General features: G+C 32.5%; 3 protein-coding genes and 1 pseudogene across 8 annotated transcripts in view; 3 read left to right on the top strand and 1 right to left on the bottom strand.

Moving 5' to 3' along the window:
* LOC129880991 (scarecrow-like protein 13) overlaps positions 1-7571 on the bottom strand; it is a 10090-nt gene extending 2519 nt beyond the window's left edge. The window contains exons 1-3 of one of the 5 annotated variants that reach the window (XM_055955279.1): positions 7429-7571; positions 2600-2659; positions 2406-2465 (exon numbers count right to left, since the gene is read on the bottom strand). The gene's annotated coding sequence lies outside the window, so the exon portion shown is untranslated. Of the gene's footprint in view, positions 1-2405; positions 2469-2599; positions 2660-5175; positions 5199-7428 lie in introns of those variants that run through there. The other 4 variants (XM_055955278.1, XM_055955280.1, XM_055955277.1 and 1 more) reach the window with 4 other exon arrangements.
* A 26907-nt stretch (positions 7572-34478) lies between these two features.
* LOC129880992 (OBERON-like protein) lies at positions 34479-41637 on the top strand. 2 transcript variants are annotated; one of them, XM_055955283.1, is made up of 3 exons: positions 34479-34703; positions 35705-36806; positions 40922-41637. In XM_055955283.1, exons 2-3 carry the CDS (start codon positions 35717-35719, stop codon positions 41482-41484), a joined length of 1653 nt encoding a protein of 550 aa, XP_055811258.1. In that variant the 5' UTR covers positions 34479-34703; positions 35705-35716; the 3' UTR covers positions 41485-41637. The 2 variants fall into 2 exon arrangements, with proteins under 2 accessions (XP_055811258.1, XP_055811259.1); XM_055955284.1 differs by having other exon boundaries at positions 34486-34699.
* Positions 41638-47055: 5418 nt separating this feature from the next.
* Positions 47056-51861, top strand: LOC129880993 (CASP-like protein 2B1). Its single transcript, XM_055955285.1, has 3 exons — positions 47056-47342; positions 48838-48970; positions 51265-51861. The coding sequence occupies exons 1-3, from the start codon at positions 47119-47121 to the stop codon at positions 51511-51513; spliced, it is 606 nt and encodes a 201-aa protein (XP_055811260.1). The 5' UTR covers positions 47056-47118; the 3' UTR covers positions 51514-51861.
* A 3171-nt stretch (positions 51862-55032) lies between these two features.
* On the top strand, positions 55033-60727 carry LOC129873711 (transcriptional adapter ADA2b-like; annotated as a pseudogene).
* The last annotated feature ends 221 nt before the right edge of the window (positions 60728-60948 follow it).

Genomic DNA, 60948 nt, shown 5'->3' on the forward strand with positions numbered 1-60948 from the left:
AGACAAGCAGGTAACCTGCTACAACATGTTAAAATACACGGATACCGTAAAATCAGTGTTGTGTTAAATCCAATAAACAGACGACAAACAGCACGAAGACAATGGACAGTTCATCAAATCAAAACATCACAAACTCCAAAGAGATTTATAGTTCACATTCTACAGCCAGTCCTCCACCAAATTACTACACCTATGTCAATATGAACTGATGTGAGTAGAATAAAACACCACACACACACACACACAGAGTGGGGAAAAAGACAATCTTTACCTCTGAACCAGAATGTATAATTAGTCAGACATATCAAGGAAGGAATAAAGGATAAAACAAAAGGCGATAATTAATGAAGTTGGTTTTAGATACCTAATTGAGGGAAGACACAATTGGAAAAGATAAAATGTAACAAACTCACATCCAGAAAAGAACAAGGAAAGACAGCTAATGAAGTTTAATTCATTATCATTATCTGTAACTACTATATAAAGTGATAAAAGAAAATATTAAATGCAGTGACAAAATTACCAAAGATTCACAAGCTTATCAACAAAAGTATAAAAATTAAAATCAATTTCATTAGTCATTCCCCTCATATATATATACACTTAAAAATAGAAAAGTGTACTAGAAAGAGCCAATTTCAGATATCTGAATAAATGTTATGTCTAACATCTTAAAAAAATAGACAAAAAATAAGGAACTTGAAATATTCAGATCATTAACTACTGAAAAATTAATGAACACAGTAATAACTTAACATGTGAGATCAATTTTATGGTAACTTGAGGGAAATTAGCAGATTCGAAAGGAGGAGAAAAAGGCAGAAAACACAGAAACTATTTTCATGAAATTGAAAGCAACAGATTCAACATATATAAAACTTTTTCTCATACCATGAAGAAACAATAAGAATCGCCTACTCCAGGGGCGGATCTTAGAGGAGCATTCATTGAAAAATTACACTTTTTTCTTTATGTATATACAATAGATGATAAATGCCTCAGTGAAAATCCTACCTCCGTCACAGGACTACTCAGAAGACAAAAACCTCTTACTTCCAACATTAAGAGCAAGAATCGATATATACAAAGATAGGAATCAAATAATCAGATTAAAATCATGGATCCGTCTCTGCACACGAACCAAAAAGGGAAATAAAAGAAAAAGAGAAACTTCAAAGAATCAGCTTCATATACACAGAAGTCACAGAAACTTTCCATTCAAAAAGCAAAGAACAAACCTTTGATTTTCAAGATTAAAACAGAAACTTAATTAAACGATAAACGAAGTCAAGAACTTGCATTTATAGGCAATTAAATCACTAATAGACTAATCAAAACTACATACAAAATCAAAAACTAGCTAGTACCAATAGTCAAAGGGAAACAAGAATCAAATCAAATGGTATTACAAACCTAAAGAAGATAGTCTTTTTGATGAATTCAAGATTTTGTTTCCAGAGAGACTTTTGTTTTCTCTAAATACAAGAGAAGATTGAAGATATGGTCTATGAGAGTTTTTGGTGCTTGTTATATAGGGGCTGGTTTCTTGGAGATATTGTAGATCACAGTTTGCTGGCATCACGTCGGAAGAGTGTGTATTCCTACTCATAGTCTATTTGGTCAGTTCACACTGTACTTTCCAAGTAGAGTACTTTCCAAGTAGAGTGAAATGATTAGTCTAGTTTTATTTGGGTTAGTTTCTCGGCACGTGTGTGCACGTGTATGGGAATCATGTCATATCATTTTCTAGAAACACCTTCATGTATTGAGTATTTGTATAGTCATCATTTTTTGCCGTCAGTTCACAATATTCTCTCCCAGTAGAGTGAAATGATTGCTCTTGTTTTTATTTAGACTAGTTCCTCGGCACATGAATAGCACGAGAATGGCAAATCATGTCATATAATTCTCTAAAAATACCTTCATGTTTTGATATCAGTAACCTCGAGACCTGCTGACTGCTATAGCATGTTAAAATATTCAGCTACTGTAAAATCAGTGCTGTGTTAAATACAATAAACAGATACCCCAAACAGCACATGGAGCTATTATCATTCATCTAGGCTCAAATACCATGAAGACATTGGACAGTTCATCAAATCAAAACATCACAAACTCCATAGAGATATATATCTCACATTTTACGGCCAGCCGTTCACCAAAATACTACGCCTATGTCGATATGAACTAAGGTGAGTAGGATAAAACAACACACACACACACAGAGTGGGGAAATAGACACTCTTTACCTCTTCAGCAAGTAGACCTCTAAACCAGAATTTGTAATTAGTCAGACATATCAAGGGAAGAACAAAGGGAAAAAAGTGATAATTAATGAAGTTGGTTTTAGATACCTAACTGAGGGAAGACACAGTTGAAAAAAAGATAAAACATAATTAACTCACCTCCAGAAAAGAACAAGCAAAGACGCCTAATGCACTACAAGATTAATTCATCATCTTCACCTACTAAATGGAGTAATAAAAAGAAAATATTAGCTAGTACCAATAGTCAACGAGAAACAAGAATTAAAGAACCTTCAAGAGATTGAGGTTTTTTTTATGAAGAGACAAGAATCAAATCAAATGGTATTACAAACCTTAAAAACATAGTCTCTTTGATAAATTCAAGATTCTTTTTCCAGAGAGACTTCGGTTTTCTGCTAAATACAAGAGAAGATTAAAGAAATAGTCAGAGAGTGTTTCGTGACTGTTATATAGGGCTGGTTTCTTGGAGATAACTACTTGAACTGCCCCTCCACCAACATTGTAGACCACATTTTTCTAGCACCATGTGGGAAGTGTCTATTCCTAGTCGTAGTTTATTTGGCCATCTTTTTTTCCCGTCAGTTCACAATATTCTTTCTGAGTAGAGTGAAATGATTACCCTTGTTTTTATTTAAATTAGTTTCTCGGCACGTGTGTTGCACGTGTATGCTGCATTATGTCATATAGTTTTCATTTAAAAAACAAAAAACAAACCTTTGATTTTCAAGATCAAAACAGAAACTTAATTAAACCATAAACAAAGTTAAGAACTTGCATTTAATAGGCAATTAAAATTTAAAGCACAACTTAATGAAGTTAGTTTTAGATACCTAATTGAGGGAAGACACAATTGAAAAAGATAAAATGCAACCATCTCACCTCCAGAAAAGAACAAGCAAAGATGTCTAATGCACTGCAAGATTAACTCATTATCTTCAACTACTAAATGAAGTAATAAAAGAAATATTAGCTTGTACCAAGAATCAAAGAGGAACAAGAATCAAAGAACCTTCAAAAAATTTGAGTCTTTTTTATAAAGAAGCAAGAATCAAATGGTATTACAAACCTTAAAAAGATTTGAGTCTTTTTGATGAGTTCAAGTTTGTTTTTTTCAGAGAGACAATTATCTCTGAGAGTTTTTGGTGCTTGTTATATAGTCAAACAAAGGGATCATTTTCTTGGTGATAACTACTTGAACTGCCCCTCCTCCATTATTGTAGACCACAGTTATATGGCACCACATGGGAAGTGTCTATTCCGCGGTGAGAGAATGAAATGATCCGAGGTGATAGAGTAGAGTGAAATGATTATTCTTGTTTTTATCTAGACTAGTTTCTTGGCACATGTGTTGCACATGTATGCCAAATCATTTCATATATTTTTGAAAATATTATCTTTAACTTTACAGAATTGGGAAACTTAGAAACAATATACTAGTCTTGCACGTGCGTTGCAAGTATATGCCGAATCATGTCATATTGTTTTCTTATTCACAAGCAATCAACTTGTCATAAAGATGAGTTCGCAATATCATCAACAAACTCAACCAAATTTCTAATAAACAGATAACATAAACAACGCATGAAGCTATTATCATTCATCTAGGCTCAAATACCACAAAGACAATGGACCATTCATCAAATCAAAACATCCAAATATAGCTCACAAACTCCACAACGATTTATATCTCACATTTTACGACCAGTCCTTCACCAAAATACTACACCTATGTCATCATGAACTGAAGAAAATAGAAGAAAACAACGCACGCACATACATACACCGGAAAAGTAGGTTTTTACATCTTCCGAATGTGAGCTCTAAACCAGAATGTGTAATTAGTCAACCATATTTGGACAAAATATCTAGATATTGGTGATCTTAGAAATTCTATTTCTATAAAGATGTTTAATTATTATTTACCAAAAAAGGAGAAAATGGTTATAAGGGGTAATTTTACAAAGAGCCTTATGTACTGTAGTTGAATTCAAGTGAACACACAATACTCCATTTTTTAATTTCTTCGAGGAGAACAAAAAATTTCCAAAGATCTCGGGGATCGATCCTTTTCTTGGGTAAGAACATAGGAAATTCCAAATTAAGCTTTGATTCATGGATTCTTGTGCTTCTTATTGTTGCTAGAGTTTAATATTGTGCTAAAATTCTTTAACATCAAATTGAAGTCGAATTTTGGGAAAAGAAAAGTGAATGTGATTCTAGGTCTCTTTGTATAGAATGAATAAGTTAAATATCCCCCTAATCTATAATCATTTAGCGAGTTTCATACCTAAACTAGTTTATTGTATGCTCCTATTGCCCTGGACTATATCTCCCTTTAGATTAAAAGCCCTCGATTGAATGTCTCAAAATATTTCAGATAACTTGTTCGAGAGGCACGTGGGAGATTAAAAAAGTCTTAAAAATGAGTTCATGTGACACAATGAGTTCATGGTAGTTTTGTGAACACTCAATAAATTAGGTATGAAACTCACAAAATAGTTTTCATGCGTACTGCCACATGGAACTCTTTGGAAGAAATTTTGGAGTGTGATGTTCACATAGCCTGTCATATTCCTCCGGGGAGTATTTTCATGAGTTCAGGGTTTTTTTGTGAACACCCAATATTTTAGGTATAAAACTCGCAAAACAATGACAGTTTAAGTTTTGTAAATGCAAAGACACAATTGGAAAAGATAGAATGTAACCAACTCACCTCAAGAAAAGAACAAGCAAAGACACCTAATGCACTACAAGATTAATTCATTATCTTCAACTACTAAATGAAGTAATAAAAGAAAATATTAGCTAGGACCAATAGCCAACTAGAAACAAGAATCAAAGAAGCCTCAAAATATTTGAGTCTTTTTTTTATGAAGAAGCAAGAATCAAATCAGATGGTATTACAAACCTTAACAAGATTGAGTCTTTTTGATGAATTCAAGATTTTTTTTCCAGAGAGACTTTTGTTTTCTCCTAAGTAAAAGAGAGAAGATTGAACGAATGATCTCTCAGAAGTTTTGGTGTTTGTCATATAGGTCGGATTTCTTGGAGATAACTGCTTGAACTTCCCCTCCACCAGTTTGATGGCACCATGTGGGAAGTGTCTACTCCTAGTCATAGTTATTTGGTCATCTTTTTTTCCCCTGTCAGTTCACAATATTCTTTCGGCTATGAGAAACTGAAATGATCTGAGGTGATAGAGTAGAGTGATAAGATTATTCTTGTTTTTATTTAGACTAGTTTCTCGGCACGTGTGTTGCACGTGTATGCCAAATCTTGTCATATATTTCTGAAAAAAAATATGATCTTTAACTTTACAGCATTGGGAAGCTTAGAAATAATATTCTAGTCTTGCACGTGTATGCCGAATTATTTCACATAATTTTGAAAAATATGATCTTAACTTCATAGAATTGGGAAACTTAGAAATAATATGCAAGTCTTGCACGTGCGTTGCACATGTATGGCGAATCATGTCATATAGTTCTCTCATTCACAAGCAATCAAATTGTCGTAATGAAGAGCTAGAAATATCATCAACAAACTCAACCAAAATTTCTAACTCATACTGAAATCAAAGCCCTTCAGAAAAAAGCTGGAAACACAGACAAAAATCCTTTTAAGTTTAAATCTTTTCTCATACCATGAAGAAGAAACATGAATAACTACTCCAGGGGCGGCGCTAGAGGGCCTTTATCAATTTTTTTTATTGTATATTATATAGTAGATGATGAACTTTTGGTGAAAATTTTGTCTCCGGCACTGGACTACTCAGAAGACAAAAAACTCTTACTTCCAGCTTTAAGAGCAGAATGTATATATACAAAGATAGGAATCAATATTGACATCCATCTTACCAACCATACATAAAGATCAAGAATAATTGACATAAGCAAAAGATAGGAATCAATATTGACATCCATCTTACCGACCAAACATAAAGATCAAGAATAATTGACATAAGCAAAAGATAGGAATCAATATTGACATCAACCTTACCGAACAGACATAAAGATCAAGAATAATTGACATGAGCAAAAGATAGGAATCGATATTGACATCCATCTTATCAACCAAACATAAAGATCAAGAATAATTGACATAAGCAAAAGAGAGGAATCAATACTAAGGGACCAATATTGATATCTCTCTTACCGACCAACATAAAGAGCGAGAATTAGCATATACATAAAGAAGAACAAAAAAAAAATCTAACAAGGAAAATTTAAAAAGTGCAAATGTCACACCTAGGATTTGAACAAGCAATACACTAGAAGCTTCCTAATTTGAAGGGGATTAATTTTTACTCTATTTGCACAGTATATTCTTCCGACTAATGGAATCAATTGAACTCCTTCTGAATTCTGAGCATGTATCTCCGTCACTCCCCCACCCCACAAACAGGAGCAGATGCAGCACATTATTCAACGGGTTTATTTCAACCCCGTAGCTTTGGCTTAAACCTTGTATATTTGTTAAAATACTCACTAAACAAGTACAAATAATAAATTTCAAACTCAGTAATCAAATATATAGTGATAAAAAATCAAACTTGAACCCATAAATTCAAATCTTGAATCCGCCTTTGCCCACACACCAAAAAAGGAAAAAAAAAGGACTTCAAATGAACAGCTTCATATATACGGAAGTCACAGAAACTTTTCATACAGAACTGCAAGCAAATTAAAGGATAAACCTTTGATTGCAAGATTAACACAGAAACTTAACTAAAACATAAACAAAGTCAAAATCTTCCATTTAATAGGTTACTAATCACTACTTAGACTAATTTATCAAATCTCCATTATAAATCAAATAAATTATAATAAAAATTCAAACTTTAACACATAAAGTTCAAATCTTGAATCCGCCCCACAAACCAAAAAAAAAAAGGAAAAAAAACACACTTCAAACTTCATACATACAGAAACATAAAATTTCCATTCAAAAACTGTAAGCAAAGAACAAACCTTTCATTTCCTAAACAAAAAACTAATCAAAACCCATAAACAAAGTCAAGAACTTGCACTTAATAAGCAATTAAATCACTAATTAAACTAATCAAAACTCCATACTAAAATCAAATAACAGCAACTACAAATAGCCAAAGAAAAACAACATTTAAGATGCCCAATAAAGAAAGGAAGAAAAGATTACAAACCTTATAAAGATTGAATCTTTTTGATGAATTCAAGATTACTATTTTTCCAGAGGGACTTTTGTTTTTCTGTCTTCTGTCTTATGATGATGGAAGAAATGAGAAGTCCCTGTGAGAGATTTTGGTGCTTATTATATAGTCAAAACAAATTAATTTTAAAAAAAAATAACAAAAAAAGGTAAAATATAAAGAGCTGGTTTCTTGGAGATAACTACTTGAACTACCCCTCCACTAAAATTGTAGACCACAGTTTGATGGTACCACATGGGAAGCGTCTATTCCTAGTCATTGTTTATTTGTTGATTTGGTCATCCTTTTTATTTTCCTTTATCAGTACACAATATTCTTTTTAGTAGGGTGAAATGATTACTCCTGTTTTTATTTAGATTAAATTTTCGATATGTGTATTGCATGTCTATGTCGAATTATTTTAATGGGGAGTGTTGTTTTCAAGCGAACTCAATAATACTAGAAGGCATTGTATTTTAATTTATTTATTTTAAAAGTTTATTTTAAAGATAAACATATTTTAATTTTAATTTTTTATATGAGAGTTTTAAGACACAAAATTAAAAAATATTTTAATATATTTAACAGACAATTAATTTAAGACCAATAAAATTTTAAAGTCTTCTCTTCCTTTTTAAACTGCTTGACAAGTCAAAACAAGATAAACAAATTGAAACAGGAAAAATATATTATATATTTTTTAATTAATTAAAACTTTTGAGTAAATAATTATGTATAAAATTAATGGTCTTAAAGTACAAGTTTTACAAATGTTGAATACATATGCATATATTTAAATGCACGGAATTTTATTTGGACATCTTAATTAGAATTCGTATCATTTAAATATTTGTAGTAGAGTATAATTGTATAATTTTGATATTTTTTTACTGATTTAATCAAATATATAAAGAGTTTGTAACACACTTATTGATGACATGTCAAAATAATGAATTAAATGAAAATATGTGACATTTGAAAAATAATAGTTAAAAATGAATTATGAGAGCCCTATCAATTCATTATATTTTTTCTGAGTAGAGTGAAATGATTAATTTTCTTTTTATTTGATTAATCTCTCAGCACGTGGATTGCACGCACATGTCAAATAAATAATTATGTATAAAATAGTAATAAAGTATAAATTTTTACAAAGGCTGAACACATACGAGATACTTAAAATTAGCACAAAGTTTCACTTAAATATCTTAGCTAAAATTTGTACTATTTAAATACTTGTAGTAAGGTCTCATTGTGTTATTTTGATACTTTTCGCTGATTTAATCAAATATATAAATAGTGTGTAATGCACATGCTAATGACATGTCAAAATTGAGAATTTTAAAAAAAGACACGTAGCATTTGAATCTAAAATAATAATTAAAAATGGATTATGAGGTCATCTTTTTCCCCTTTCAATTCATAATATTCTTTTTGAGTTGATGTAATGACTCTGAAAGGTTATTTTTGAAAATTTTTAGAAAATTACTTTTTTACCATTCTCGATAGTTGTCCCGAGTCATTTTGATCAGTTTGTGAGGTTGGTTTTGAAGTTGTTCAAAAGTGATTTTTGATAGCAATCGGAGGTACGAGTCTCATGATAAATTCTATCAATTTCATCAGCTCCGAAATGTGGAATTTGGTCTAAGAGTATCACATTTTTCAGTTTTGAAGTCTTAATGTGGAATTGAGCCACTGAGTTGGAAGTTTAAGGGAAATTTAGCTAATGATTGACTTTGGTCAACATCCGGAGTTCGGATGCTCGGAGGATTTTCGACGATTTCATTGGATTTCGGGGATGGTTTTGGCCTAAGAGAGGTCTTGATTGAATTTTTAGAGGTTCCGAGAGCATTTGGGTGTTTTCGAACGAAAGTTAGTTTATTGCGATTTAAACAGGTTTCGGGTCAAGATGACCTCAAATTCATATTTTGATAGTTCCATTGAGTCCAGAATGTTAAATTTAGTAGAGTAGCATATATGGTTTGTGTGTACAAAATTCCAAACGAATTTTTAAAAAAATTCGGTGAATCTTAATGTTTTAAGTTTGCTAATATTTGATGTCTGCCTTCCTTCTCTGCGATGGCGGCCCTTGGCCGCTTTTGCAGAGGGTTCGCGGAGACCCCTGTCGCATTCGCTAAGGATCGGGTCACTGACCTTCGCATTTGTAGAGTAGCTCCCTCGTTCGCAGAGAGTAATAAATTTGGGCTTCGCGTTTGCGGAACAAGGTCCGCATTTGTGGAGTGTCACTGCAATTAATGATTTCAATCTTATTTCACCATTTTTAGACCTTGAAAGTTCGGTAGGGGCGATTTCAAAGAGGATTTTCAAGATAAAATTATTGGGTAAGTGATTTTAATTTTTGATTTTAAACATTAGAGTTTGGGGGCGGGGGGGGGGGGGGGTCAAGAAGGCTGATTGGAATTCGTTTATCAATGGAGTTTTCACTATTAAATTTCAAAACCTTTGAATGACGTGATTTTATATAAATTTTTAGATTTATCTCTAATTTTTTGAAAATGAATTTTTGAATCGTTTTGGACTCGATCTTCAAAATTAATGATCTAGGTGTTGTTCTTCTCATATTCTTATTGTAATTCAATATTTGATTAGATTGTGTCGATTGGAAGCCCAAAGGAGAGGGAAGGCTCAAATGTCAAGTTGATTGTTTGATTTCTTTATGTGCCTCTTAACTCTTCACTAATTGTATTGGACCTTGTATGTCATTGTATGCTTGAGAGTAATAAAAATTAGTGAATGGTTACATATATTTTATGTATTGCTAAATGGTGAACAAGCTTTTCGTGATGATGATTTGGGGTAAAAATAAGAATCTTGTTGATATGCTGATATTAAACGTGACTTGAATGCTTGATTGATTACATTGATTTACTCAATGAAGTGCTTTGATTAAATTGTAATTGGAGGTTGGTGTTGTAATTTCATCCTTACATTGAGTAATTGCACATGCCTATTTACATTGATACTGAGGCGTTCTGATAATGGGCACCATGTGATGTTGATGAAAAATAAGAAAATCAAGAAGGGATGCATGATTTCGGGGGACATGTCGCACGCCGCAACGGATATTATGATTTTGAGATACATATTGCACGAAGCGACGGATACTATAATTTTGAGGCACACCGCGACAGATTTTATCATCTAGGGCTTGTGTAAATATGGGTAAATTAGTATTTTATCCAACTCATTTGCTATTCAATTTATTTTTACCAATATAAAATATGTGCGGATTGAATTATTACCCATTTTATGTTGACCCTTTTTCAATCCGTTCAATTTTGACTAAATCCGCTCATTTACCACCATTACTAAAGACTGAACTAGAATTTTTAATTTATGAGTTCTAGCTTTTAAAACATATAAAACCCACCTTTGTCCGACCGCCATGGATGACTTGGGAAACCTTTATATCGTCGTTTGCCTCTAAAATCTCGAATTTTTAAAAATGAGTAACTGGTTGTATTCAAACTCTTTAAAAATGACATCATCAAATATATATCAAATCCTCCAATGTTAATATATTTTTTAAAAATTCCAATACGAATATATTAATATTTTAAAACACATAAAGTACTTCGTGAGAACATAGGGAAATTGCGTACGCAAGTTATAAATGGCAAATTACGTAAATAAAACATGAATTAAGGGTAATATATTTTCTACTGCAGACAAAGAAGACCGCGTTTGGATTTGTTTTTATTTGCAAAACGTTTGGTTCCTAGAAGGTGGAAATTTAGTTTTTCTCACACGTTTGTACTCTTCATTTATTATTTTATAATTTATAAAATATGTATAGAATAATTAGTTGTTAGAATTAATTCCTCCATCCAATATTATTTCTCATGATTTGCTTTTTGAAAGTTAATTTAATTAATTTTTTAAAATTAAATTGAATTAATTTAATTTAATATTTGAAAATTATAATTTAAATATTCAAAAACTATATAAAAATACTATAAAATCGTAAATCTTCGCATATCAATATGGTTAAAATATACTCCTCCATCCCAAAATAATTAAGTATCGCTTTAGTAAAAAAATTGCCCCAAAATAAGTGTTGATTTAAGAATTCAAGACAAAAAAAAATCATTTCTAACTATACTCTTATATTAAATAATTACTTGCTTCTTTTTTTATAGTGTTCAATTTTCAAAAAATATTTAATAAATAGGGGTAACTTAGTAAACTACATCTTATATTTTTTTAATGGGCGTAAAATGAGTTAAAGTAACACTTATTTAGAACGTAAAAAATATATCTTAAATAGTTGGTTGATATTTATATAACTTGACTCTAAAAAAAATGAATGTGTGGGCATACCAGGAGCGACAGGATTAGAAATGAGGTTATTCGAGACAAGGTAGGAGTGACCTCGGTGGAAGACAAGATGCGGGAGACGCGACTGAGATGGTTTGGGCATGTGAAGAGGAGAGTCTCAGATGCACCAGTGCGGAGATGTGAGAGGTTGGCCATGGATGGTTTCAGAAGAGGTAAGGGTAGGCCGAAGAAATATTGGGGAGAGGTGATCAGACAGGACATGACGCATTTACGACTTACCGATGACATGACCTTAGATAGGAGGGTGTGGAGGACACACATTAGGGTAGAAGGCTAGTACATAGTGGCATTATTTCCCCTTATCCATAGGCGTATTAATGCACTATGATTTCTTGTACTCTGATTTATGGTATTTATGTTATTATCTAATAATACCTACTGTTTTTTGTGCTTTGATTATTTCGTTATCTACTTATCTACTTTTAATATTCTTGTCTGACCTTTTTCTATGCTTCTATTGAGCCGAGGGTATTTCGGAAACAACCGCCCTACATTGGTAGGAGTCAGGTCTGTGTACACTTTACCCTCTCCAGACCCCACGATGTGGAATTTCGCTGGATTGTTGTTGTTGTTGTTGTTGACGACTCTAAAAAAATGAAATATGACAAGTATTATGTGACTGAAGAAGTAATTTCTAATAGACCAAAATGTGATGATAATGACTTGGAAACATCAATGTACCTTCCATGTTCTTTATCTTATAGTATACTTCCCTATGTTGCAGTAACCTCCCAAGTTTTTTCCATTGTCATTTTCATCACTTTTTTTATTGTCATATCTAATTTCTTCTGCTAAATAGAGGGTCATTCATGATATAGATAGTGGCAGAGCCATATGCACTTGAGCGGTTCAGTCAATATTTTTCATCAAAAAATTATACTATTTAGTTATGTAATTTTTTTATATATATATATATATATATTATATATTGTCATTTTCTGGCTTTTATATGATTCTACTTCTTTAAATTTTGACACCCTTTAGTTGAAACTTTGAATCCGTCATTGGATATAGAAGGTTCCAAGTTCCAACTATGTACAATTTTTTTTATTTTATTTTTTATATGGTGTTTGATATTGTTTTGAGTCCGAATAATTTAGATTTGTATCAGAAAAAATCTCACTTTGAAGAGAATAAAACTCTCTATTAAAGATGATTTCATGTCCAAAACTAAAAACTTTTACTTTGAAAGGGATAAAACTCTTTATTAGGGCATTTCCAATCCATAACACCAAATTTTACACAAAAATAGTGTCAACACTATTTTAGTATAAATCAACTTTAACCCACTACAATAAATTTTACACTAAAAAGAATATTCTTTTTATATTAGTTTCTCTATTCAATATTATATTATTATTTTTTAATTCATTTATATTTTCTTATTTCATAAAACAATTTCTTTCTAAAACATTCACCATATTTAATTCATATTGTTTTCTTTTATAGTCATTTAATATAATTTATAGTAGAACTCATATAAATTTTATTTTTGAAAAAGTCTCATATAAGAAAATTAATTTATAAAAAGCTAACTTTTAGAGCTAAAATTAATATTATAAAAATATTACATAAAAAATAATTAAGTATACAAGAAATTTAATTAAAAGACATGCAATTTATATAATGTTAAATTAAAAGTTTTGTATAATAAAATACTATTAAAATATTCAAAAAGTGATTTGGTGTGATGAATAGTGTCACATCAAATTTGGTGTGACACTATTGACACACTACAATAGTGTAAAATTTAGTGTTGAATTGGAATAGTAACTTCATTTTCAAATTTCGAATTTGAAATTTATGATCAGGAATTAAAAAGCAAATAAAATTATATACTTAAAAGTAGATGTAGTGACTTGTGAAGCCCGTAAAATTTTGTGAATGACGTATAGTTATTGTTACATTCAACTTGTAAGTGTTTAGATTAGAAACTCTAGTAGTTTTAAGACTTCACTTCTATCTAAAATTAACATTTTCTTTATATTTTTTCAAGTCAATATAAAGAAAATGCTAATTTTAGATAGAACTAAAATCTACACATATATAATTAAAACAAATGAAGAAAGGATGGTTGAATTGACCATATCTTGATAGACAAATCATGTTGAATATATAGCTCAAATTGAAAGCATTTTGAGCCCAAAATTTTCAAAATTGATTAATTTCCATGCTAAAGAAGTCCAAGTGGATATTATTTTCAAATTGATTTTATTAATGCTAAAAAAAGTCCTAGGGAACCATTTCATGAGCATTTGCTTATACTTTTCCTTTTTCTTTTCTTTCATCTGGCGTTTGAAATCCGCATTAACGTTCGAATAATTTGAATTCATGCCTAATAGAGTTTGAATAATTTGTATCACATCAATATGTGTTATGCCTAATAGAGTTCTTCAATAATTTGCTCTCCCGTCGCTATGTAAAATTGGCATAAGGTGCCATATACACCCTAGCTTTTCTTTAAAAGCTTATTGACTTAGAAACCTTTCAATCTTTCTCTTTAACCCACCCTCAACAATGTGCCTCACATAAAATCAAAGACAAGCAAGAGTAGTTACCAACTTTATTTATTTTTGGCGATAATGATAATAATAGATGGCGCAACATTATATAATATAGTATATTATAGTTGTAATTTATAACAAACTAATAGAAGGAAAAGAAAAGTCAAACCCTTTGATTATGCCAAGAAGGCTTACATATCATGACGTGACAGCGAAACATATTTTACGAATTTGTCTTTAAAGTTACGATATCATCAAGTCAAAAGGACACATACGTACCATATACATTTGTTCTATGTCTTATAAAGTTTTAATTTTTACTTTCTTTATTTCGATGTAAGAATTGTCTAAGATGTTATTTGCATCACATCTTCAGATTAGACACCTTAACAATTCTTCTCTTTGATCAGACCGCATCAGTCCATCCTCCCTCATATATAGGCGTCATAACACCCTGACCCCTAGAGAATCAATGTTCTCGTTGAAGTTTGTCCCACCGTACTAAGTTAAGGAATTAACATTCGGTTATGATATCATATTTGTCTCAACTCAACACATGACACTTATTATCTACTTTGGCCCAACATGCCTCATAAATTTATAATCACTTGGGTTACGATGCATCATCGAGCCCAAAAAATGCACATACCATACAAATATTTATGTTATGCCTTATAAAGCTCTTCACTTTTTTTTTATTTTGATATAAAATTCATCCAAAGTATCATATACATAAGCTTGTCGCTATTTCTCTTTAATCCTTTGATCATACGCAACCCCCGCCCCTTCATGATGATCGTTACACAAAATGTCTTTTATCATTTGATTATGAATATTTTAATTGAATAATTTTCACAATCAAGTAACTAAAAGTTTAATAATATTTACGTTAAAATATTGGACTAGTGAAAAACAAAAAAAGTGAGTAATATGTTTGAATGTGCAAAAGAAATTAATTCACAACGTACTAAAAAAGTTAGAGAAAATAAAAGCTAAAATGACTTGACTCATCATGGTGTAAAACATGTGAAGAAAAAGGTAATAATATTTTATTTTATTTTGTTAATCTAATGTGTAAAATAATTAAAAGTGATCAAATTGATATTCTCTCTAGCTCCTTTTCAGTAGTGGGCAATTTCTATTAAAACTTTTTAAATTTTGTTCAACTTAAAAGATTATAATAAATTATTAATCATATATGTATGGCAAAATGAATTAGATAATTAGAATTTGAACCCTACTAGATACAAAATCGAGATTCAATACAAATTTCGAACACTATATTATAAAAAAAAAACAATTTTCATATATATCAAATCTAGCAGCAATGAAAGTTCAAAGTCTGTGGATTACGTGTTTGAAAACAATGGTTTTTAATTTAATACTAGGTGCTACTTGTACTATATATTATTAAAATAATAATAATAATCTTACTATTATATTTTTATAATTAGCAAGTAGAAACTAGTTAACTCATTCAGTCACTAACCACTATTTTTCAACAAATTGATGAGATAAGCTTTGATTTTTGAGCTCTTGACTGGTCCACTAATTGAAGAAATTAAATTATGTATTCCGTCCAATTATTTTAACACGTTTATTAATTAAATAGTATGTATAAATCATAATTTACTAAATTACTCTTATTTTTTCCTCACCTTATTATGCCTATTAATTAGAAAATGAGTGTTATTAATTAAGATTCTAATCAACTTCATTTAAAAATTCAATAGATATATTATATATACCTCTTGGTTGACACAATTATATATAAATCATGCTATATTATTGAATAACAAACCTTCTATTTTCTATTTTTATTTGCAGAAAACACGTGTGAAACTAAATAAATTAAAATTTAATTATTGTCTCAACTCAAGTGCCGTCATTTTCTCCTTTAGCTTAATTCTTTTTTTTTTCTTTTTTTGGACGTGTAGCTCAATCCTTTTCTCCTTTTGCCTTTTTTTCCCTAAGAAAAAAGAATGTATAAATTGCCTATTTTTCTCTATTTAACAACTACTCTATATTAATACTTTTACTTTAATTTTGTTTAATGATGATAATGTTCAAATTAACTTACTCACATCTTTAATTGAAACTACGATATCTAAATGCTTGTTCAAGGGAAAATAGATGTTTTCACTATATATACTTTTACTAAAAGTAAATAATAAGCATGCAAGTTCTTGGGATGAGATGTAATTTTACAAATTTATAGTTAAATATAAAAGAGGAACTTTGGAGCAACATTTAAATTATTCTTGTGTGGCTTATAAGTCGGGAGTTTGAATCATAAATCAGTCGCTAATATTTGTATCGAGATAAATTAACTACATTATACTCCTTTAAAATGTTACTCTTTCTTAAATCCTGCATGAACACAAGATAATTTGTGTTTCGAGTTATCTTTTTTATTGCTAAGTATAAGAATAAGAATATGAGCAAACAACACAAATCTTACTGGTTTAGGGCCCAATTACGTATCTTCACTTTAGTTTTTGAAATTGCATTTTGTACCATATTTACTTTGCCTGATATATGTATCTGGTGGACGCACTCAGATACATGTATCTTGGATACATACGAGTCAAATCAGGTGTAATTTATTTCAGATACATATCCAAGCGTGATTCACATGTATCTCGGATACACTAACTTTTTTACTCGCCTCTCTCCTCTCTAACTTGCCTCTTGCCTTATGTATCTATATTTCAGAATGTATCTAGTATCCAGATACATGTATTTAGTATCTAGATACATATATCTAGTATGATTCACATGTATTTTTGATACCAAATACATTTTAAAATACAGATATATAAGGAGAGATGAGAGTGAGATATGAGAGAGGTGAATCTGAATTGAAATCTGAAGTAATGGTGAATCTGACTTGAAAACTGACACGAAATTATTATTAGTGAGATGATATGTAATTATTTCAAGATATAGCGTGAATTAGTATTCACAATAGGAATCTTGTGCAGTTAGATACTTTTTCCTAAGAATATTGCATAGTTGAGAACTTGATTCATTAATTAATGAGAAAATTACGCGGATAATCAAACATATATTAGTTAATTAGTTAACATAGCTATAATTTGAATTAATTATGGCTTGCGGCAAACATATAACTGTAATTACAGTTTGAGTTTTGTATAATTCGCGCGATTATACAGTTGAATTTTGTATAATTCGAGCAATTTATACAAACTTGTGTGTGAATCGAATTGTATAGCAAAATATACAAACACAAAAAATTGTATAGCGAATTATACAAATGTTTTGCGTGAATTGTTAGTGAAATATACAAACGTTATACAAAAACTGCTAATTGTTTAGCGAATTATACAAACGTATACAAATGATGCGCGAATTATACAAACGCTGCTATAACTATAGCTACGAATTGTAATTAACAAACTATAGCAATGGAGTATAATTAAGATATTTTTGAGTGGCTATATGCGAAAATTCTCCTTAATTAATAGACAGTGCAGATAACATGTGCCCAATTTCTGTTTTGGTTCTTCTCCACGGGTGATCCAGGAATTTTCCTATTATTTTCTGAATGTCATTGGGCCCAACAAATGTCATATATTGGGCTGACTAGCATTTGATTACCTAGCACCTGCAAGATTATTAGGTCCAATAAAACCTTATTGGGCCAATAGTAGGGGCCGTCGATGGGTGATTTGCATAAATAGGATCTTAGAGCTATCCTTTAATTTTTGGCCTAGTTAAAAAAAATGTGCAAAAATAGTTGTTTTGTGAGGATTTATAGCAAAATCCTAGAGGATTGCTAGGATTTTTTATTTGATATTGTACAAGATTTGTTTTAACAAGTTATGAAAATCATTAGAATTCAAAATGTTAGCCATAAACAAATATTTGTCACACAACTTGCTTTAACAACAAGTTATGGTGATTGAAAAGATTTTGACAATAAATTATGAGAAATTGTTAGGATTGTTTCAACGTTTGTGGTTGAAAGCCTATCTTCAATCCTTGTAGATTAAAGATAACTCTATATTTAATTCTAGTAAATTGAATGAATTGAGTTTATATTTTATGCTGAAAAAGAACACAAAAGATGAATCCAAAATTTAATTAAATTGAAATAAACAAAACCAAAATTTAACTAAATTGAAATAAACAAAACCAAAATTTATATATTTCTATCCGTTTATATATTGAGCAAACTGACATAATTAGTAGTCTCTTTTTTAGGTAAAAATCAAATCAAATCGAATTTATAGTCAATTATTTTTAAGTTTAACTCTAGAAATTTGAACGACCACATAAATTAGTTTATTGTCTCAAAATCTATTTTAGACAAACGGGCTTCTTCATTGTCACCATTTCCCAATTAGGCAAAATACCAAGTACGCAACATTATTAAGATTTCCTACTTATTTTACTTTATCAACGGAAAATGGTCAAAACTATCCTTCAACTATTCAAAATAGAGCACATATATGCTTAAATTATATTCTAGCTCAAAAATACCCTTCCCGTCATACTATTGACTCACTTCTACCCTTTCGTTTGACGGAATGAAATGTAGCATTCCATGTGTATTAATTTACGCCACATAGGATCTCCACATAGGCACTCCTCCCCACCTCACCCCACCCCACCCCATGATTAAAACATCAAAACCCACCCATTGAAAGACCCAAACCCACCCACCCATTAAACACCCTAATTTTCATTCCTTTCTCCATTTCTAAGCTTCCCCACAATTAAAAGAAGCATGAACAAAGTCGAGGGATAGAGGATTGAAAGGAGAAAAACACAAAAAATTATAGATTATAGGAAATTGATGCAACAATCTTTTTATCTATAAAATCCAGAAGATTAGGGTGTTTTAATGGGTGGAGTGAGTTTGGGTCTTTTAATGGATGAGTTTGGCTCTTTTAATTGATGGGGTGGGGTGCATGTGCGGAGATTTTATATGGCGTAAATTAGTACAAATGGGATGCCACATTTTATTCCGTTAAACGGAGGGGTAGAAGTGAGTCAATAGTATGACGGGAAGGATATTTTTGAGCCAGAATATAGTTTAAGGGTATATGTGCTCTATTTCAAATAGTTAAAGGATAATTTTAGCCCTTTTCCGCTTTATCAATTATAAGACTCACTATTAAGAGTTAGAAATTAAAATGAATACAATTTCTTCGTCCTTAATCATATATTTCAAGTTAAATTTTGTAAATGAAAAATATTTCGATAAAAAAATGTTTTCGTTTTTAATGGATATTATGCATCACAAATTTATATTAATCGGCATCTCAAAATGGATACTGAACAATAAGTAAGAAACCCCCCAAAATTATAACAATCCAATGGTTTTAACTCTTTTATGACTCCTATCCAATGTCGGATTCAGTATGTTAGCTACATGATTATAGAACTTCAGTAACTTTGTTCATACTTTAATTTGTAAATTAAAATATTATGGTTCACTTTTTTTTGAAGTTTCTTAACCTTATCTGACCCCCTTTTTATGTCTTTTTTGAGCCGAGGGTCTCTCGGAAACAGCCGTCCTACCTTGGTAGGAGTAAGGTCTGCGTACAATCTACCCTCCCCAGACCCCACATTGTGGGATTTCACTGGGTTGTTGTTGTTGTTGTTGTTGTTTTGAAGTTTCACAAAGAAGAATCCACTAATCTATATTTAGAAATAATTTAATTTTAAATTTTTTATTTAAGCAACACAAATGTCTAAGAATTATTTTAGATCATAAATTTAAAAGTATTCTTCTTTTTTATTTTCTTCTTAAACTTCATATCAATATCAAATAATGTTACATAAATTGAAATAAAATTAGAAATTAATATGCAATTACAAGTTGAATTACATCGATAGTATAACATCTTTTCTTATATTATCCAATTCATATAACTTACAATTTTTTTTTAATGTTTTTTAATAAAGTGCACGCGTTGTCTACTCTCAAAAAACCCACTTTATTTACCTTCTTCAAAGCAAAACATTCCAAGAAAATATTTGTTTGTTCATGTTGGAAAAAGAAATAAAGACTATAATATATAAATAATCAAGCAAAAGCATCTTATCATAGACATTAGCATTTTCCCTTAATCAAAAGTTTCGATTCAATTGGAAAGAAATCTTGTTGGGAGTGCTAATATCATCAAAAATGAGCCTTACAATGCATGAATTCTAATAAAATAAATTTCAATACAAAAAAAAAAACCAAAACAAATATTCAACACATGATAAGACATCAACAATGTAAACAAACATTAGCATCTGCAGCTTTCATATTTGCATGCCACTATCATCCAATTACTTAAAGACAAAACCCCAAAATTTGGGATTAGGTAGGCAAAGAAAGAATGTTTGGTTTTATTTTAATTTGATTTTTCTATTACCAAAAAGCAAAGCTATATAGCTATATAGCTTATTTATATAGGGAGAATGTTAGGCAGACTCTTTAAATTGTATTTTAGTATAAGGAATCATGGACTCCTATGATAATTCCCACTTCTATTTGCTTGTCATTTTATGCTTTATTTTCTCCTCCAAACACTAACTTCCAATGTTACAATAACTAGAAATAAAAGTTTCATATAGTACAAATTAAAGCTATTTTAGCATAGAAACAAGAAAAAGGTAAAATAAATTAGAAATAAAGAAAAATAGTTTAACATTTCTACAAGATAATTATAAGCGTGGATGCATAATTTAAACGTAAAATAGGTTCAATTTTTATGGTTATTATTTAAACCCATATTAAATTGAAAGGTTAGTGATTTTTACCACTCAAACACATATACACACAGTTGAACTCATATATATTCCACGTAGATGAAGGTGTGTAGGTGCACTATTTCGTGATAGAAATTGTAACTTTTCATAAATTTTTTATTTGACGCTCAACGACGAAAACCTTTTTTTTTTTTTTTTAGGATCACAAATCAAATGTCATTTCTATTTCAATTTTGCCTTCTCTTCTCCCTGTGAATCAAGCTTTTCCTTTTCATAATGATTGAATTCCTATTAATATCCTTCATACAAGTCGAATTCTAGATGTGAAATAGGAAAAGGTGGACCCTTATATATGACATTTAACCTGTTAAAAATTATACATTATCATTATATATAATTTAAATTCTAATAATAAAAAAAGGGTTGATGTGCATCAAATGGACACCAAAAAAGGCACCAATTTTCCCCAAAAGTTAAAAAAAGGACCAATCTGGCAGAGCATATCACAAAACCTATTATTATTCCTTTAAACACACAATTCCATGTACTAGTTTTTAACCTATTTTTGGACTTTACTTCTCACCCTTTTCCACTTTAGCCACTTTCCCTCACATATTGCTCCAAACAAAAAAAAACTACCACTACTACTTAGCCATGGCCAAATTAAACATCCTTTTTCTTTTGGACCTTGCAACTTTTTGTTGATTCTTGAACCAAACAATCTTGTTAAAAGACGAAAATACCCCTACCCAAAATTTTGTATAAATAGCCATGCAGCTTAAACTCATACCACAAAAAACCAATTTCATCTCTCATTTCTTTTTCTTTTCTTCCAAATTATTGATTTATCATATATTTATAAGTTCAATGGTAAGAAGCACAACTAGTGATCAAATGGAAGTTAAATCCTCTATTTCTTTGTTACAAGAAAGGTTCAAACAATTGCGAAAAATCAAGATGATGAGGCAGGAGAAAGAGCTATTGAAGAATATGTTGATGCATTTTGATCATCATGATATAGAGTCATACAATAATAATAAGTTTTATTTCCACTCCGAATTAAACATGATTTTTCCACAAAATAATGATAAGTCACCTTCCCGATTTTCTCTTTCCCTCTGGCCAGATATTGAATCGCGGAATATTGTGAGGAGTACTCCTAAGATCAAACGTGATAACTCTCATTCAGATGTTGATACTTCTCTACATCTTTAGAAAGAGAGAAGAAAACAACTTGATGTACTAAACTCTTGTCATGTGTAAGAACAATCGGGGAAGGGTTAGATCACGTTGGAATTACTGTAAGCAAACTTAAGAGACTGTTTTCACGCGATTTGAACATGCGACCTCATAATCACAATGATGAAAGATTCTTGCCGCTGCTTCAAGGCTCCTTTTCACTTCTCTACATCTTTGAATAGGAATAGAAAACAAATATTATTTTTAGGATATGGTTGTAGCTATTATATATCCCCCTCCTCCAAAAGAAAAAACCCAAAAACGTGGGATTAATTATGTATGCTTCTATATATATATCTTGAAATATTTATCATGTGCCAATATTATTAATTTCTAGCTATTATATATAATTGACTACCTTTCAGAGCTCATTCATGTTGTGTAAGTTTATGATATTTGGAGACTGAACAAGAAGCTAGTGTTCATGCACACCACCTTCATATCTCAATCCAACCTCGAGCAATGTTCAACCCCCCCTCCCCCAACCCCATTTTCTTATACTCAAAAAAAATAATTAGGAATTAGCGATGGATAAATTTTGTCACTAAACAACAAAAATATATCTCTAATACTTTAAAATAATGGATTATCGAAAATCTTATTAGCTATGAATTATTTTGCGATAAATTAATGAAGAATTTAAAAGAATCAATTTTTTTCACGCCTCATAGTCATTTCTTCAATCAATTATATTTTCTTATTTTTCTAACAAAGGTTATTATGGTGAAGAGTTTTTACTTATATACATACACGAAGGATGTATGCAAGGAATTTTATAGTATCAATTCAACTTTATTTGTTATATCATGTTATAAAACACATCTCTTTTTTTAATCCAAGATTACCTATATAGATATATGGCCTAATAGTTTAAAATATTTAATTGCATAGTTTGTCCTTAATTCAAATAGGTTGATCTTTAATTTTGTCTTTAGCAATTGAACTTGTGTTTAGTGATGCATAAGTTATTTAAGGGAGTGAGACATAACTTATGAGATATTATAATGCAAAAATATAGACTTTTGCCCCTTGAGGGATAAAAGTTAAAAATCAATACAAAATAGGGGGAAAATTGCAAATTAATGACCCCGTTTAAAATCGTACATGAGTTAATTACACTATGGAAAAATATGCTTAATTCTCCCTTTTTAATTTATTTGTCATAATTTAATTCATCACATAATTTAAATTTAAAAATGAAAAGAAGATTTTTAAAATTTGAAGTGAATTAAAATGTATTTACAGAATCCAAATGTATTTTGGTAAACATATGATAAGTCATGGCTTAACCTAATCTACAAAATAAGAGAAAGAGAAAAAGTCTCATTTAAGTACACGACAAACTAAAGGCACCATACACTAGATATTCTGTAAACATATTCGGTATAATTTTATAGCTCTCCGCCCATGAAACGGCTCTGCTGCAATGGATGACAGAGGGTCCGTAGTATCCGAAGCACTGGAGTGATCCAGTAGTCGGGAAGGGGCTAGAAGTGCCTACTACTACACCACACTATACTTGACTAGTATAATTTTATAAGTAAAATATGTGAAGAGTAGAATATACGCAAGTTTCACTCCTACTTAAATAGAGTAGATAAATTATTTCCGATTGACCCTCAACTTTACACACACACAAAAAATGAAGCATGAGAACAAAAAAAAATATGAACAACAAAAAACAAGTGAATTAAGTATTGATAATACGCATAAAAGAAAAGAAAAGACGCGATTAATGAGTAATACTACAACTAAGGAGAAGGAGGCTATCCCCATATTTCTTCCATACAAAATGCAATAACAATCGATTACATCTACTAATCTTTTAATCTAATTTTTGATCTCTGCTCAATTTTTACCTAAGTATATTTCTAATAATGTCAACAATTATTTTTCTATTTTTAAGCACAAAGAGCCTCGACCCTTTTTGTACAGCCTTCTTCATAGAAACCGTTGAATTTACTTGAAAGTTTGAATTTTATGATAGAAAATGTTGTAATAATAATTGAACAAAAGCTTAAGTATCTGTCACAATCCAAAAATCGAGGTCATGATGACACACACCTCAAATCCAATCTGGTGTGTAAGCCTAATTTTCTAACTCAAGAAATATCTAAGATATTGCGGAAAAAGAAGATCAAATCACATACGAAACTCCTAGAGTGGAGTCAGGCCATAAAATGAAGAAAAACGAGGTACAACAAAGAAGTTCCCAAAATATGATATCATAAACATAAAAAGCATCTGCTACAACTTTAGAATCAGACGTACACCACAAGTCTTTGAAATCGAAAATAAATACTAAAATAGATAGATAGAGTCCAATGACGATTCGAAAGGCAGAATCTCACCACGACTCTAAATGGACACAATCCGCTAGATTTTATCAGCCGACAGCCACTATGAGGAATGCTCTGACTAGGATCTGCATCAAAAGGACACAGAAGTAGGGGTGAATACAATCCATATGTACTCAGTAGGTTTGACCAACTGAGTATAAGATAGATAATCCGAACTTACAAAAATAATAAACTATGAAACGCTTTTACCTGCATACAAAAAAGTCTCATTCTGACATTGATGCCGCCAAATTATATAAGAACAACGCGAGTAAGGTAAACAGGTAAAACTACACACATATACTCATAATTGAGGCAAGATTAACAACAATAGAGATGGTCAATACAATGTAATACAATGATGAAATGATGTGGTGGAATCAAGGTTATCACATAACCTGTCATATACCCTTGTCGAACCTCTAACTTCCATCCAAGGACCCATGAGAGACTCGCAGTCCATATACCAAATCTCATGATCTCGATATTTCATCAACTTGCCACATACCTCATGGTCAAGGATATATAAGGTGTCTCATTTTCTTTCTCAAAAATAGGACTTCCACAGCTCTCAACTTTTGATGGACAATGATATGATGAATGCATCACGACACATACAACACAGAGGCATAACCAACTCAATCGGTGCATAATAAGAGCTCAAATCCTCAATCTCAATAAATCATGATATACGCCCTCTCATGGCTAAAGTAAGGATAGAAATCATTTGAAATGTGCATTTATCTTTTGAAAAATATTCATTCATGTTAAGAAGTGACAAAACTCATCTTAAGCCCCTCTCTCGGGCATTTCACATCAAAACATAAGAATAATCATTCAAAACCCCTCTCACGGGTAATCTCATGAATCACATGCTCTCAAATCAAATAATAATATCACATACGATGATTCCCACGCAGACTAATCACAATAAGCAAGCCCCCACACGACAAACAAGCCCCCATACGGGCGAAATAACATCAATCTCATAATACGATTTTATTTCATAGCCTAATTCATAAGAGCGATTAACTACCCAACCCACTCTAAAAGAAAGGTAAGTCAAACCTATCTCGAATGTTGAAAACTTCACCCGAACAACTCTACCGGAGCGTTATCCTCAAACACCGATTTCAAAACGATCCCCAACTATCAAGAATGGAAAGTATTTATCAAAAAGAGTCTAACGATACCCATATTGCTAAGGTTAGGAACCGAGGTCAAAATCGTTCAAAAATCACCTCGAAAATGAAAAGGCTAAAACCAGAATTTTATTTGAAAATCATATTCTACAAGTAAATAGAAATTCATGATTGAAAAACTCATTAAAATCGAATAAGAAACGAGTTCCAAATCAAGGAATTACAAATTTTCTGTTGGGGGAGGAAGCACCACAACTAAAGTTTTATATGATGAAAATATTGAAAATAAATTGGATACGAGAATTTTACGTGGAAACCCCTCTAAATAATAGAAGGGAAAAACCACGGGGTAGAAGGATCTCACTATATTTTTATGGAGTACACAGTTCTCAAATACAAGGAGAAAACAACAATTAACACTTCTCTCTTGTAAAAGGAACAACTACTAAAGAGGACACTCAAGACTACAATATTTATCTTGGTGTATAACTCTCTTTGTATTCGTACTCTCTTTTTCTGGGATTTTTGGATGACTTAAATGAGGGCAGAATGCCCTCTATTTATAATAAGAAGAAACCGCGTAAGCTGAAGGAGTATACGCGTTTTCATTACTGAAAATGCGTAAGGAGAAGTTGGCAATAATTAGTCAAAAAGGGCTGGCAACAATTAGTCAAAAGAAAAGACAATTGCTGCCTAACGTGTACTGTTTCTTCCCTTTTTTGCTTTTCATAGCAACTTTCTTTGACTTCTTTTCTTTCAATCTCTCACTTGAAGATTTAATTGAAAATAAATTAAGTCTTCACACCATCCTTTCTACCCAATTACTGCAATGTTACGTTTCTGCTAGGCCAATAGAAGATCGATACCATATAAACTTGTTACAATTGATTGGCTTTGTAAACATATCTGCTAGGTTGTCATTAGTATGAATTTTCTGAATATCCACACTGCCTTCTTCCACCTTCTCACGAACAAAGTGATACTGAACTCGTATGTGCTTTGTCCTTGAATGAAATGTCGGATTCTTTGCGAGATGCAAAGCGCTCTGACTGTCACAAAATAGAGCAATCTTCTCTTGTTTGTGCCCGAGCTCCTCCAATAACATCTGCATCCATATTGCTTCTTTGCTAGCTTGTGTAGCTGCTACATATTCAGCTTCCGTCGTAGATGTAGCCACGATAGACTACAGTTTTGAAACCCAGCTTACAGCTCCTCCAGCAAGAGTAAACACATAACCTGTGGTGGACTTGCTTTTATCAAGATCACCTGCATAATCTGAATCAACATAACCTTTAACAGTAAAGTCTGATCCTCCATAACACATTATAACATCTGAGGTACCCTTGATGTATCTCAGGATCCTCTTAACAGTATTCCAATTCTCTCTACCAGGATTAGCCATGTATCGACTAACCACTCCCACTGCTTGTGCAATGTCAGGTCTTGTACATACCATAGCGAACATTAAACTTCCCACTGCTGATGCATACAGTACTCGAGACATCTCCATCCTCTCTGCTTCATTACTAGGACACATACTTGATGATAACTTGAAATTAATAGGAAGTGGGGTAGAAATTGACTTACAGTCTTGCATCTTGAAGCGTCTCAAGATTTTCTTCAAGTAGTTCTTTTGAGAAAGCCAAATCTTCATATTATCTCTGTCTCGGTGAATTTGCATCCCTAGAATCTTATTTGCTGGTCCCAAGTCCTTCATTTCAAACTCCCTAGCCAACTGTGCCTTTAAATTTATGAGACGATCTTTGTTGGGGCCTGCTACCAACATGTCGTCAACATACAACAGCAAAATAACAAAATCTTCATCACCAAATCTCTTGTAATAAACACAAGGATCTGAACTATGTCTGTTGTATCCAAGGCTTATAATGAAGGAATCAAATCTCTTATACCAACATCTCGGCGCCTGTTTGAGACCGTATAGAGATTTGTTCAACCTGCAAACCAAGTTCTCTTTTCCATGTTCTTCAAAACCTTCTGGTTGGAGCATATAAATTTCTTCTTCAAGCTCTCCATGAAGAAATGCAGTTTTGACATCTAACTGCTCCAAGTATAAGTCAAATGTAGCACACATCGCCAGGACCACTCGAATTGTTGTGAGTCGAACCACCGGAGAAAATATCTCATTGAAGTCTATGCCTTCTTTCTGAGCGAATCCTTTCACCACCAATCTTGCACGATACTTCTCCACTTGATCATTACCATTGCGTTTGATCTTGTAGACCCATTTGTTTCCAATGACCTTCCTTCCTTGTGGTAATTGAACAAGATCCCATGTTTTATTTTTATGGAGAGCTTCAATTTCTTCTTGCATTGCTGCTACCCACAGAGATGATTCTTGGCCTTTCATAGCTTCTTGAAAGGTTGAAGGCTCTCCATCTTCTGTTAATAGACAGTATGCAATATTACTCTCCATAGAATAATCTGAGTGCCAAGCTGGTTCTCTTCTCTCCCTAGTTGACTGTCGAACTTCTGGAGTTTCAATCTCAGCTTGCTCTTGTTCTTCGTGCTCTAGTGCTGCTTCAGAAGAAACTGGAACTTCTTCTATTTCTTCAACTTCAACTGTAGTAGTCTCTGATTTTTCTTTTGAAGTGCTACCTTCTTTTGCTTGTATCTTGTTTTCAACAAATACAACATCCCTGCTGATTACCACCTTGCGGGCTGTGGGATCCCACAAGCGATACCCCTTGACTCCATCAGCATACCCTAAGAAAATGCATTCTCTGGATTTTGGATCCAACTTTGATTTTTCTTGGGTGTTGTACATGACATAAGCAGGACTTCCGAATATATGTAAGCGAGAATAATCAGCTGGTTTTCCTGTCCACATCTCCATTGGCGTTTTCAGATCAATTGCGGTTGATGGTGAGCGATTGATCACATAACAGGCGGTTTTGACTGCTTCTGCCCAGAATGGTTTTTCCAACCCTGCAGTTGCCAACATAGCTCTTGTCCGTTCCAATAAGGTTCTGTTCATCCGCTTTGCTACTCCATTTTGTTGTGGAGTATATGCCACCGTGAACTGTCGTTTAATACCTTCTTGTTTACAGAAGTTATTAAATTCATCACCAGTGTATTCTCCTCCATTATCTGTCCTCAAACACTTGATTTTTTTCTCAGATTCAAGTTCCACCCGTGCTTTGAATTCTTTGAAAACTGAAAAAACATCTGCCTTCCTCTTGATTGGATACACCCAACTTCTCCTGGAGTAATTATCGATAAATGACACAAAATATTTCGCTCCTCCTAGGGACTCCACCGGTGCTTGCCAGACATCAGAGTGAACCAGATCTAGTATTTCCTTGCTTTTAGCAGAGGAACTGCTAAACTTCAGTCTATTTTTCTTACTGGTAACACAATGCTCACAAAAGGGTAGTGAAACCTTTTTGAGCCTTGGAAGAAGTTTTTGCTCAGCAAGAATCTTCAAACCTCGTTCTGACATATGACCAAGTTTACGATGCCACATCATCGTTGATTCTTCAAATGAACTTGCTGACGCGGTTGATGCTTCTACTTCTTGGTGTGTTTCACCTTTAAGCACATATAGATTTGCAGCAAGTTTTTCTGCTTTCATCACTACAAGCGCTTCTTTGGATATTCTCATGACTCCACCATGAGTCTTATACGAACATCTATTATCATCTAGTTGTCCTAAAGACAATAGATTCTTCTTCAAGTCTTTTACATGTCGTACCTCCTGAATGGTGCGAACCGTGCTATCATACATCTTTATTTTGATGGACCCAATACCAATAACATCCAAAGCATGATCGTTTCCCATGAACACAGACCCTCCTGAGATAGGATTATATTGATGAAATCATTCTCTCCTGGAAATCATGTGCCATGTTGCTCCCATGTCCATGATCCAGACATCAGCGAAACGTTTTCTGCCTTCATTATTTGATATTGCCTCACTACATAAAATATCGCCATCATTCGAGGTACATGCAACATTCCCTCGAGCATTTGATGGCTCAAGGTTTTCACTCTTCTTTTTGAACCGACAATCTTTCTTGAAGTGCCCTTTCTTGCCACAGTTGTAGCACTTGATATTCTTTTTACTTCTTGATTGAGATCTGCCATGATTGTGACTCCCACTGGGGCCACGTTCCGTTGGTCTTCCTCTCACCATCATCAAAGCTTCAGCTTGCTGCGAACTTGCTTGTCTGTCTTCCTTATTTTTGCGCCTATTTTCTTCTTCCAAGACAGCGGCTGCAATTTCATCGAAAATTAGACTGTCTGTATTGTTCGTCAGATTGATGATGAGTTGATCATACGAGTCAGGCAGACTTTGAAGTAGAAGCTACGCATGTTCAGTACCTTCTATTTTGCAACCCATTGTTGTAAGTTGCGAAAATAGAGTATTCAAAGTATTGATGTGTTCAGTAACTGACATGGACTCTGCCATTCGAAGAGTATACAATCTTCTTTTTAAGAAGATTTTATTATGCAAAGACTTGGCCTCATATAACCCTGTAAGGGTATCCCATATTTCCTTCGCCGTCCGCTTTTCCGCCACACTAGACAACACTTGATCAGCTAGTGCCAAGTGTAGATCAGTAACTACATTGCTGTCTATGTCGTTCCACTTGCTGTCATCAACAAAGTCTGTGGGCCTGCCTTCAATTGCAGCTAAGCAATTGTCTTTTCTCAATATCGCTTTTATTTTCATTTTCCACAATGAGAAATTAGTCCCATTGAACTTTTCAACGTCAAACTTTGTTGTACTCGACATTGCTATTTGCTTCACACCCTTCTAGATCGTTTCTGAATATTTTTGCGAACAGTTGTGACAAACTGTACCGTCACTGAAATTTACTATTCACGTGAATAGTACTATTTACTAATTTTACTATTCACGAAAAGTTACTATTCATAGATAGTACCTTCGCATAAAATAGACAGAATAACCGAGGGCTCTGATACCACTGTTGGGGGGTGAAAGCACCACAACTAAAGTTTTATATGATGAAAATATTGAAAATAAATTGGACACGAGAATTTTACGTGGAAACCCCTCTAAATAATAGAAGGGAAAAACCACGGGGTAGAAGGATCTCACTATATTTTTATGGAGTACACAGCTCTCAAATATAAGGAGAAAACAACAATTAACACTTCTCTCTTGTAAAAGGAACAACTACTAAAGAGGACACTCAAGACTACAATATTTATCTTGGTGTATAACTCTTTTTGTATTCTTACTCTCTCTTTCTGGGATTTTTGGATGATTTAAATGAGGGCAGAATGCCCTCTATTTATAATAAGAAGAAACCGCGTAAGCTGAAGGAGTATACGCGTTTTCATTACTGAAAACGCGTAAGGAGAAGTTGGCAATAATTAGTCAAAAAGGGCTGGCAACAATTAGTCAAAAGAAAAGACAATTGCTGCCTAACGTGTACTGTTTCCCTTTCTTTGACTTCTTTTCTTTCATTTTCAACTTGGGGAAGAAAACCCCAAAACCCAGATTGAACTCTTAGTTTTAAAAGAGTTTTGGAAGGTGAAATTGCATAGGAAATGATTTAAGATTGATAAAGAAGCTTACCCGCACAACATTCCTCAAGAAATTACTCCAAGAATCCCTCTCCTATGCTCCAATCAATTGAAAATGTAAGAAATGAGAAAATGGAAAGGATTTCCGAAGTTACACTATCAGGCAACATTTAACTCTTCACTACCCAGGTCATTAACCCACGTGATTGCGAAGAACACATCATGATCGCGAGCTCCCATGAAGCGAACGCGAAGCATAGAGGAGTTCGATCTTCGTGGAAGCGATCTGCCCCACCGCGATCACGAAGCACACCCACCTAGTCATATCTTCATGAAAGCCTCTTAGTCACAATAGCGAAATGTTAAAATGCCTGCACCAGAACCAGCAACAACCAAAATATTCAAAGTCTCTGAACTGACCTTTGGACTTTATTTGGGGTCCGATAAAAGAAATATGGATATGCTACCTTAAAAAAATTGACATTTCGGACTCAAAAAAATCCTCACGGACCTCTTTTTAGGCCTAAATTTCCAACTTCTCACCTAAACATCCAAAATACAACCTAAGGTTTCGGGGCCCTAACGAACCACCCTACTAGACCAAACTTGACATTTCGAACGCAATAGAACTGAAAGAATCACCATCTGAAGCTCGAATCCATAATGTTGACCAAAGTCAACGATCTTAATACAACTCAACTAAAAAGGTTCAAATTTCTCAATTGATTGATAAAAGAGAATGTTGTAATAATAATTGAACAGATCAGTCACGCTTGTATCTACTTACATTTTCGAAAATGTCCTTGTCATCACATGAAATTCAAGGGCTCTTTTGTCTTTTGACAAATTGTCCTACTATTTAATTTTACATTTGTTTATTCATTATTCACTCCAAAGGACATTGGCAAAAAATTAGCACACAAAAGTCCACCTCCATCCATTTCATCACTTCAATTTATCCCTAAATTTCTTTTATCCTGGAGGTAAGAATTTTATAGATTTGTTGACCAAAGTCAACGATCTTAATACAACTCAACTAAAAAGGTTCAAATTCCTCAATTGATTGATAAAAGAGAATGTTGTAATAATAATTGAACAGATCAGTCACACTTGTATCTACTTACATTCTCGAAAATGTCCTTGTCATCACATGAAATTCAAGGGCTCTTTTGTCTTTTGACAAATTGTCCTACTATTTAATTTTACATTTGTTTATTCATTATTCACTCCAAAGGACATTGGCAAAAAATTAGCACACAAAAGTCCACCTCCATCCATTTCATCACTTCAATTTATCCCTAAATTTCTTTTATCCTGGAGGTAAGAATTTTATAGATTTGTTGACCAAAGTCAACGATCTTAATACAACTCAACTAAAAAGGTTCAAATTCCTCAATTGATTGATAAAAGAGAATGTTGTAATAATAATTGAACAGATCAGTCACACTTGTATCTACTTACATTCTCGAAAATGTCCTTGTCATCACATGAAATTCAAGGGCTCTTTTGTCTTTTGACAAATTGTCCTACTATTTAATTTTACATTTGTTTATTCATTATTCACTCCAAAGGACATTGGCAAAAAAATAGCACACAAGAGTCCACCTCCATCCATTTCATCACTTCAATTTATCCCTAAATTTCTTTTATCCTGGAGGTAAGAATTTTATAGATTTGTTGATTTGATTGAGTTGTACTATATTTTCCTTCTTATTTTCTCGATTCAAAGAATAAGAAACACTAGAAATAAATATATGTGCTAAAGAATAAATAAGAATTTTTATTCTTTAATTGTTAAGATCGAGTGTCACACAAAGAATCTCACAAACGAGATAACAAAAAATATTTGAAAAATGATGTTCGTAAAATTGAAATAAAGATGTATTTTAGGGAAGAAAAGGGATCTATATGTTTGTGTATATACATATTTTTTTCTATTTAGGATTTTGATCGGGCGCAATTTATAATGTGTGGATTAGATGCATTAATGAATTTTAATCCTGTTGTAGGCATAGATCTGATAATAAAGTGAAGGAGAAGCAAGGCGGACACTTCAACTTGATCGTTATGAATTTATACTAAATTGAGTTTATGATAAGTGTATTTAATTTAATGGGTTAATTATTAGCCGAGTCTCGTATCATGCTCCACTGACTACACAATGTCTATCTATCCTATTTTATTTTATCTTGCGATAAATAAATTAAAAAAAACTCATAAAATTTTGTTCGATATCACCGACACAAAAAGTGTATCTCAAGTGATTAGGTAAAAACATGATTCGAACCTACAGTTTCAATTTATAGACTTGATGAATCCACTAATTTCTCTACTCCGTGCTTCCCCTTCTCTTTCTTTCACTATTTCTTCTTGATTGTTTGGTCGGGATAGAATTAGTGTTCATTAGGTCAAATGATCCCCTAGTATAGGTCGGAACTACCTTGTAAAATATATCTTAATTATTTTTGATGTATTTATATTCTAATTCACATAAAAATTTAAGTACTTTAATCACGATCTCCGAATCACATCACAAAAAAACGTAGGAGTTACGATAGATATCGAATTATCATATTGAATCAATTTTTTTATATTATAATTTTAATATTATGATATTTGATATGCATTTTATTTTATTTATTTGGTATTCGATATTTATAAAACAAACACTAAATAGCGAATCAAAATATATAGTTACATATACAATTCATATATTATTATTAGTATAATACTACCAGATGTTGGAACTTTAACTGTTCTATCTTGATATTGAAATGTCCTTTTTTGTGTTATTGATTAACTAGTTTTTACATGTATAAAATATTAGTATGATATAATTTATTTATTTTTTTGAAAAGCCGAAGTAACAATTCTCTATTATATATATCTGTATACATAAATTAAACTGGAAAAAACTATGATTATCAATTTATCATAATTAATATACCAAATCATATTAAATCAATTTAATATAATAAATTTAAAAAATAAAAAAAATCGAATCGAAATTTGGAGGAAAAAACATAGGTAAACACAAAGTCAAACACGCGGAATAGAGAACGTTAAGCTAACAAATGTGGGTCCAAGGAAAATTTGGATACTGATACAATTAATCAGAGAAATTAAAATAATAATAAAAAAAAATCCAAGTCATCCGACAACCGTCTACTTGCCAATTCGGTCAGCAAATTTTTTCTTCACTTTCCCTTTTTTCGTCTTCACAAAAAAAAAGGGTAAAGAAAACATAAGCACAAAACAAAGATAAAAATCCTGCCTTTCTGAAAGGGAGAAAATTTTGAGAGCCCATTTTTTTTTCTTCAAATTTTTAATTTCTATTCAAGACCCTTTTTTTTGTTTTTGGGTTTTCAAGAACCAGTTTTTTTGTTTATTGATTTAACTGGTGTGGTTATTTTATCAATCAATTAAGGAATTTCAGGCAGGTAATTTCATTTTTATACTAACCCCAGATCTTGTTTTTTGTTCTTTATGCTATATGTGTATGCTGTTTAGCTATTTTCTGGTTATTTGTATTTTTGAAAGGATTTGAGAACTTGGGTGTTTGTTGTTTTTGTTTGATCTAATGTTACTTGCTCCGTTTTGTGTATTTCAGTAGTAGATGTGCTTTGTTTGTTATGAATTTTTTAATGTTTGATGTAAAGTTTGAAACTTTTGTTAGTGTTTTGTCATAAAGTTAGCTGATGTCCTGTATTTGCCCTGTTCTTGAAGGTATAAATGTGAAATATTGTTGATTTTTTGGATGATTCTTGTTAGGGCTTGGTATAAAGTTAGTAATTTCTTGTTGATACATGACCAATTGGTAATACAAGTGTTTGTTAGTAGAGTTCGTGGCACTTTTATTTTTTTAAAAAAGAGTGTAGTTGAGGTGTGTTTGACAACATTTGGTGATAGTTTAGGTAGAAAACTTGCACACTTAATAGTTTAGGTATGAAAATCGAAAAACCCGTATACTTTGGGTGTGTTTTGACACTTCACTATTCAACAAAAAAAGTCTTCTTGTTTTAGCTATCTTTTTTTGGGGGAGTAATGGAACTAGAGAGAAAGCATAGAGGAATTTGGAAAGTAAATATTAGTTTGTATTTGGTAGTTTTTGGAAGTAGGAGATATCAGTTGTAAGATATGTTTGCTTGTACTTGGAAAGATATGATGTTTTTTCCCAGTTTAAACAAAAACAAGATTTGTATACTTTTTGGTATATATGTTTTTATGTTTAGAAAGATGAGGTAATATATCTTGTGATTCTTGTTTTGTGTTTTATTGTTTCTTTCGTGGGAAAGACTTGTAAGTGAGTTCAAAATTGTGTTATAAAAGTGAAAATGCATTTGAAGCATACTGGATCAGACATTGGTTTTGTTTGCTTTCCATTTAGCACATTTCTGAACATGTGCTGATGGAAACCTTTTGTACTCACTTTAATCTGCAGCATCGCGGAAAAATGCTGCCTCCACGCCAACAACCACGGCCTGGTGGACTTCAGACGTCTTTATCCTTGGTCATCTCTCCTGATGCCTATGGATTTCCTAATCCTCAAGAACGTGGCTCAACCTCTGATCAAGCTCGTGACTCACCATCTGAAAGTGCTAGCTCACGCGAAACTTGGCCAACATCTGATGCTTTGATGGGGAAAAAGCTGGTGAAGGAGAAAGAGAACGGCTATGCTGAGCACTCTGTTGTTCGCAGTATGTCAAACTTAGACAAAATTTCCCTTCGAGACATTGCACGAGAAAGAGTTGACGTTATAGCTGACAGGATGCGAAATCTCCCAGATGAGTATCTAGAGAAGTTCAAACATGAACTTCGGGTCATTCTTGAAGGATCAGGTGGTTCTCAGCACAGAGATGAGTTTATGTTCCTCCAAAGGCTAGTGAATAGTAAGGGTGAGTTGACGGACGGAATCCTGTGTTTAACACACCGCACCCAGCTAGAAATTCTAGTTGCCATCAAGACGGGAATTCAGGCGTTCTTGCATCCTAGTGTCAGTCTCTCTCAAGCTTCTCTCATTGACATTTTCTTGTATAAGAGGTGCAGAAACATAGCATGTGGTAGTGTGTTACCAGCAGAGGAATGTAGCTGTGAAATTTGCTCGAAGAAAAATGGTTTCTGCAACCTTTGCATGTGTGTGATTTGTAACAAGTTTGATTTTGAGGTCAACACTTGCAGATGGATTGGTTGTGATCTCTGTTCTCATTGGACACATACAGATTGTGCCATTAGTAATGGGCAGATTGGAATGGGCCCTTCTGTTAAAATTGGATCTAGCTCAGCTGAGATGCTCTTCAGATGCCATGCTTGCAGTAGGACATCTGAGTTATTAGGTTGGGTTAAAGATGTGTTCCAGCACTGTGCTCCAAGTTGGGATGCCGAAGCTTTTGTTAGAGAGCTCGACTTCGTCAGGAGAATTTTCCAGAGAAGTGAGGATGCCAGAGGCCGTAAGTTATATTGGAAATGCGAGGAACTTGTTGAAAAGCTGAAAGGTGGTGTTTCAGACCCTATGATTTGTAAAGTGATCTTATCCTTTTTCCAAGGTAAGCCTGACGTCTTATTTATTTTCCTAACTTTTTTCTACACTATTTGTGATTGAGTTGTATTTGATTAATGATTGATTGTTCTGGACCACGCTTGAATTGGTCTGTCCAAGATTGAGAAAAGGTTCAAATGAAAGCTTGATGCATCTATCAAGAAATCAAATGTAGAATGTTAATGATAATTTGAGTATTGGTCCTCTGCTCTTTTGCTTCATTGATCTATAGTTAAGGTTCTTTAGTAGGCTAGGTGGGATAAAAGTGTGTTTATTACTGTGGCAGAGCTAGGAATTTTACTGGGGGGGGTCATAATATAAAAAAGTAAACTCACTAGAAAATAAAGGGAGCCAACATATAGTATATATACATAAAACTAAAATTTTGACCTAGCTAAACAATGTAATTTTTCAGCAAAGGGGTGTCAAATGACACCCTTTGATTGGATCATTTACGGGATTGAGAAGCTTGTACAATGTTTATCAGGTAGATTTATCTATTTGAGAAATAACAAATCATCTCATCTAATATTGAACTTTTAATTCCAATATACTCTTGGCCAAACTTAGCATTTTTTGTAAACCTATTTGCAACACATTTTTTTCGATCTTTAAAGCCTCAAGCATTCTGCATAGATTAGTGGCCCTAGGTAATTGGAATAGTGGAATGATAGGAAAAGAGTTGCATGCGCACAAACCAATTAGTATTTACGACAAGATATTGAAAGATGGATCATGGAAGTAGATGTAGATAGAAGAAATTAGTTATGTTGAAAGGAAAGGAGTTGCATGCAACAAAGAAATCAGTTGTGAACTCTTACGAGTTATGGATCAATTAGCATTAAGGACATGATATCGAAAGATGTAGCATTGACTTAGAAGTGGATGGAGATAGAGCCCGTTTGGATGAGCTTAAAAAAGTAACTTTTATGTGAAGTGCTTTTAGAGCTTTTAAGTGCTGAAAGTTATTTTTATAAATAAGCAGTTGAGTGTTTGGATAAAAGTGCTTATGCTGAAAATAAGTTGTTGATGTGTTTGGCAAATAAGTGCTGTTAAGCACTTATTTTCTGTCAAAATGACTGAAATACCCTTAAAGACTCCCTGATATATCTATATAACTGGAAGATCCCTGGTTCTTTCTTCTTCGTTGTCTTCTTGATTTCAGTCTCCTTCATGTATTGTTTTTCAAATTTGTTGGTGTTAATTTCTTGAAAAGGGGTTGCTCTATCTTCACCATTATTCACATTCTGCTGCTCCGTTGTTGCTGAAGAAATGAGGAACAAATGTGAATTTTAGAGCTTTAGCTGAGAGGGTACTTTAGGAATTAAAATAAAATATAAGGGATATAAAAGTAATTTTCATGGTCAACGAAAATGGCTTTAAGCCCTCCAAAAAAAAGTTAGGATTTCCAACTTTTCATTTTTGGGTGACTTTAAGAACTTTATGGCTTTAATTTTGCATTTTAAGTTGGTAGCCAAATACCACAATAAGTTAAAAAGGGCTTATAAGTTGGTTTGACCAACTTATAAACTCATCCAAACGAGCTCATAGAAGAAAGTAGTGATATTGGAAGGCATAGGACCAAAGGCGTAGCCAAGATTTTTAATTTATGGGTTCCATATAACAATTTTTTTTTACAGGGTCTGAAATAATTAGTCATACATATTAAATGATTCTTTTAACACAAATACATGGTTTGAGCCTAAGCTACTGGGTTCGCCCTTGCCTAGGGTCTAGGACCTCGACTATTAATATCATGGCAGTGGAATGACAAAAGATGGTGAAACCTCTAAAGAATATAAGAAGCCGAGGGAGAAGCTAAGACATCTATTAGCAAGTGAGTTGGGTAAACCTTGGCATACCTATTAGGGATGTAGAAGGAGGAGAAAGAAATGTTTAAGCTAGGACAAATGAGAGAGAATAGTCTATCGACGTAAGTTACTTTAAGTGTTTTAAAGACAATTTGCAGCAAATGTTAACAAAGGAAAGTGAGATCAAAGAGATGCAGATTCTGTATTAATCAACTCAAATAACAAGGATATCTTTATAGATCTTCAAACATCCAAGCAAATGTTCAGGGTAAAGCTAGGCTTCTTGTTTTTTTGGAGAGAGGGGGAAGAAGAAAGGAGGAGAAAGATGTTTTGTGAATTCCGCACCCAAGGGTGTGGCCTAGTGGTCAATGAAATGGTTGAGAATCCTAAGGTCTCAGGTTCAAATCTTTGCAGAGAAAAAACACTGGGTGATTCTTCCCATCTGTCCTAGCATTGGTGGACAGAGTTATCTGGTACATGTTGCTAGTGGGAGGTGGCAGGTATCCTGTAGAATTAGTCGAGATGTGCGAAAGTTGGCCCGGACACCACTGTCATCCAAAAAAAAAAGATGTTTTGTGAATTCCCTTCATGTACGAGGAGCTAAATTATCCTTTAATGTCGCATTCCGGTGGATATAGTTTTCCAGATCAGACCAAATTCACTCGAGTCATCACTAGATTATAATTTTGAATCTGGCATAATCGGGAGAAAATACGCGATAAATCCAATCTAAATTAATATGAAGGATAATCTTGCCTATTAAATGACCCACCCTTTAATTTAAGGAGGACACTAATTGCCTATTTAGTAATTTAACTAAAGTTTTTTGAATTCTCCTACTACCTTAGTCCTTAGTCTTCGATTTTATTATTACATGTTGTTTCCTTCCCTTTGATTATCATACTATTTGTTGTTATTACTGTTCTTTTCTCCATTGTTTTCTATATCTTTCTTCACTAGTGTATTTCCTTTTCGATTTTTGATATGTTTTAATTGTGCCAAGTGTCTATCGGAAACAACCTCTCTACCTTCACAAGGTAGGGGCAAGGTTGCATACACACCACCCTCCCTTAGACCTCACTTGTGGGATTATACAGGTTTATTGTTGCTGTAACTAAAGTTCTTTGAATAATTTCTGATTTGTTTGTTTTGGTTGCATATTGTAGATGCATTAGATTATCCCTTGATGTAATTTAAGTTTCTCAAGTGAAAAAGATTTCGCTAGCCCTCATCCGACCCTCACCCACCCCCCAAAAAGAGGGTCACCTAGAATGACCATATTCTGACAAAAAAATTAGGTAGTTATTTGTCTGTGCATTCATTAGGTTCATCACATTTTCTTCCATGAGAATATGCATGAAAACATTGTTACTATTGTGTGGATATTAATTATTGGACTGCAAAATATAGAATATATTTGTTAGGACGATTGCCGAAAGGTGGATCTTATCATTGTATCAAAGTGGAAAAAGTGGATTAAATCATGGAAATTGTGCTTGTAGTTTGGGTTCTAGCTGCTATATCCGGGTGCAACTATGATGATCTCCGGCTAATAGTCCAGACTTTTCTATGCGATTTTGAGCACTTAAGTTGTGCATTTAAATTAGTGTTTCATCACAATGTGCAAGTACTTAGAAACTGCGGTGTGCATGTTTCTGTCTCAAATAACATGTAAACTTGCCCCCAGAGCATTGGTCTAGTAGAAGAGTGTAGCTTGTGATGTATGGATTAGGTGCACGAGAAGTGTGTAGCTTGTGATGTGTGGATAGGCGCACGTCACGGATTTGAACCCTGTCATAGACAAAAACTGGTATTTGGAGCGGACCCATCATCCACAGAGTTTCGAACCATGCGCTACTAGCCCTTAGGGATTTCTCGGTTATTGAAAAAAAACATATAAAATTGATTTTCCAATTTTTATGTTTGTAGATTGGTTTCATTTCTAGTGCTTGGAGACTATTCTTTTTTATGTTTGTGGATTTCTTATTGTTTTAATGATTTTGATTTGCAGTTGAAGAACTTTTCATATTTTTATCAACTATTTATTCTAGGATTAAATGATTGATATGATTTGATTGGTAAGGTTTGCGTGCATCCTGCTCTCTCCAAACTCCACTTGTTGGATTACACTAGGTATATTGAGTTGTTGTTGATAGGTGTTGGGTAAATTTCTTTGGTCTAGTGTAATTTATGTACCGTCTTTTACTGTCTTTTTCCAACATAAGCAATGTAATGGAGAATTCAGAATTTCAAATACATCTATAAGTTTTACATTTCCTCTTTGAGTTTTATTTCCCCGACTTTTACACAGATCTTGATGTGGATCCTTCAAAGAGTCAAGACAATGACGATGGTGGTCGGCCCATAGCTCCACTAGAGGCATTTGGCAAGATTGCAGATGTAGTACAGGAAGCCATCAGAAAAATGGAAGCTGTAGCAGAGGAAAAACTGCGGTTGGTTAAGAAAGCACGGTTGTCTGTCGAAGCATGTGATCAGGAGCTCAAGGATAAAGCTCGGGAAGTGAGCATGCTGAAAATGGAGAGGCAGAAGAAGAAGCAACAAATCGATGATATTGAAAGCATCGTAAGGCTTAAACAGGCAGAGGCTGAAATGTTTGATAAAAAGGCGGCTGAAGCTAGACGAGAAGCTGAGAGACTACAACAAATTACACTCGCCAAGACAAACAAGTTGGAAGAGGACTACACTAACAGGTATCTGAAACAGCGATTATGCGAGGCTGAGGCAGAGAAGCAGTACTTAATCGAGAAGATGAAGCTTCAGGAAAGTTCACGAGCGTCGCAGAGCAGCGCCGGAGGAAGTGACCCTTCCCAGATTATGTACAGCAAAATCCAAGATTTGATCAAGAATATGTAGAGTTGTTACTTTCAAAGGATATGAACTCCATTGGCTCTGAAATTTACTAGGCTTTCTGGATTTATGAATTGGTTTTAAACTTTTGGTCTTGATAATTCAATCTGTGGCTTCTTTTTCTGATTGATAATAGTTCTAAAAAAGGACAGTTGTATTTCTCTTGGTGTGATTGTAAAAAGGCAACTTGGGTGCACTAAGCTCATGTTATGTGCGAGGTTCGGAGAAGGGTCGAATTACAAGAGTACAGTTTTACCCTACAAAGTTTCTAACTAATTGGGCTAGAACAACCTAAAGATACTTCTAACATAGTATGCTGTTGTCCGTTTTGGATCAATCCTACACGGTTTTCTCCAAGCGCCCTCACATCATTAATAGCATCATTACATTTTATATGGAGCTTCCTTTCCAATTACCACGTGAAACTTTGTTCTCGCACCCAACAATAACTAACCTTCTGCAATTGTTCAAGCTCCATCAATAGCTTAGCATTAAAAATAAAAAATCATATAGGCTCTTTTTTGTCCTTTTTTTATCTGTTAAAGTCTTAATGAACAGAGTTATTTAATATATGTTTGGTGGAAGATAAATGTATCCAATAAAATATTTAAAAGCACTCCTAAATTTGTCAAAAAAAGAATATTAAAAGCACTAGTTGATCTAGTAGTCAATGAAGTCCATAAAAAAAATCAAAGGTTTAAATTCTTGAAAAGTTGGAAAAAAAAATCTAACCGATTTTTCCTAATATATTTTATCACTTAATCATAGTAAATTGATTGGTATAATTGTCGGATTAAATCGATCAAAGTATAACTCGAAGTTACTATCAATAAGGGTTGTGATGGAGTGATAAGTACTCGTTCATTCTTAATCAAAGGTTTCAAGTTTGAGTCTCCCTAGGTACGAAGTTGCCTTTATCAGGGAGCACTTTACCTCCCAATGTGGGATTTTTCGATGCAAATTCAAATTTAATCGGACTTCAATGCAGATACCAAACACCGAATGAATGAAAAAAAAAACTCAAAGTAGCTTGTTTCAACCCCAACCCTACCCAAGCAATACAGGATCAAAGAACCATATTATCTGGTCAAAACTAGGGACAAAGCTACAAGTTGGGTCTGAAATATGGGGACAAAAGAAATGATTTGAGAGAGGATTGAGATGATGTATATATATATATATATATGGTCAATAAGTACTTTTTCATTCTTAATCAGATCTCGAATTTGAGTTTTTTTGAATACATAGTCATTTTTATTAGAAAGTATTTTACTATCTAATATAAAAAAATTTGACATAAATTTAAATTTAACAGACCTTAATGCAGATATCAAATATCAAATGAAAAACCAAAAAACAACAACAATAAACATGCATACAATAATGGAGGCAACAACTCAAACTTGGTATGGGTGGTGGGTGGGTGTGGGCAATTAAAGGGAAGTAGCTATAGAGATGTTAGGATCTCGAGGGATAATACTGGTGGACATTAAGGGGTAACACTATATACATTATTTTTTTCATCTTATTTATGAAATTACATTAAATATATTATTATTGATAAGAAAATATATTATTATTGATGAGAAAAGGACAAAATTTTCATACTATTTGATAGCGCTTGCATATTATTTCTCTAATTTCTTCACGTGGCATATTTGTTAGTAAAATTCTCCATTTCAAACTGACATAAACACAAAATTTATAATTCCAACATTCTGGACTTGTATTATAGTCCTCCATAAATGTATATACATATAGACGTTTCCTTATATCATATACAGACTTCTTTCGTCCATTTTAACTATCGTTTTTTTACGACTATTAAGAAAAATAAAAAAATATAATTACTAATTTACCTTATTTAAAGAAAAGTAGACTAATTCAATATATTAAGGATATCGTTAAAAATAATCGTCAACTTTAATCTATAATTTCTAAAATAGCAGTTAGTTTAAGTTATATTTTTTGTGGTAAAACGATAATTAAAATTGGACGGAAGAAGTATCTCTCAATCAATTTGACACAGTACCCACTTCAATTCTTGACTATATATCCATGCAATAATAAAAGATGATATATACATTATTGGTGGCATGTACGTTGCCTTGTTCTTTTTTTCATATTTTTTTCCGAACCAATATCCTTATAATAATAGTAGAGTTAGGAATGATTTAATTGCATCAAATTAAGCGTAATTGACTGATGGTCCTTAATCGAAGCTCTAGTAGGTAGGCACTCTTTTCTCATAGAACCATACATTAGAGTTTCCTTTCATGCAATTCCATCTCGAGCTTTCATTTTATCAACCTTAACATTAGATCACTATTTATGTACATATTTAGCCTAGATTAATTCTAGCATCTTTTACTTCTTAAATAAATAATGTCGAATAATAGTGCTTGCGTTGAGATGGAATGTAACACGTAGAGCACATGTAAGGCACATTACTTTATTTGTTATAACAAATTTAGCAGAAAAAAAATAAAGAAGTGAGACAAAAAATAACAAAATGGACCACGTAATGGGTGATCATAAATTCCATCGCACCTACCACTCACTAAATGTAGGATTAAAGGCACCACCTTACCCTCATCACTCTCTGCATCTTGGGATAAGAAAAAATAGGTAAGAATTTATTTGAGTTTGGTATTTGCATCAAATTATACTATTTTTGTTTAATACTCTCTCTATTCATCTTGAATTGTTTACTATATTATTTTAGATTGTTCGATAATTTTTTGTTCAATTTATAATATTTATTTAATTTTTTCTATTAAATACTATTCATTTTTTAATATTTAGATGACTTTTATTTAATACATGTCATTTGGTAAAATTATTCATATTATTTACTGTTTCTTAATTCATGTGTCAAGTTAATACATGTCATTTGGTAAAACAGTGGACAACTATTGTTGGACAAAGGGAATAATTAAATACCCCATTCATTCACTTTACTTGTATATTATATTAAAAATAAATTATTATTTTTATTTGTCATTTTTAGAAGAAAAAAAAATCTTCATATTTTACCCTTAATATTATTTACTTATTATCTAAATCATTTTTCAAGACTTAATACAAAACACATCAATTAATAAGAGTAGTATGGTAAAATAATCATGTCAATTATTGTTTTTTTAATTAATGAGTGTGCCAAATTCAAATATGACAAATAAACGAAGGGAGTAAAAATTTAAAATTAAAATATATATCAATTAATTATAATTTAACCATAAAAGTATATATGAAAATATAGGCTAATATAAATATCGAGTTCGGATATTTTTTTTCTTAAAAAGTATTGGCCCAAAGGATACAAAAATTGATGATTTTTTTTAATTTTGATTATTATTATTTTACTATTTTCTACCTGATTCTCTTATTATTATATTCCTTTTTTATGCTTTATTTAAACAGGAATTTATGAGAAAACTGTATTTATTTTTATTAAATATGAATAAAATTGCATTGCATAACATTTTTTCAAACTTTATTGTAGAATTAGACCGAATATATTATTGGTTTAAAAATATAGGCTTCTTCCAAGAATTTCTGCCCTAAATTTTAAGTTTTGTTTCCCAAGCTAGCTAGTTATTATTAAATGCTAACCCCACATGTCCAGATTGTTTTCATTGAATGCAAGGATTATTGTTTTTTGTCCTCCTTTATTGCATGATGAAGTGACGTATTTTTCTCTCGTTTGTACACAACCAAAAGACAATTTGTATTTTTTTTATAATAACAATTTTTATATAATAACAATAACATAAATTATTTTTGAAGGACCTTCAATCCAAATATAATAAATTAAAATAGTAATGAAAAAAATACGTAAGTGAAAAAAACATGAGAACTAATAAAAAAATAGTAGTATACGACAAAAAGAAATAATAACATCAACAATATAATGTGATCACAAACACAATAAACAATTAATGGTATAACAATTTTTTTTTTTTACATGAATTAAGGATAATACTATACGGGCTACGGTATATCGGTGCTCCAAACTATCATTAAGTCTAATCACGTTTACCAACCTTCTATCCTAATTATACGCGACTTATATATCCTCTTATTTAAGATCGCATGTCTTTGGTCAGCTAAAATTATATCATGTGCAGTCTAATCATTCATTCTCAATCAATACTTCTTCAACTTACATCTATCATCTAACTTATCTCATTCCTATTATATCCAATTTCTAATACCTTCTTACTAGGACATTTGCACATCGCATTTTTACTTGTCCAAACCATTTCAATATCGCTTTACTCATTTTATCCCTAATCTAATCACTCCTAATTTGCCCACACATTCATTTTAACATCTTTATTTTTATTACTTATATGTTCTAGACATAAAAAATTCTTGACTGACCAATACTCTTTCTTATATAAAAAAATCAATCTAACTACTATTATATGAAACTTATTTTTAAATTTTAATAACACCTTTTATCATATAAATTTCTAAAAATAGCCTCCATTTCATCATCATTCATTGTCTTATCGCTCCTAAATATTATTTGCCATTAATATCATGTGAATATATAAGTCTACTATGTACACACCATATATCCCTCACATTCTAATTATTGATTTCATGTGAAGCATTGGACCAATGATAATATTTGGTCAAACGCCATCGTATGGAAAAACATTATTAATAATAATACATAACAAACAATTTCTTTTTGGTTGTGTTATGCCAAAGCCATTGAAATAGGACCACTTGCTCTCGAATCAGTCTTTATTTTTTTAAAAAATTATTTTACATTTTATTCTTTTCAAAATTTACTTATAAAACTACACTAAATACATTATATAATACTTATTTAAGAAAAAAATATTTTTTTAAAAAGGACTTAATTAATGCAAATTCAGATTAATTCGATTTTCAATGGCAAATATCGAATATAAAACCCCCCAAAAAAGGAAAAAGAAGAAGAAGTCAGATGTGCTACAGCTCAGCTCCACCGCTATAATACTGTTCAGCATGATTCAATTTATTTATTTACATTTTAAAAAAAAAAATGTCATTTTTATGACAGTTTTTTAATTTTAATTTTTCATATGACATGATTAAAATCACAGATTAAAGAATGTTTTGATACATTAACTATTAGAAACAAAGGATTTTCCCACCTCGAATAAGTAGGAAATTTATGCTAGCTATATAACATAATTTTTTCACTCATTTTCCATCGAACTAATTCACCCGAAAAATACATGATAAAAAATAAATTTTCACTGAAATATTTGAAACTTCCTATATTTTTTATTTTTTCTCATAGATTCAATCAAAATATCTATAAAAATAGCCATTAAATATTTTAAACTGAAGAAATAATAGTAATTTTTTAATAGTAATTCGACATTACTTTAGTTTAAAGTTATAAAATGCAATTACTTATTTAATTTTTTAAATATTATAATTCAAAATAAAATAAATAAATTAAATCAAAATTAAAATAATGCCACAAAAAGTTAAAAACAAAAATGTACTAAGTAAGTAAAGTTTCATTGGAAAAATCCTTCCTATATAAAGGCCACAAATAGGGGCTACAAATTTCTTTATAGTACAATTAAATTTTCTCTTCACTAAGCTTTTTTTTTTCAGTGTAAAAAAATTATGAGTTATTTAGGTATTGGAGTGAGTCCTGGGAATGTTCCAGTTCACCATGGGAATAATTTGAAAGTAATTGATAAGAGAATGAGAATAACAGAGCTAATTTTGAGGTGTTTAATTTTAGGTTTAGCAATTGTTGGTGCTCTTCTTATTGGTACTGATAGTCAAGTTAAAGTTATATTCTCAATCAAGAAAGAAGCTAAGTTCACTGACATGAAAGTTCTTGTGTAAGTCATTCTTTTTTAATTTTTTTTTCTTTTTGTTCCAGTTCTTGGTATGAAATAATGTATTTTTATGGAGAATGGGTGGTTTTTATTTATTTTCTTGTAAGTATTTGAAAATATTGAATGTTGGTGGAGTTGGGGGTGTGGGGTATTTGTTAGAGGTTAAAGATGAGATAATTAGTGTGGAAATGTGACTTGAAAATACCAATCAAATACTGAAAAATATTTTCTTGAAAATGTTTTTCTTCCATACCAAACACACCCTAAAGGTTAAAGATTTGAACTTTGTTAAAGTTCTTATGTAAGTGATGATTTTTATCACTTTCCTCTGATTTTTTGCTTTTTTTTGTAGCTTGTGTTTCAAAGATTAAGGGTGTGTTTGGTATGAAAGATAATGCTTTTATGGAGAATGAAAGGTTTTTACTTATTTTCTTGTATTTGGTAATCAAGCAGAAGATATTATTCAATGGCTAAATACTATGTTGGTGGAGTTGGGAGTATGTGGTATGTGTTGGAGGATAGTTAGTGTAAAATGTCACTTACAAATACCAACTAAATATTGAAAAATATTGTTTTGAAATTGTTTTCTTCCATCCAAACACACCCTAAAGGTTAAAGATTTGAACTTTGCTAAAGTTCTTGTGTAAGTGATGATTTTTCTCTGCTTTTTTGCTTGTTTTTTGTAGCTTCTGTTTCAAGGTGTGTTTGGTATGAAAGAAAATATTTTTCTGGAGAATGAAAGGTTTTTACTTGTTTTGTTGTATTTTGTAATTAAGCAGAGAATATTATCCAAAGGCATTTGTATATAATTAAGCTAATACTATGTTGGTGGAGTTGAAGGTGATAGGGATGGGGTCTATGGTTTTGGGTGGGGTGTGATTTGTTGGAGGGTAAGGAAGAGATAATAAATGTTAAATGTAACTTATAACATAATTTTTTAGAATAATTGGCCAATAAAACATAAGTAGTAACATTAAGAATATTTTCTTGTAAATGTTCTCTTCCAACCAAACCCATCCTAAAGGTTAAAGATTTGAACTTTGTTAAAGATTTTGTGTAAGTGATGTTTCTCCCTTTTCTCTGTTTGTTTTACTTGTATTTCAGTGTTTGGTATGAAGGAAAATACTTTCGAAAAATCAGTGATTTTCTTACTTATTTTTATGGTGTTCAGTAAGTAAATAGAAATTATTGTTTCAAAAATATTTATATATTATCTAAGCAAACACTATGGGCAGCGGTGGCGGGGGGTGGGGGGTGGAGGCGGTAGTTACGAGGTTTGGGGGTGGGGGTGGAATGGGGTATGCTTGTTGATGGAGAGGAATGGAATGCGATTTATGAAATTTGTTTCTCTTATTTTCATGAAGTAAGTCATTTTTCTCATTTTTAAGAAACTAGTTTTCGTGGTGAAGCCCAACCAAACATGGAAAAATTAAAAATTTTCTCCGTACCAAACACACCTAAGATTTGAACTTTGTTAAAGATTTTCAACTTCTTGCAGATTTTTAGTGATAGCCAATGGATTAGCTGCTGCTTACTCTCTGATTCAGGTTCTAAGGTGCATCTTCAGTATGATTAGAGGAAGTGTTCTTTTCAATAAGCCTTTGGCTTGGGCTATTTTTTCTGGTGATCAGGTACATGATATTCCTACTTAGTTTTTGTTTCTGAATTCTGATTGATAAAAAAAGGTTGATTAGTTTAAGTGCTAAAAATGATTTTTATTCTACTTATTTGGAAATATTGAGCTTCTTTGAAGCTCCATTAGGGACACCAGTGTGCTTCTGTGTTGTCATCAAGGTTCCAAGGCATGCTTTTCCTTGCCAATCAGCCCCTTTTTGAAGAGGAGACACTAAACAATTGATATTTCACTTTATCATAAAAAAAAATTCAATTAATTTGTTCATTTGTTGTCATTCAAGCTTATAATTATAAGTCTTGGACTAAACATATATATTTGTATATTTTTCTCCCTTTGCGTCTTTTTTAATTAAAGCTCATACTTTGTTTGTGTTTTGCGCTTAAAGCCCCAACAGACCTTAGAGCTCTTTTGTGCTTTTGCTTTTGATAACATTGCTAAATTTTGGGGCGAAAAAACTCAACCTCGCTCAAATATGCTTGACATTGGAGTTCTAATAGGATTCATGTGTTAGTGCTAGTAATTGGTACGTTCACATATGTCATTCTTGGTGCTCTAATTTTTTTATCCCTTTTTGGTACCTGATTTTGTATTCCTTTTTCTTTCTCTTATTATCCTGCATATCGTGTGCGATACCTTGACTTCATTTTTCCTTTTAGTCGTGTTACACACCAAAAAGAATATATTACTAACCAAAATGTAACTTTGACAAAAACAAGGGAGGGATCGGGTTGGTTATCCGGTCCAAAATGCATCAATAATCCACCTTAAAACCAAGACATGGTATGGACTTGCTAGATCTGCTACTGGTCCTGACTAAAAAAATCATTCTATTACTATTCTCTACATAGCAAGAGTCCCTGAGGAACCTTTTTGAGTAGTTTAAGACTTTTAAGTAATGCAAGAACCTAGCATACATACCGAAAACAGGACAATTTTTCTTTGTTTTATGACCGTACTATCTTGACCGCTAAATCAACCCCCTTGCTTGCAAATGTGTGAGGGTTTTGAATTTGGAAGGCCCAAGACGGGTGCTATGTTGTTTTTGCATTTTTTCCATCTAACAATTTCCCTGGAAACAACCTCCCTACCCCACAAAGGTAGGGGTAAGGTCTGGGTACATCCTAGCCTCCCCCGACTCCACTTGTGGGATTACACTCGGCATGTTGTTGTTTAACAATTTCCTCGGAAATGCGCTGGATGAGCATTTAATACCATCTAATGCTGTCTTTTAAGAACAAGTTCTTAGTCTATCAACTCTTGGGGCCAATGGTTAAAGTCACTACCATAAATTGTGACACCAAAAACTGGATGACAATATTAAATGCACTCTGCACTTTAAAAATGAAATGAATGCTCCAGATAAGCTGGTGGTTGTGGTCCCAATTGCTTATGTCTTGGACATTATATTGGAAAACAGTTGTATAGTTCATAATGCATAAACCTTCAGAGTGACATACAACAATAACGCCTACGCCTCAGTCTGAAACCACTTGGGGTCTTCTATATAACCATGTTTCCTCAACTTCAGAATTGAGACGTGCCCCTAATAAACGGAAAAATAAATAAATCATCGTACCTATAATATCCGTCAAATCTTGAATACTATTTCTAGTCCCTAAATCTAACAGTTAGGAAGTTCAATGTTGAATGTTGTTGGCCATCTTTAAAGGGTAGTTCAATAGGCTCTAACTATCTTTTTTTTTGGCATAAAGATTGACACTTTAACTTGGCCTCAATTGACAACTAAACACTCCAACTTTGAGTATGCACTTCTAAACATCTCAACTCGTCCTCATTGTGTCGGTTGAACACTCCAACTTATAAAATGATCATCTAGACACTCTAAAATTTGTGTGTCAAATCAGCAGCGGGTGTCCACGAGACACAGTGTTGACGAGTTGGAGTGTTTAGTTGCTAGTTGAGACCGAGTTGAGGTGTCTAATGTGCACTTTCAAAGTTTGTGCTTACTTGTCTCTTGAGGCGGCCAAGATTGAGTGTCTATTTATGTATTATGTTTAGTTTTTTTACTTTTCATTTGCAATGCAATACTAAAATTATACCCTTTTAACCTTATACAGGACTGTAATTATCAAAGTTTAAAAGAGTGTCTTTGGACTAATTTTTATTTAATTTCATAGGTTGTCGGTATAATTTTTTGTTTATACTATCAGTTACCTAAAACATAACTACAGGCAACGCTTCATAAAGAAGTGTGACTAGTCATCTGAAAATACAAGTTACGTACTACAATAGATTAAAGTACAGTGACAACGTCTTTTTCACGTGCAGTTGATGGCCTACTTGATTCTGGCTGCAGTGGCGGCAGCAGCACAGTCTGGAGTAATTTCCAAGTTTGGTCAACCAGAGCTACAATGGATGAAAGTTTGCAATTTGTATGGCAAATTTTGTAACCAAGTTGGAGAAGGCCTTGCAAGTTCTGTAATAGTTAGCCTTAGCATGATTGCCCTCTCTGGTATTTCAGCATTCAGTCTCTTTCGTTTGTACGGAAACAACGGAGGAAAGAGTAATGCTAGATGATCTTCTGTCCGAGCATCAATGGACAGAGTTAATTGCAGGTATCCTTGAAACTAGTTGAGATACGCATAAGCTGACCTCGATACTACGATTATCAAAAAAAGAGGAGTAATGTTAGATGATGATGAGTAGAGTAGTAGCAGCTTCATCTTGACCTTGAAGATATGTAACTTGGTGGATATTTGGTATTTTGTACTATGTTGGCTTATGTTGTATTGTTGTATAATAAAATGATTTTGGTTTTTCTTTTGTAAAAAAATAAATCAAAGACTAATGTTGGTGGAGTTGTACTTTACCTTGTTTCTTAATTTTACTCGTGTACCATATAAACAAAGAATTTTAACTTATACACATCTAGTAATACTTTACCTTGTTTCTTAATTTTACGATGGGTATCGTATAAACAAAGAATTTTAACTTATATACATTGAGTTATACTTTACCTTGTTTCTTATTTTAAAACTATATTGTATAAATAGAGTCTTTAACTTATATACATTGATCATATGGGGGAAATTTTATACTCCTTGTAGTGTTACAAATTGTAACTTACAAAATATATATATATATATATATATATATATATATATATATATATATACACACTACCTGTAATTAGCTGTTAAGTGGCTTGATTTGATTATCTAAAGAAAGCCTTGCCAATTGAAAATTATATTATTTAAAAAAAAAATTGAGACATTCTTTATAGAAAGACGATTCTCGATTATTCTTCAGAGTTAATTTGAAAACAAAATATTTATTTCGTGACATGAGGCTTTAGCTTCAATTTTGAAATTATATCAAATTATTCTCGATAATTGAATCATGGATGAGGAATATATAGTAACAAAAAGTTGATTGACTCGGAAAATCATAAGATTTTCATGTAAATAAAATCTACGAAATATTAATTAAATTTACTTTTTCAAACACAAAAAGCATTTATCACCATTTTTAGTTTTCTTTGGTTAAACAGAAAATATTTTTTTTTCAAAGGTTATCTAAAATACCAATTTTCTCCTAAATTACTTTCTAACAACTTTTTTCAACCAAACACCATCAAAACGAAAAAAAAAATCACTTGATATTTAGTATTTATTTTGACGCTCTATTAATGATAAAGAAAATTTCATGTGGATGGCTCGAATTCAAGATTCATACTTAATAATGAAAGAATTACTTATCACTCTAATGTAATAGTCGTGGATGGCTTCAAATATTCCTACGGGCTACCAAAAGGCGCTGAAAAAAATACAAAAAAACAAAACAACATTAAAATAAAAACATTTATCTGAAAAAAGGACTTTGTCGGGGAAAGCTAAATTCATTTATCCGACAATTTTCAAAAAAAATTAAAAAATCAGAGTAACATCCAATAATTGTATCAACAAAATTCCCAAATTGGGAAAATTTACTGTTAAATTCATCAAATTAATTCTGGTTCTTCAATCATTATCACCAATAGTCAATCACATTGGAATTTTAGGGCCTTTTTTTTCCAGAATTAAATGGGCCGCTCTCGTGGGAATTTTTAACAGTATTTTTTTTTTAGCTTATGGGTGTTTTTTAATTTGTATAAACTACTAATGAGTGTCGAATTCTTCTTTTTTTTCTTCTTCTCCTTCTAGTTTTGTGGTAATTATTTGAATTTTTTTGTCAGTAACTGAAAGTGTTATTAATTATAGGTTTTAAGTACTAATGGGTGTGAAATTGTTTAGGTTTATCTTGTTTTCTTGGTAAAGATTAAATTTTTATTGCTAACATTGAGTAGTCAATTGTGTATCTTTTAGTTTATGGGTGTTGAATTCTTGGTTTTTTCTTCTTCTAGTTTTTGTGGTAATTATTTGAATTTTTAGTCAATAGATGAAAGTCTTATTAATTGTAGGTTTTACTTACTAATGAGAGTGAAATTGTGAGGCTTATCTTGTTTTCTGGTAAAGATTAATTTTTTATTGCTGCCATTGAGTATTCAATTGTCTATCTTTTAGTTATAGGTTTCAAACTAGTAATTGGTATTAATTTGGTGGGCTTAACTTGTTTTTGTGGTAAAGACTAGATTTACTGGTAATGATTAGTCATATGTTGAGAATTAGCTCTAGTATATGCTTTTATTGTGCGAGGACCAACATTGGCGCAATGATAGAGGTGCAATACTAATTTTTTGGGTTTATCTTCTTTTTGTGGTAAAGACTGTTTTATTGGTAATGATAGGTGCCGTCTTAACCTCTAGGCCATTAAAGTCATTGCTTGGCTCCATATTTTTTGGGGCTTTATTTTTAAAAATATATATATATATATAAGTACATGTATTTTTTTTGTATTTTTTTAAAACTCATATGTACTTCTTACCTTTTTTTTAAAACAAAGGTATGGAGTAAAAAAAACTAATATTTAAAGTGCCTATTAGTTTCCACTTTTGTAGGAAAATATAATAATTTTTTGGAACAGTTTCCTTATGTGGAAATTGTACTTCCTTAGTTATCTCCTAATAATTTGAGCCTATGTTATTATTTACTTTATATTCATCTTTTTTATTCTCTATTTTATTATTTTTATTTTTAATATTGAACTCTCTCATACAATACTTATTGAGTTATTGTTGCTTACAAGTTACAAAAGAACAAAGTTTACTTTTTGGTATCTTTTAAAAATTTTAAGAAATGCAACAAGCCAATAAGTAATTATTATATTGAAGAAGTGCAATACTATTTCGATATCTTTATATCAACTTATCAAATTTTTGAGTCAGGTAATTATTCTAACTTTATTTTATAGTTTTTCTTGAAAAATTATTATTGTTGATATTCTCAGTTCATAAGTATATATATTCTTATTTTAGTTATTATTAAAATTTATTTAATTTAAATGTATCAATTAGAAATTATGACCCGATTTTACAAAAAGAGAGAAAACATGAAAAATAAACCAAAAGGACCCCTTGAGAGATTTTTAACAAAAAATAAAAATCTTGAATTGAAAAATATATTTTTTCTCCTTTCAAACAAAGAAAAATGATTGAAGTTTTTCTATTTGGAATCATCTTCAAATGAATAAGTTAGCAATAGAGTTGAGTTAGATGATAGTAACATCCAAGAAGAGTATCTAGAAGAAGTTGGTGAAACATGTGACATAGTCTCGATAATCAAGAACCTTTAAATAATTTAAATAGTTGCATTCCTAAAAATAAATATGACGATCTTTCTTTTTTTAAAATAAATAAATAAACTAACTAACTAAATAAATATTAGAGCCCCTCTCTAAAGTTTGGCTTTAGGCCTCCAATCTTGTTGAGTCGGCCCTGGTAATGATTAGTCAGTGCAAAGACAACAACTTTTGAATGCTTATATGACGAGTTAGGGGGAAAAGGTGGAAATAAGAGATTGTATAGGCTCACCAAAGTGAGAGAGAGAAAAGTACGCGATTTGGATCTAGTAAAGTGCATCAAGGACGAGGAAGGCGAAGTGCTAGTGGATGAGTCCTCTATCAAGCAAAGGTGGCAAACTTACTTCCACGGACTCTTAAATGAAAAAGGAGACAGAGACATTGTATTGGGTGATTTGCCGTACTCTCATAGTCTTCGGGACTTTGGGTATTGCAGGTGTTTTAGGGTTGAGGAGGTTAGATGTGCTATTAGCAGAATGAAGAGGGGGAGAGCAACCGGGCCTGATGAGATTCCGATGGACTTTTGGAAGAGCACTGACGAGGTAGATTTGGAGTGGTTGACTAGGTTGTTTAATGTGATTTTGAAGACGGCTAAGATGCCCGACGAATGAAGGTGGAGTACTATGGTTCCATTGTACAAGAACAAGGGTGATATTCAAAAGGCTGAACCCATCGGTGACCCTTAAAGTTGACACCAATTTCCACTTAGACACCTTAACTAGACTTTGTTCATTTTAGACACCACATTTAAGGTTCTGCTATGTCATTTTAACATCTTTTGCTTACATGACATAGAAAGTGTAATACACTCGTTATGCGCGTGTGAAAAGTTTATGAGGTGCTGAGGTGCATCCTCACAAAAGCCATCACCACTATAGGGTTATGGTTAGTTCTTTCTTTCTTCTTTATTTATTTTTGATTGATAAGTATGGTACTATGGTTAGTTCTTTCTTCAAGCTTGTCGTATCAGTTGTAATACATATGAAAAGCTCCACCTGCCAAAAGAAAAAAAAGTGCACTACAGCATGGACTTGATGTTTTTGTTAACTCATGATTTTTAGAAGCTTATTTCGTATTTTTATCTGTTTCCCCGCGCGCCTGTTTGGGTGCTAACGTTCATTTTTTAGCACTAGGTATCAAAATTGGTTCATTGTTTAATGACTTTCGTTGTGTCTTTGGACAGGACATCTTAGCTTTCCCGCTTATCTGCCCAGACTGGAAAGCTGATGAAGAGATGTTGCTTCTTGAGGTGTTATTTTAAGGACCCTGTTTTTTGGACACCTCGTGTCTTATTTATTAGTGAATTTGACATTTTACTTTTCCCATTAGGTAATCATAACGCTAATACCATTTTTTTCTTGTTGTCTTGGTTCCTTGAATTTGCTATGCCTAGGGAATTGAGATGTATGGCATGGGTAATTGGGTTGAAGTAGGTGATCATGTCGGAACGAAGACAAAAGAAGCCTGTGTTGACCATTTTAAGGATGCATACTTAGAGTCACCTTACTTTCCTCTACCTGTAAGAAATTTATCAGAAATATTTTGCAAGTTTAATTCTTTTGATTCACCATTTCACCTGCATTTTTCCTTTTCCATTCCCAGGATATGACTCACGTCATGGGGAAAAGCAGAAAGGAACTCCTTGCCATGGCTAAAGGGAATTTCACAGATAAGAAAGGTTGGGAATGTAATTCTCAATTCTGAATTCTCTAGTTACTTTCCGTGGTTGTTCATCTTGAGAGCCTGGTCTTCTACCATTAGAATAACAAAACGATGCTTGCTGCAACATAAGTCATGGTCTCGAGAGATATCTCGTTAAATAACTAACAGTGGCCTGTGAAATGATTCTATCTGTACTACAAATAGAAGTGTTTTGTGTGTCAGTTTATTGTACTAATAAAAATGTCTATCAACTAAAAGCTAAATAAATAGGAAACAATATCTCAAATGGTCACTTGTTGCTTTTTATATTGTTTAAAACCCGTCCATTAAAAGCTAAATTCTCTAATAAATAGCAGATGACGGAAAACTTTTAGAATCTCTATATGGATGTGTTTTATCTATTTTCATGTATCAAGATAAACTAGCTTCTTGTTTTCATGTTTTCTTGTGTGTCCGTTACTTTTTTTTGTGGATTACATTTTTTCTTGAATCGAGTATCTATCGCAAAACAACCTCTGAGGTAGGGGTAAGGTTTGCGTAAACTCTACCCTCTCCAAACCCCACTTTGTGAACTACACTGGGTATGCTGTTGTTGTAGTTTTTCATGTTTGAGAAAGTATGGAATAAAATAAAGGCAAAATTGATATATACTATATAGAAAGAAACTCTTCAGGATCTGTAAATGCATGTATCAAAACTAAATAGCTAAATTTTTGATTTCCATAGCTAAAATGAAAGAACAGGGAGAATTGTAACTCTTAAAATTATCTCTGTGCATTTATCTTATGTACAAGGGGAAAATCAAATTGAAAAATGCTAAGTAAATAGTTTTAATAAAACATTTAGGAAGAATTGTTGGCAAAATTTGACAACCAATAATACAAGCATATAATATTTTGTGAATTTAGTAGTAGTGCCGGTAATCGGTACAAACTGATTTACAGAAAATGTTGTTAGACTATGTTGAGATATGGTCAAGACTGAGATAGTCAACTAGTGAGATAAGAACTGTGACAAGGAAAGTATGTCTTCTCCCACAAGACATGTAACTATGGTTTTGTTCTTTTTGTTTGTCATTGAATTGATATTAATGGTTGTTATAAAATATAAATCACTCCAAAACTCAATACTCTCCAGTTCAAAACTCCTCCATTCACTAAAAGCTAAATTTACATTAATTTATTTCCTTTTTTTATTGGTTGTTTTGGTGTTTACTTTTGTTAATTCATGAAAGACAAAACAAAAATTCCCATAAAGATATAGTAGTACCAACAACAACAACAAACCTAGCGTAATCCCATAACGACATATGGGGAGGGCAGAGTATACGCAGACCTTACTTCTGTCTCAAGGAGGTAGAGAGGCTGTTTCGAAAGACCCTCAATCCGAGTAACGCATATCAGAGCAGTTAAAAGTAAAATACAGGAGTAAAGAGGACATAAAAATTTCTTTTGAAAAATTTCCATAGATATGGTGTGATAGAAAATCTTGTAATTCGTTGCATCTTCTGGATTTTGAAATGAGTTACAGTATGGATTTTGTAATCGACTGTGTCTTCTGGATGAATACTTTATCAGAAAAATTGTGATTAGATAATGTGTATTTGATCCAATGGGTTAGGTTTGTTTGTAAGCCCCAATTGTGTTAGATCTGCTGTGCGTAACACTGCAAAGTTCGATGGAGAATTTGGCAAATAGCCATTTTTGGACGACTAATCAAGCTTTAACCACAACCTCAAAACTTTTCAGCATTTGCGGGAAAATCAACTTTGACAGCAAATGTTGAAGAAGAAAACAGAGAAACAGAAACAATAGAAAAGATGTTTGATTTTCTCTATTACTGTTTTTGTGAAATCAATTTTTACAACCTTTTGTAACATTAGATGTTTGTGGCAATTACAGGACTCTCCTCACTTGGTGAAGTTGTTCATAAAGATGAATCATTCTCTCCGTCTCGAGTCAAGTATGAATATCACATTCTATATTCTGTGTACATGGTTTATTGTCTTTTGTCTGTTTTAATCAGCTAGTACTCACTTTCTTCTTGCATGCTTGCCGTTAGAATTGAAGACTCATAAAATTGGTCAGTCAGGACGTTTAACTTCTGTATCCAATGCGGGTAAGACCCTTTTTTTGGTCCTATATGAATGTAGGGTTTGCTTTACGATATGGACTTTTTGAGCCACTAACAGCATGAATGCTGCAGGAATCACAGGCATAAAAAAGCCATCCAGCAAAACGCAAATCAAAGACCAAAATGAACCTCTCAAATTGGAAGGTATGGCAATTTATCATTCATCACTGAAAAAATTTGTGAAGGAATTGTTCAGTTATAATTAATTCATTACAACAACGACGACAACATAAGTAGTATAATCCCACAAGTGAGGTCTGAGAAGGTTAGAAGGTACGCTGACCTTATCCCTACCTTTGCAGGGTAGAGAGGTTGTTTCCAATAGACCCTCGGCTCAAAAGAAGCGTAGAAAAATCATGATAGAAAGGAAAATACAATAACAAAACAGCAAGATAAACAGATCAAATGAAGCAACATGTAATAGTGTGTACATTAAAGTAAATTTATTGTTGGCAGATAATTCAGGCTGAAATTTTGGAGGCAAGAAACCGAAGTCTTTGAAGGATGATGGATCCTCATTGATGAAATTAAGTGAATATATCCCCAAGAGGCAACAATTTGATCCGAATATGATAATGATGCGGAGCAAGTATTGGCTGATATGGAATTCAAGGAAACTGAAACTGAAGAGGAGCGCAAACTTAAGTTGCGTGTTCTGCGTATCTATTCCAAGAGGTACTTTTTCTTTCCTCCATCACATGTTTCATTGTTTCTTCAGTTATCGTATTCCTTCAGAGTCAAGTATGTTTCAACGAATAATGGCAGGCTTGAAGAAAGAAAGCGCCGCAAGGATTTTACTCTGAGACACCATGGAGTTATAAAAATAAAAGGAAATAACTTTCTACCCTGTCAAAATTATGCAGGAAGCGAGAGCTGCTGGTTGTCGTTCATCTGCCGAAGTTGATAGATACTTAGCAAGGAAAAGGATGAGGGAAGTTGAAGGTGGTGTTCCGAGAAAAGAAAGTTCTCAGATTGGTCCAATGAGCCAGGAAAGCCCGAACATGCCTGCTTCTTCTGACTCACTTGGAATACATTCAAATAGAAAACCTTGTAGCCAGGCGATTTTGAGTCCCGTCACCGATTCGGGTGTTGCAGCTTTTTCTGCAGGAGCGCTGTTATCTGAACCTGTAAGTTTTCAGATTACTGTTTTTGAAAGGAATTCTTCAGCATCTATAACTTGTTTTATTTCTTAAGACTTGTGTCTAGGACTGTAAATGGAACAGTTCAATTTAAATGGTTCTGGAACCAGTGGCACACTGTTTGCACATACAAACTTTTCACGCGCACACACGGCATAGCCCCCCCCCCCCCCCACACACACACAACAACCCCGCGTACAAGTTGAATTGTGATAATAGACCAGTCCAATACGACTTGGTAACCACTTTCTTCTTATTCTTTGTTTTAAACCAGATGCTTGAATGGAAGGAATAATTGACTGAAATGACGATGTCTTTTGCTTTGTTGTCTGTTTTCAAAATTTTCATTGTTGAGTTAGCCATACACTTTACATGTTTCAGGCCAAGTTGTTGTGATAATAGACCAATACAACTTGGTTACCTCTTTGTTCTTTTTCCAAGTTTTGCACCTGATGCTTGAATGCAAGGAATAAAAGACTTACACCACAATGTCTATTTCTTCGTTATTTTGATTTTGGTTGGCTTAGCCATACACTTCACCTGTTTCAAGTCGAGTTGTTGTGATAATAGACCACTTTGTTCTTTTACCTAGTTTTACACATGAAACGTGATGCATGAATGCAAGTAATAACAAACTTACATCACAATATGTTTTACTTTGTTATTCTGATTTTGGTTGGGTTAGCCATACTCTTGAAATGTTTCTAGCGATTCACGTGTGAATTTTTCTGCTTGCAGGAGAAAAAACTATGCCGAGAAATCAGGTTATCGCCGCATCATTATCTTAGGATGCAAGAGGACCTTACAATACAAATTTATTGTGGCAATATCACTAGAAAATCAGATGCTTATCCCTTGTTCCAAATAGATGCAACTAAACTAGATAGAGCTTATGATATGCTTCTGAAGAAAGGAGTTGGCACCCTTGTAAAAATTTGTCCAGATATTAATCTTTTAGGTTTAAATTACTCCCAGTTTATTCTTTTATATAGTTCTCTGGCAATTTTATAGTATTTCTTTTTTGTGTTTGTGGGTTGAGGGTTTCCCCTGTTGTCCAGTATCGATATTGGAGCTCGACTAATCTGGATTCGCATTTTGCGCGCAAGCAGGGCACATTCTAGGAGCGGTGCTCCCAACAAGATTTCTTTCATTCCACGACTCGAACTTGAGACCTCTAATTAAAGGTAGAGGGATCACAACCATCCCACCACAACCGACGTTGTTTATATTATTTCTTTTCATTTCTGGTGAAAAGAAATTCCCTTGGGATGCCAAGAGATCAAAATATTTATATATTGTAGCTTCTTAGTGATTTTCTTTTTCCTGGCCTTATGATTTTATC

The sequence above is a fragment of the Solanum dulcamara genome, chromosome 2 (assembly GCF_947179165.1).
Source record: "Solanum dulcamara chromosome 2, daSolDulc1.2, whole genome shotgun sequence".
Lineage (NCBI taxonomy): Eukaryota > Viridiplantae > Streptophyta > Magnoliopsida > Solanales > Solanaceae > Solanum > Solanum dulcamara.

Excerpts from the sequence above, each read along its gene's own strand:
- LOC129880992 (XM_055955283.1), top strand. The coding sequence starts at position 35,717 with ATGCTGCCTCCACGCCAACAACCACGGCCTGGTGGACTTCAGACGTCT. Across the intron at positions 36,807-40,921 it reads GATCTTATCCTTTTTCCAAG|ATCTTGATGTGGATCCTTCA; the intron begins GTAAGCCTGACG and ends ACTTTTACACAG.
- LOC129880993 (XM_055955285.1), top strand. The coding sequence starts at position 47,119 with ATGAGTTATTTAGGTATTGGAGTGAGTCCTGGGAATGTTCCAGTTCAC. Across the intron at positions 47,343-48,837 it reads ACTGACATGAAAGTTCTTGT|ATTTTTAGTGATAGCCAATG; the intron begins GTAAGTCATTCT and ends AACTTCTTGCAG. Across the intron at positions 48,971-51,264 it reads CTATTTTTTCTGGTGATCAG|TTGATGGCCTACTTGATTCT; the intron begins GTACATGATATT and ends TTTCACGTGCAG.